Source organism: Dermacentor variabilis, chromosome 2, assembly GCF_050947875.1.
Source record: "Dermacentor variabilis isolate Ectoservices chromosome 2, ASM5094787v1, whole genome shotgun sequence".
NCBI classification, from domain to species: Eukaryota; Metazoa; Arthropoda; class Arachnida; order Ixodida; family Ixodidae; genus Dermacentor; species Dermacentor variabilis.
In genome coordinates this window covers 113,812,802-113,873,749 of record NC_134569.1, presented here as the reverse complement: position 1 = coordinate 113,873,749, position 60,948 = coordinate 113,812,802, and the positions used below count along the sequence as shown (strand labels likewise).

At 44.8% G+C, this 60,948-nt stretch overlaps 1 protein-coding gene across 1 annotated transcript; it reads left to right on the top strand.

Annotated features, from left to right (window-relative positions):
* Positions 1-254: 254 nt before the first annotated feature.
* Arp8 (Actin-related protein 8) lies at positions 255-54,230 on the top strand. The gene is made up of 13 exons (XM_075681810.1): positions 255-319; positions 2,592-2,762; positions 5,030-5,140; positions 7,046-7,150; positions 8,917-9,090; positions 12,794-12,904; positions 16,731-16,846; positions 20,458-20,611; positions 23,275-23,349; positions 30,047-30,193; positions 40,369-40,588; positions 45,005-45,162; positions 52,069-54,230. Exons 1-13 carry the CDS (start codon positions 260-262, stop codon positions 52,210-52,212), a joined length of 1,746 nt encoding a protein of 581 aa, XP_075537925.1. The 5' UTR covers positions 255-259; the 3' UTR covers positions 52,213-54,230.
* Positions 54,231-60,948: the final 6,718 nt, after the last annotated feature.

The following is a 60,948-nucleotide window of genomic DNA, read 5'->3' as shown; positions in this document are numbered from 1 at the left end:
GGTCCCAGGCTACCGGCCATTCCTACATTTGTTTTTAATTGTTTCCGTTCTACATGTCATTCATTTGCATCTTGTAGGGGAGTGGAGCTTGAAATTTTTCAGAGGACCACAGTACATTTGTTAAACCATTTTATGAACACACTTTGTTAGCAAAAGCTTCTCCGCGAACTTGTAGGTAGCTTTAGCCACGATCTCCTCTAAGCATAGGCGTTCTGTGGTTTTAGGTTAGCAACAATGTAGTCAATCCACTTTTAAGAAGATGGCGCCGACACCGCCGAAAAAGCAACCGGTGTCAATATTTCCGGAGCCTTCAGTAGAGGTAACAGTTATTACAGTGCTGAGCAATTAAAAATGTCTCGAAAGACAGTGCCTCTAAGTATATTACTTTGGTTACGATTGCACTGCGTGCGCAACAAAAACAGCATGTCCAGCGGTATGCTCACTGTCGGAAGGCATGAGCTCTGGCGACTGTTTACACGCAAAAATCTATAAGCTAGAAATCTGTGGTGTATGTTACGTTAATGTAAAGCGCTCTGCCAATTTGGCTGCACTTTCTTCGCCACTTCTTAACAGCGCGCTGTGTCGCAGTAGTCCTTGTCACGCGAGTTCATTGCGGCACTGGCAATATTTGCACTGCGCGTGCAAATATTGGACATGTGAAACATGTGCTGTGTCGTCTGCTTTTGGCGGCTGCGAACGTATAAAGCCACATCTTTTTTTTTTTGTCGTTATAATATGTCTGGTGGTAATACTCAATGGTGGCAACGAAACGGCTCACTCATCACAAAATCCAGCACACGAGAAAGCCGCCCTACCAATAGAAATTTAGCACTTTACAAGTAACTGCGAACGTCTAGATGACCGCTCCGCTTCCGAACATTGCCAGTTAAACTGTTCTGATCAAAAAGCAGAAAGCTCTTTCTGATCCACGCTGTTGTTTCTAGTACACGACGGGCAATCCCTTCAGTATCGCGATGGTTGATTATTGTTGCGGGCGCAATTAACTGGGATTTTTAGTACACTGTACCCGCGTCACTGATCGGGAAGCGCAGCTCGGTGCCGTCTGCACTGCCTGTACAGAATTTCAAAGTAACAAGTGCAAGAGTGCCGTAAACTCAGAATCGGGCCTCTATTCACAAGAAAGTTGCTCAGTAAGCTGTTTGTCTTCCCTTCATTCATGTAACGAAAAGAGCATCGTCGTAGCGATGGCCACTCGCAAATGGCACTTATGGGGAAAAAGAAATAAACTGCCGATATAGGTAATGGTTCCTGTGTAGTGTTAAATTGATTAGAGGGCTGCAGCAGGCCTGTGCTGGCGCAATGAAACAGTATATGAGAGTGCTACACTCCCTGAACAATCACCTTATGCCCTTTCGATTCATTGTGCAATATGCAATGGCTCACGCCAGTTGACTGCTTCTGGAGAATCGACCCCTGCCGCTTGCAAAAACCCTCGACAACTTCTCACAAGTGCAGGCGTACACAAAACCTTTGCAACATGAAACAAACAGTTGCATGTAAACACAATAATGAAGGCGCTTCCTTAACTAGTTCGAATGAACTAGGGCATTAAAGGAACTAATTCCATTCAAGCAATGTGAATGAATCAAATGATGTTTTAAAAGGCCAATGAGCTCATGCGTTCGAAGCAATGTCTTGACTCATGCTTAGGTGCAACTCTTTGTGGTAGTGACAACTACTTTTGTGCCTGCAAATAAAGCATATATGCAAGACTCCTGACTTGTTGACCAATGGAGACACACACACACTCACGCACGCTGAAAAAGAAAATGGCAGTCATTATTCATGATGTGGACCTATTTCTGTGCAATTATGCTGCATGGTGGCAGGTAACTGAACTTGAGAGAGAGAGAGAGAGAGAGAGGCTAGACGAAAAGGCAGGGATGTTAACCAAGCTTTGGCCCATTTGGCTACCCTACTAAAATTGAGTAGCTAGTTGAAGTATGCAGGCAGAAAGAAACCTGTTGCCAGTAAAATTTTTGGAATTCATTCTTGGTAGAACTCGCTTGCAGTGGTTCGTCATGTGCATTTTCTATGTTAGGTCACCAGATTGCATGATTCACGTCTATATGCAATTCAAGGAATACCAGCTGCTTTGGTCCGGCAGTCATGGTGCTCCACTGCTGGGCACAAGGTCGTTGGTTCGATCCCCAATTTTTGCAGCTGAATTCCAGTGGGGCTGGAATGCAATACTGCACGTATATTTGAATTTAGGTACCCTGAAGAAAGAACTCGCCGCTTCAAAGTTCATCCAGAACCATCCGCTACACTGTCTCCCAGGGTCCCAATGCTGCTTTGGAATGTTAAACTCCACCAATCATCCAATCGAAATATTTGCCATCGATATGCTCTGGTGATATAAGGGTGATAATATAACTGATTATATAACTGGTGATATGTAAGGACATAATCTTCCCTGCAATATTAATCCTTTCTTTGTCTTTGTTACCTCATCACTACCTATTCCCTGTAGCTGAGGGATCATCACTGTACTCATTTGAAAGATCGGGAATAGTTTTCATGAAGTGTGACCACTTTGCACATTCTCTGGTATATGTTGTATTTTACAGCCCATTCAAGCTACAGCTATCGTAGTGATTCACCCAGGGTCTATGTTCTTGAGGATAGGACGAGCTTCCGACTCCTACCCTCATACGATACCGCATGTGATTGCAAGACCATGCCTGTCGGAAACCTCGGCACCTCATGTTGACCCAATCCTTGTTCCTGAAGTTGACATGGTAAATATCTTGCATGCGTTTTGCTGATTGGTCCTATACAGGTTCTCAAAACTGACCAGAACCCCTCAAGTAATGGATCATTTGCCAAATTCATGAAGATGGCTTCACTCTTATGCTCCACTTTTACCAAAAATTCTAGTCTACAAACTAAATGTCTAACCAAAGTGCAGAATGCTTTGGGTAAAATGTAACAGCAGCTTTTGTGTATATGGGATTTGCTTCGTAATTCAAATTTCTCTGCTTTGCTGTGGCTTCATTATCATGATATAACACGTTTTGGATCAAATTGGGACTCGTCATAAAATTTTTATTGTTGCACACAAGAACGAGTGCTTTTTTTCACTTGCTGATTCTTGCAAGTTTTCATTACTTAATAAATTCAGGATATTGTCGTTATTTCAAATCACTGGCAGAGTAGGAAGTTCTAAAAAAAGGTGACAGCACACTAATACATAACTACCGCCCTATTTGTATTTTAACTTTTTTCGGCAAAGTTCTGGGGAAAATTATCGAATTGCCTCTAACCGAATATCTAACTAAATTTAATATTCTCTCTCCATGCTAATTTGGCTTTTGTAATGGATACTCCACAGATTTGGCACTCATACATCTAACTGACCAATTAAACAAAAAATTGACGAAGGTCTATTCGGACGTTCAGTTTTAACCGATCTAACAAAGGCATTTGACTGCTTGAACCATAGTATCCTTTTTGCTAAGCTTGAGGCTATTGAGGTGGCTTGAGGTGTTCGTGATCCTGCGCTCTCACTACTAAAAAGTTACTTATCAAACAGAGTTCAGGTTCTGTCTAATGTCTATTCCAGACAACAAACCACTAAAATTGGCATTCCTCAAGGATCCATCTTAGAACCACTACTGTTTTTGATTTATATTAATGATCCACCCTGCTGTTTGTCGTCTACTAAGTGCATTCTGTACGCTGATAATACTACCATATTTGCCTCTGATAAAAACATGTCACTTCTTATTAACAAGCTAAATGCTGATCTAGAAAATGTTTTAAGTTGGTGTAATGCTAACATATTATCTATTAATGCCACCAAGACTAAATTTGTTGTATTTTCCTCACATCAACAACATTCGGCACCCTTCCCTTCTTTAACTTTTGGCTCACACACTATCTGTCCCAGTCCATGCTCATCTTTCTTTGGGATTTCGCTTGACTGCAACTTGAAATATAAAGATCACAATTCTCACTTAAAAATAGAATAGCATACAGTTTTGCATTCCAATTAAAACTCGTCCCTACTTTACACGTAATAAATTAATGTCGCTATACCACTCATTCATTCACTCTCATATTAACTACGGCATAATATGCTGGAGTAACACTTATAGCACTCACTTGGCATCCCTCCAGGTAATCCAGGACCAATCCATAGGAATTATTACAAGCAGTTCGTGCTTTGCAAATGGAAAATCACTACTACATGAAAACAACATCCTAACTATTTCAGAACTCACCAGATATAATCTAGGGATTTTATTCTACAAATATATGACTAAGGAACTACCATCGATCTGCTCATCACCTTATGACCTGATAGCTCGTAGTCACACCAGATTTGCACTCAATAATAATTTCCGTCTACCTAAAGTGCGTAGTAGCTAGTGTAAACAGACTGTGGAATTTTCCTCGGTATCATTTTGGAATACTCTACCACTTATAATCAAAAATGAAACAAAAATTTATGCCAATTTAAAAAGAACTAAAAGCATTCATAATAAGTACTTACTGATATTGTCCGTCCTTTTTTCTAATTCTGATTTTTATATTTTCATGCTCTTAGCAAGTGTTCTTATTACTCATATGCTATGAACATGTTTTGATATTACTCTTAGCTCTCATCTGTACTACTGTTGCTTTAAACATTGTATACCATCATAAGTGTCTTTAACAGGAGGTCCCAATACAGTCTTCGACTATGGGACCTCCTTATGAATACTATGCACATGTAATTTTCTGTATTTTTACCTATAAATAAATGTCTAAATTATCAAATTATAGTGTCACTTTCCTGCCTGCCAATGGATTGTTCATCATTGTCTTATAACATAATTATTACCTGCATGTTCATTGACCTCCTCCTTCTCTATACTCTTCTTTCTGTTTACTTATTTATTGTTCTCCCTTTTCTCTCTTTCCTTCTTTACAATAGTCTGCAACTATTGCTAGCTAATGTAGAAACTGCAAGGTGATATTTTAGGCCAGTATTATTAAATCAATGTTTAACATTTTCACTCAGGAGCCAGAAGTGGTGGCCACTATTGAAGAAGGGTGCGAAGTTGTCGGGAACCTTTTGGCATCGTGTTTGACTTCAGAAGGAAGGATACGCTACACCTTCCCCACTGACAAGGCAAGCGCTTTTTTTCTAGATTGTAAACACCGTCACACGCAGGCCATGGTAAAACAACCATTACATGCAGTTTTATTAACTTGTGATGGTTTAGCTTAACTTATTCCAAGTCATCATTGCTTCCTATTCATTGTTCGCTGTAAATGTTAGACAAGGTAAATATACCTGGTAGTGAAGCTTCCATAGGAGCTCATACGTTCAAAACATGGCGGTCCATTGGCGGTTCATGGGGCTTAGCGCCATCTGTATGTGGTGGGAATACTTCCGGCGGAAGAAAAAATAATGTGATGCCATGTCCGTTAAAAACAGAAGTGACGTCATTTTGTTTTCGAAGGCGCGAAATTTGTTTTGTAGACCTGCTTTTGGAGCTATATATTCAAATGCCCCGTCATTCGTCTTGATGGGCGTTTCGAGCTTTCAGCACGGAAAGTGATGCAGGAAAAGCCAGCCGTATGGTTGTCGAAATCGCACCCCTGCACAGAACGTACTTTCTTTGGAGGCCGACGAAAGCTTTAAGTGTAGAGTGCTGATCCTATCATCGGGCGCCTAGGCCATCGGCCGGCGCAGTCGCACGAAAACAACTAAACAATTATCTGGTGGTCGTAACTTGCTACTTTTGACTGAACAGGTTAAGAAACTATGAAGCTACCCGCGTCACCAAATTCAGACAAACTTCAACAAGCAAGAAAGCACAAACTTTGGGGGGGGCGTATTTCAACAGGTGAACTTTACGAGTGCGCCTTTCGGCCCAATTCAAGACGTGTATTGCATTGCGAGTGGTAGTGGCATTAACGCCACCCCCAAAGGATAGGCGCTGAAAATAAATGCATTTATTAATGATAATAAAATGGAATAAACTTGTATTTTCTTATCTCGTCACGAATACGTAAAATTGACCAAGAATTTTATTTTCGTTGAATGAATCTGTGTCTCGCTTGAATTTAAAAAACGGTTTTTTCTTTCCCAATGTTTGTTCCCTCCAAACATAGTCGCACTTCAATCGCTGCTCCCATAACCCCCATTGCTGATGTCGGTGACAATCTGTACTGAACCGCTTTTCACCCGAAGCTTCGCGACCTATTTGGATCGACCTTGTGTTAGATGCTTCGAGCTTTAATTGCAGCCTGGTGTTTGCTCTAAGGTTGATTTCATAAAATGACCTCACTTTAAAGGACATCGCCTCACGAATCTCCTGCTGCAAAAATGTTTCGAATCCTTCAAGTGTAAGCAGTGTTAGAGGCAGTTATTGAACCGATGCATGGCTCTCCTTTCGTCTCCACCAGCACACAGGAAGCTACACAAGGGGCATGGCAATGGAATGAGACCCCGGCAAAAAGCTCTTTCTTTCTTATTTTTTTAGAACGCAGCTCTTAGGCGCTCATTCCTGCGGCAAGTGTTGGCATCCCTCATAACCGAGCAAACAAGCACAGTGAAGGATGACGGCGTGAACACAGTGAAAGACAGCAACGGCAAAGAGAGCGAGATGATGAAATGGGGAGAAGGAGGCAGACAGTGGAACCATGAGGCACAAAGTGGAGGAGTAGGGTATGGCGAAATCATGAAAAGAAAAGCGTAGTGCAATGCAAAATGGACTCTGCGGAGACAGTGGTTATGAGATGACATCAGAGTAGCGTGTGTCTTCTGTATGGAAACAAAGCGCTGCATGAGTGGAGGTCTGTCTGCGGCAGCTGCTGGGAATGGGGCCACGCATCAGCCACGCGCTGCCTCTCGCGATCTCCCGATTAGCGAGGCAGTCACGCCACACTTTGCTTCATTTGCAACGTGCCGCACGAGGCAGATTATCCGCACAGGCCAATATGTCGCCAAGTAAAAACACGTACAGAGCTGCACTCAAGTTTCACATTAGGGAGTATGGTAATCATCGGTGAATTTTTTTCTTCCCAGATTCATCACTTCAATCAGCATGTGAAGCCAACAATCATTGAAGAAAGGTGTGACCTGAATTGGACTAACACTGATCGAGCACAGGAATTTTATGTTGGAGAGGAGGTAAGTACTATTTTGTTTGGTGAGATATAAATATCTTATCACATCCATCTGAAGTTGTGAACTTATTCTTGCGCGTCTTGCGTTCAAGTGACAGGGTATAGTCGGCAATGTAGTTTGACATTACAAGCGTTATTGTGGTACTTCAGAACAGCCACTATGCATAGTACTAGTAGATTTTTCTGTTGCAGCAATCCGACACGTTCAATTCATTGTAACAGGGCCAAAAATTGAACAAGTTGCTTATTGCTCGTTTTCTGTGGAAGCCACATAAACAGATACACTTCACTTAGAAGAAAGATCCAGCATCACAGTTCAGTTGCAACCGAGAAAATTCCACGAACCACGGAAGTTACGTGCAAGAAAAGTAAAAGATTGTGAAATAATCGGGGTGTAAAATTCAATGCATGGAACTAATCGTATTTTATCTAGAGCGGGGACTTTCCTTTGCAAGTGAAGCCACTGTCATTTTGTTCTCCAGATGTGTTTTCATGGTCAGGATTGTCTGCCATCACTTCATAAATTGGCTCTGCATTCCAATATTGTCATGGTCTTGTGTGGAAAGGAAGCAAGTTCACGGCTATGGGCTTTAGAGAGGATGGGAAGTTATGACTACATTTTTCATGCCATCTCTTCGACAAGTCCTTTGTTGATACAAAGGTCAGTTTGCTGAAATGAGTGCTTCCTGTGTACCACGATCATGTAGCATCATCATCATCATTGCTATTCACATCATCACATTTCACAGTTGCCACCACAAATCTTCGGCAGGTTGGCTCGCGAGTTACGAGCAAACGGAATATGCTTGCGTTCTAAGCCAAACTTGACGCTACAGCCATTGGTCTGCTCGCTGTTTCACCTTCCTGTATAATGTAGGGACGATGGCTCACCACATTGGCTGCTGTCATGTTGTCTTACAATTATGTTATATTTGCGGCCTTTCATTTTTTTTTCTTTGCATATCTTCAGCTGAAGGACCACTGCACCAGAACCTCTGCACCACCTTTTGTGGCAGTGGCTGTTTACCTGTTTGGCTCTTGCAACTTGTTTTCATGGCTTATTGCTATAACTCCCTGCGATGATAGCACTTTGCCTTAATAAACTTGTTTGTACATATATTGCTCTCAATGTCAAACGTAGAATCCAGCTTTGCATGAATTGGGGTAATATGCAACAAAAACGAGAAAATTTGCTTGCCACATAGGAAGTACACTAACTCACAATGACTTTCTTGCAATGCTTTAACACATCAACAGTATGCTAACTTGGTCTAGTTGGTACATACTTTTGCAAAGGAACAGCTCTTAAGAATAGGACAAGGGAGATGACAGACACAAGCACCGTGTGTGTTGCCTCCCTTGTACTGTTCTTTCTTAAGCGGTGTTCCTTCGCAGAAACATACTGCACTGTGAGTTGTACAAAAGTTTGATGTGAAAAGCCCTACCCAGCCAGCTGTTCAGCCTCATGCCCCAAACATTCCAGGGGTTAAGCTCGGACCTGACACCAAAAGACTGTTCTATCTCACGGTCAAGCTTCGCTGAAAATACGACCAGTCCACCAGTGACATGGCAATGTTTGTGTACCACTACGAGTATTTGCTGCTTCTGACACTGTGCAAAAGACAGCGAGCCTTAATTTACATAATTATGCCGTGGTGATAGCCGTCTTGTTGCTTGACACTTTAAAGTCAATCTCAGAATTTTTTTTTCATTATTTACACAACTGCATTGACTCTATGTATTCATTTTCCCTGGTGTTCTACATTTTAGGTGCTGTACCTAAACCCTGAGCAGCAGTTCCACATACACTGGCCAATCAGGAGGGGCCGATTAAATGTGCACTCAGGCGTTGGAGGTTCCCTGGTGTCGGTGTTGGCCCATCTGGAAGCCATCTGGGGCACAGCCATTCAGCAATATCTTGAGATTCCGCTGAAAGACCTCAAGGTGAGACCAGCATGTAGCTTTGTACTATACGTATACAGTCAAATATCGATAATCCAAACTCGAAGGGGCTTAAAGATTTGTTCAAATTAAAAGGAAGCTAATTGAATGGAGGACCTACCAGCACTGACGCACGTGCACTGAGCTCTAACACATGAGTGTTTAGTTCCACAAGATTTATTCACACGTATTTACAAATTACAGCCAGTTATTAGGCGGATCGGTGCTCATACTGTGATAGGTGATGGCGGGTGCACGCGTGTATAATTAAAAGGAACACACCAAGTCCCATGAAAATAGCCCCTTCAAACTTTTGGTATGCTTCAGCGCATAAGACTGCTGTATTGGGACGAAGTTTTGGGATTTTCGGAAACCGACATCATGCAATGCGCCGTGCATTTCGCACTCCGAAGCCATTGGCGAGGATCACAAAGGCGGAGTCGGCACCATTGCTAACAGCAGCGAATTGTTTCAATAAAAAACACGACGCCGAACATCAAGAAGCTTGGTAGTGAACGTCGAAGTAGCTAGTCGTTGCCGCAGTATGGCTACGGCTGCCAGCGGATCTGCTTGCAAGAGCGCCGGCTCGAGGCAGCGTGATAATAAAAATGGCGGTGGTGGTGGCTTTGATTAATGCCGTTTGGGACCTGCGGTCATTGCAAAAAGTCCGGAAAATTGGACGGTGAAGGATTTTTGCGTCTGAAATTTCAATCGTTCTTATACATTGACTCTATGGGGTACGTGGTCGTGATGCAACACTAACCGAAGTCACTAACCCGTCACTAGCAGAAATAATCGGTGATGCGCCCCTGCACATGCCTGCGCACAAATTTCCACACATTTCTTTTTCTTCGCACGCGACATTGAATCTCTCCTAAGCTCTTCCTCTGTGGCGGGGTCATAGGAATGCTCATCGGAGGTGCCGCCACGTGATTTGGTGTGCTGCTGACAGCATTGTCGGAGTGCAGTATGTTCGAATTAACCGTCGCAAATACTTGTGTGCTCGAATTACCAGGTGTCTTCACCCGTTGGAATACACATAACCTTGAAGGGACCACGGCGTCAGTTCGAATAAACCGAATGTTCGAATTAAGCAGTAAATTAATGAGATTCGACTGTACTTGTACAGCCAATTAGAATGTGAGCTAGAACCTGTTTGAATATTTTTAAAGATTATGCGTATCTAATGCACATGTTGGAATCCATGTAAAGTAAAGCTTTTGTGAAGCAGTTCATTAAATGCTATAATACTGTTTGTCTTCTGCACCGTGTTTTGCAGTATAGCCTGTCTGTCCGGCAAGATGTCTAGATGTGGAGACGCGCACCAAGCAACCCACATGACCCATGCGACCACGCGTTGCACTTTCTCTCTGAGATCAGCCCACGTTTCATTGTGCCATCTCCGGACAGGAGGTGCAGATTATAGTATAACGTTGTTGATACGAGCCCGTTCTGTACGATTTTTCGGCACCAATGTTCATGATTGAGAACTCAAAAACTGACCCAATACAGTTCCACTTATATTTTACCAGTTCATACGTTCCCGGAAAACACGGTCTTTTGGCACCAACGTTCAGTAGATCGCCAAACTGCGATCCTATGATACATGTTCCTGGCACTAGATCCCAAGTGAACAAGAAAAGAAGTGAAGCATGCACGGTCGAGAACAATAGCCGCTAAATTGCTTGCAGTTCCTTGCCTTGCTTCTTCTGAAGGTTACATGGTCTACTGAATGAGCAAAACTTTGAATGTCTGAATGCTATGGTAGTGAAGTTTATTTCCACATTTAATGTCTTCTTGGACAAAATTCAGCCATTGTTTCTAGTCAGGTAGTTACATGTCTACCAAGAAAGGCTCAGCCATCATATCAAATCACGGCAGTAATTGGCAGTAGAATGCCATACAGATGTGCTGTCTGTATTTAAAGAGACACTAAAGGCAAATATTAAGTCAAGCTAAAGTGATAGCTTAGTGCTTGAGAATCTCTAAGGTGTCGATATTATCCCGAACATAGCCTTAATAATCGAGAAATTGAGGTAAATGCAGGACATGATTAGAGACTCCTCCGGGACATTCAAGTACTTGCCTGATGACGAAAGCAGTCCTTAGTTAAATTCTGTCACTAGTACTGAACCACTCGTTGCAAAATACATCCTTGTCTGTATTATAAGTCGAAATAAAGTGCTACTTGTCCAGTTCTATTTCATCTTTAGAAAAAAGAAGAACTCATTTAAGTTACCCTGGACAACGACGTGGGCGGTTGAAACGTTTCATTTTCGCTCGACCCCGCGCTGCCCACGCTTTTGAGTTTCAGTAACTTCATTATCGCGTAGTGCTGTGCTGGTTTTGCTGGCTCGTGAAAGGCTGTGGCGGCCGCATTTCGATGGGGGCAAAATGCGAAAACACCTGTGTACTTAGATTTAGGCGCACGTTAAAGAACCCCAGGTGGTCGAAATTTCCGGAGTCCTCCACTACGGCATGCCTCATAATCAGAAAGTGGTTTTGTTATGTTAAACCCCATAATCTAGTTTTTTTGCTTGCGAAATTTGCACAAACTGCAAGAAGTAGAGGACTCAACTTCCATGTGAGGTTGCGGGATGCCCAAATGGTCTAAGACTTTTGACCAAAAATTTTACTCCTTTACTCACCGATGGCAGCAAAGGACTGTGATGGCGTATGCAACGTCACCACTCCCCCTGTTGGGTGGCGGGAGATCTGAATTTCGAAAAAGGTATTCGGGACCCTTCAGATGCAATTTTGTGGTAAACTGAATCTTTTCTTGGTACGAAACAAGCCTTGCAAGGTTTCTGAAATGTTATTTAAACAGTCCACGTTGACTTAGTTACCTTTAGTGTCCTTTAACCTACACTGTATGTCCTTGTTTGGTGCCATTCCTTCCTTGCAATTTTCCAAACCAGCCACTACTGACTACTGCATCATTGGTTCACCATACCACAGTTCGGTTCCTTTTTTCATGCTGCTTCTGTGTTGCTTCATGCATATTTAAAACAAGGCTTCTTTTTTTTATTTATTCTTTTTTAATCAATTTTTTAACCCTCCCAAACTTTACAGACCGTGGCTGCTACTGCTGTCTTGCCAAATAGCTAACTCACAAGGCAGCACTTTTATAATGTATTAAGTTATTATATAGCCATCTGTTCTACCCATACAGATGTTCCAGTGGCAGGCTCTGTTTCCTGTCAAATTATGCAGTGAAGCAACAAGCAGTACTTACATATCCTTACTGCAACATATATACCTTCAAGCAGATAATTTCTTTGATAAAGCAAAGCTTTTTCTGACTTCTTACCTTTGGTTTGGTGCTTCTGCTCGATCAGTCTTTGGTCAAGTAAAGTGAGCCAATCCTGGAGATAGTGTAATCGTAACTCGCGTGTTGGAGTTCTCCAGGTCTTGTCGATTTGCCAAGCAGGTGCGCAATCGGTATGCTGCCATACATGTTGCAGAAAATTATTTATGTTATAGCATTTAGTTGACCGCTTCACGAATGCTTTGCTTCACATGAATTCCAACATGGGCATTGGATATACATAATTTTTTTAGTTTTCTCTTTCTCTGTGTCTGTACTTAGGTGCATGCATGTGTGGACCACAAAGGGTCTTGCACTGCTAGTAGTGTGATTTAAAAAAAAAAAAAGCTGACATCTTTGAGTCTTTGCCTCTGATTAAGTCTTCCTGTATTGTTTAAGCACTACAGGGCGGTACTGGTCATACCGGACGTGCACGCCAGAGACCACGTTCGAGAACTGATGCAGCTCCTGCTCTGCAAGATGGGCTTTGGTGGCTGCTTTGTTGCCTTGGTGAGCCACAGAAATTTTGTGCCTGCTCTTTTACGTGCAAAGAAAAAGTTATTCGGCTACGCTGCTGTGATGTTTGCAATGCTTCAATGTATTTGGTATTTGGTTCTTCTTTCCGAACCATTTCACTGATTTTGGGCTCCTGTAACCTTTACTAATTGCTGTTGCCCCTCGCACCTGCACATAGTATTTGGTGTCCTTTCATGTGCGATAGGTACCACATGTATATTTGTCAGAGCTCTGTCATTCTTTATTTTATTTAGTTATTTATTTATTTTTAGAGCAAAGCTTTGTTTGCCTCTCTCTCTCATTTTGTGAGTGCTGGCTTCACCCGCTGTGGTTGCTTAGTGACTATGGTGTTGGGCAGCTGAGCATGGGGAGATCGCGGGATCAAATCTCGGCCACCTCGGCCACATTTCGATGGGGGCGAAATGCGAATGCACCCGTGTACTTATATGGTCCCCAGGTGATCGAAATTTTCGGAGTCCCCCACTACGGCATCCCTCATAATCAGAAAGTGGTTTTGGCACGTAAAACCCCATAATTTTTTGGGGGGTGCTGGCTGCTGCTGCCTTGCCGATTAGTACAACCTGGGTCACTGCGTATGTGCCCAAATATGCAACTTGACCCACTGGGTATGTGCAGGAGGGCATGTAAAACTCGGTATGTGTCCAAATAGACAAGTTGGGTCACTGAGTATGGTCAACTGGGCATGTGGCACTGGGTATGTGGATATTCTTTGCCAGTCCCTCAGAATGGGTAGGTGCCCAAAGAGTAAAGCACAACAAACGACAAGAAGTGAAAAAGTCGGCAGCAGAAAATTGAAGTCAGTTACAGAGAAGTGAAGAAGGAAAAGGGAAGACTTTTCAGTGAACATCAAAGAAAGCTTTGCTTATAACCAATTCCCACACATACGTGAGTACCATCAATTTCTAAATTAAATAAACCAATTTTTGTTTGCCTGAATTGTTTCAGTGTCGCATAATTGTAACAAAAAAAGAGAATCTGTACTAGCATAAAGCTAATCTGCCATTGAAGGTAGGGATTTTTGTGCTTTAGGCTAGGGAGGTTGTGAGCAGGTGGCTGGCAATGCAGGCCACATTTTTTGACGCACCTGCTTTTTTTTTCAGGGGTGCCCAATTATTGTTCTTATTCCAAGCATTGTGTGACCTGCAGTGCAAACATAAAGCAGCAACTGAAATTTCATCTGTCATGCGATGTTGTATATATAATGTTATTTAAATGCGTAAGCGTTTCTATGTCTACCCAATGAAAAAAACCTGTCTGCCTGTCCGTCACGTGAGATGATCGCTTTCAAGATAATGCCCGCAGCAGCGAGCGAATTCACCTTCGTGCTGCCTCTTGCTTCAACGTGAACTAAGTAGCGAGAACACAGTGCTCACGAAGCTATCAGCACTCAGTGCACTCAGCCCCTATCGCAGATCGCTTTCAAGATAGGGTCCGTGTGACCGCAGCAGAGGCAGCTGCCGCCGGAGTACTGTTGATCACTGAGAGTTCGCATCAAGAGGGCACAGCGTCATCGACCACATTTACCTACATCTATGTACGAGGTCCCATACATGACACAGTTCAATTGCATCTCATACTACAGCGTACATCGGCCAGTGCTCATCTACCAAAAAGCAGTGGCATCATCTGAACGCATTATCATATAACATGAGTGAACGTTGCTGCTGCTCGCCTCTTCATCGTCTCATGCTGGTCTCAGTTAACATTTCGGTGTTGCAGCCGCACTTATTCATTTAACTATTCTTTCGCACCTTTCGCACTGTCTCTCGCAATTATACCAAACACAATAGCATATGACGACGAAAGAGCAAGTGATTAGTAGCAAATGCTTACGCATCGTTTAGATAACTCCCACAGGTGTTTCTGCATGTAATCCTTTTATATATGATACATGTTTGTCGCATTACGAGTAAGACAACACTCAGCATTTTCATAGTTGTTTTGAGTGTTGTTCAACCAGAAAGTATAAACAATGTGGTCTTGATGTGCTCCACACCATATCCTAACTTCCTGTTGCAAACTCACTGTTTGCGTGTTGTAGGGAATGTCCAGAAAGGTTATGACATTAGCTTTACACTTTGTTCTCTTAGGGCACTGGAAGTGTGCTATTTGTTGCTTTGCTGCATTACTGCACTATCTACCATCGGCCATTGATCCAGTGGCACTTCCATCAGTTATCACACATGCATAGTTGACTGCAGAGTGGCAGTTATCATGCTTCTCGGAATTATCCGAAACACAACCGATCAGCAGGAATGATAGTGTTTGTGCACACAATGCTCATGCCACCAGCAGAAGACATAATGCTTCCCTGTTTTCCCTGCAAAACCAGTCTCGAGGAATATGACGGTGTATCCACTTGACTAGGTTATCTTTGCGGCCAAACACGCTATGCGTCATTCATGTCTGTGGAGACCTTTTAATCTTCCATGCGCAGGCCATGCATGTGCCGTCGATACCATAAAAGCACATCAGCAGCAACGAAAACACATCTCGAGAGTTTATACAAGTGCTATGACATATTGTGCCTGGCGATCCCTCGGAACAAAGGATGCTTCACTGGCAGCCATGCAGCTGTCACAAGTGCTGATCATGCCTCACTGTTCACTCAATGCAACAACATCGCCCTTCGCCTACTGGGAAGGCCAGTCCCCAGATGCTGACAAATTGACCGTCACAAAGAGGCCATTAATTGATGACAAGGTCATTGTCAAGGACTCCCGGGGAAAGTATGTCAACGGCAGGTTCACCATTTGCCATGTGGTTGCCTTGTTTTGTGCAACGTTGGAGACAAAAGAGCCGGCAGAACGGTGGGATGTTGGAGACAAGTTGGAGGTTGGAGACAAGTAGAGATTCAGCAAAAAAAGTTGGAGTACTGCAGAAAGGTGGGACGTTGGGGCCGGGATAGAATGTGAATTATTTGGCATTTGTGATTGGCCAGTGAATTCCCTCGACGAGTGAAAGAGGGAAATAAGTGGCATAAGAAGTGCACCTGGACTGCTGTGGAGGGAGACTCGGGCATGCAAAGACTCTACCATGTAATGTGCTCCGATAGTTGGAGCTGTGTTTGTAAAACTTTAATTATGTGCTTTTGAATATAAACCTTTTTCTGTACTCTTAACTGTTGCTCGGAACCCTTCTTTCTCTCGGCACCTAGCACGGCACCACCCATAGAACCTTTACGGCTGCACAGACCCCCCTACTTCACAATAGGCAATAAGAACTTTCACATTCCTGATATTCCAACTGCCGGCAACACAGGCGCCAGGATGCATGGGACCCATACATGTCACCATATGATAAATTTTTTTTTGTTAACATTCTTACTGTTGCTTGGAAATGAATTTGGTTGCACATCAGATGAAGATGAAGCAAAAAGAAAAAAAGAAAAAAGAAACGTCAGAAAACGTAATCTGGATATTAGTATCATACTGTTATAAAACATTGAGCAGGAATGGCTTACCCAACTTGTTTTGCAGTTGCTAGTGGAATGAAGATTAATTTCCTAATCTTTCTTGTTTTTCTGACTGCCCCAAAATTTTCAGCCTTGGTTGTTTACTGATTAAGCTGGTTGCTTACTGATTGATTGTTAAGAAAATCCTGCAAACTTCTGAAACATCTGAATGATTGTCACTTGCTTTAGTTTAGCTAAGGTCAAAAGGCATTATGTTCTGTCTGGATAATTGACATTATCTAAGGTCTTACTTGCTCAGTTGCGCTTTCTCTGTGCAAGTAATGATTTCTTCAGCTGATATTGCGTCTTATCTAGCAAGTGTGAACTTTTTTCTTGTGACTGCAGGAGTCTGTCTGTGCAACATTTGGTGCGGGCCTGTGCTATGCTTGCGTTGTCGATGTGGGTGACCAAAAGACCAGTGTTTCCTGTGTTGAAGATGGTATATCTTCGCGAACAAGCAGGTGGGTTGAACGTGTTTTTAAGAATTCGTGCCCCCAGGTTAGTTGGGCATGACGATAGCATGAGACAGCATTCATCTGCCTATTGTTTGTGTGTGTTATGTTTAAAACCCACGTGCCCAATGCAATCAGTACGCCTGTCCAATGCAAGAAGCCTGTGGATGGTTGGGGATGGACACTGCAGCTTGTGCACAAGATGCTGCTGGATGGATTTGTGGATCCTGCACCCTGTCTACTCAAAGATGTGCACAGATGGTGCCTCATAATGTCTGCATAGTAATTTTCACTTCCATGTCCATTTTCTAGGGAAAGTCTTCCTTTCTGCTAGGGAATGTGTACAGAGCAGCACTTTAACAAAAATAATTCTGATGGCAAATAGTACTTGTTTCAATTTATGACCTCTTGTTTTAAGTCTGATGTTCTCTTGCTTACCATCTCGCTGATGTAAAGCTGAATCTGCATACAGGGCATTTCATCAATCACTGTCTCCCGTCATCAAGAGCAAAAGGTGATTCAAGGCACGAAGATAGCATAGTATAGGGACTGAGAATCATCGCAGTGGCAGATGGGTACATGTCTGGTAATTTCCAAAAGGGTTATTAAGTCAATTATTTTTACTTAAATAGTTCGGTGTATGGATCACAGTTGCAGGATTAAAGTGGGTCAGGGGTCAAACGATAGCCACTAAGTAGAAATCGTGAGACTATCGTCACTTGCAAGATAAGGGATGTCGTTGACATTAGTATTCTACTCAACATTCTTGCAAGCCTTTCCTACTAACACTGATGCGAAACTGTGTAGCACACCAACATACCCTTCGCAGATTTTAAAGGTGAATCTCTTTAGAAGAAAGCTTAGGCTCAGGCCCTACTTCAACGCTACCTATTTAAGTAAACATGAAACGCTGAAATGTGTTTCTGAGGTAACCCTTTGGTTAATTCCAATGAAATTCGAGGCATTTGAGAGAAACAGTTTCATTTTATTGACTGTTGGAAGCAGAATTCTGATTTATGGTGTGATTTTTTTTTTACAAGAGTTGCCGAGAATTGGTAATGTTAAAACAGATAGAAGCACCCAGCTACAAATCCGCAACTCAGCACCAAGAACAGATATTGTTTTCTGTAGATTGTGTCCATCAGAACATCCAAAGCAGGCAAAGCTGATGTATTTAATTCATATCTTACATGAATTTGTTATAATGTATACAAAGGCTTTGCAAAAGTGCTACTCACATATTTTTGATGCACTTGAGAGCCATGTATAATACATAAAATTTGTCTGCTTTAAATGTACTATCAGATGCAATTTACAGAATTGTGATATCGCTTTTCATTGCTGAGTTACAAAGTTGCAAACTTGATAGTTTCGTTTCCTGAAAACTTGTGATTTTCAGAAATTTGTATCATAAAATTGATGGCCTAAATCAAAAATCCACTGCCAACACTGACTAGTTTTATACTTTTTCTTTTAAATGCAATGAACAATATCAAATTTGGTGCAGGGGTTGCCGAGAAAAACGATTTCTCCTTTCCCGTGTATTCAGATAGGAGCCCCCGAGCTAAAGCTTCCTCTTAAGCAGAGTGTGAAGGGTCTAGAAACATTAGTTACATGTATCCAAAGTTTACCTACTTTGCTATGACAAAGACATACAAGGTACCTTTTTTCAAGAGCTCAGAGTCTTTCCTAGGGCAAGAACGTTAGTAGAAATAAAGGAAGCCTAGAAAACAGGTTAAAGCTTTTGAATGTTGAGGTCATCGCCACTATGTTCACAAAGTTTGCAGCTGCAAAACGTTATGGTGCTGACTAGGTTGTCAAAAATAAGATGATGTTTGTTAGGCCGTTTCAGCTGATACCGTACTCTCTGTTGATCACTTTTAGGGGTGCTTTCACATTTGTATGATGTGGCATCTGGCGCAACAGCTCATCGGAAAAATGGATGTTCTTCCAGCTGGCTTTGCCACTCCGCATCCACTAAAAAAGACAGCATCTTCGAAAGGTGGCCAACCGAGGACATCGTTCCTCTTTGTCAGCAGGTCTTTCTTGTGCAGAATCCTTGCAATGCTGCTCTTTTGAGTAGTGTAATTTATTGGAAGGTCGGCAGTAGCCACTTGGAAAAATCTTTGCAATCCAGAATGTTTCTTATTGTGATCAACTCATTTATTCGAATTTTGCTGTTGAAATAATATAATATTGTAATAAAATAATATTCGTAAAGTCTGAATACTATCAAATCTTATATATTTAATATTTGTATGCGATTCGAAGAATAGATATTTGAATATGTTTGAATATCTGGCTGGATACAAATATTTGAATCAAATCGAATATATTGCTGGCTGTGCAAGAGAAAACACGGTTCTTAGCATTTGTTTTTATGTACTCTAAGAATATTGGGGCAATATTGCGCCGAATTTTGTGATAATTTCGTGCTGCTAGTGAAATTTTACTCGTAAAGCACATTCAGCCGCTAAATGTACGAACTGTGCGAGAAAGCCAGCCTCTCGGTAGCAAGGGGCACAGGTTTACGAAGAGAGAGGGTGCATTTTTTTTTAGCAGCGCCACCCCCAATTCTGAGCCTGTTGCTTGACAGCAAGTGCGACAAGTGACGACTGGCATAGGGTCAAACGCCTCTGAGTTTATGGGCATTTGATGCAGTATAATAAGGCACAGGCTGGCAAGGACAGCTAGTGGGAATTACTAAATTCTCCAAGTTAACATGATCCAAATACACAATATTTTAGTATAAAAGCTTACTAGTGTAGCTTTTTAACGTTTACAATGTAATTTGCAATGTTACAACGTAACAAATTAACTACACTTTCTAATAAATGCATGTGCATATCATTATTTTATATTTGATTTGATATTCGTAGCTAAGTATTTGATTTGTATTTGAAAATATCGATATTCTCACACCCCTACATTAAACTCTTATCATCTAGACACACCTGACACCAATAACCACACCCTTTGACCTCATAATTTGCATATACAGAGATGCTTAACAATTAATTTTATAATGTAGCAATAATGACCAGAATTACTTGTTGCATTCATTTGACCAACAAATGAAACAAATGGCATTTGTTTCTTTGTATGTCTCAATGTTTCCTCCTATCCACCCGACTGGCCTGCACATGATTTAGAGTATCTTACAAGAAGTAAAGGCGGTATGCACACCGATGTGCCGCCACTACAAATAAATGTTAAAGATGCTGACAACCACACAGAACATGGCATGAGATTTTGATAAAAATTAAGACACCATGATTTTGTAGTGATAGAATTGAGCATGTTTTTTGCTTGCCAACAGCAGCAAGCACAACGTGTGAAAAGCAAAAATAATGGAAGGGCAGGTAAGCACGATCTGCATTGCAGTTGCGGCATTTTTATCTTCACTTAGCATACATGATTTGTTTGATGTTGCGAGGAATCTAGCTCCTATCGTGAAATAGAGCACATTATGTTTGGCAACTTTCTAAAGTGAATGTGATTTGTTGAGCAACAGTTACGTTTATGCGATTTCCACTTACTACGATCTTACCTACTTTCTACCATTCCTGCTTATGTCTGGCTCCTTTTCCTTTTTGCTTATTTTCCTTCTAAAATTAAAGGCTGACAATGGAGTATGGGGGAGCTGACATAACGCACCTGTTCCACTACCTGCTGCGCAAGTCGGGGTTTCCCTATAAGGAGTGCGACCCTTCGAAAGTCTTGGATGCCTTGCTGCTACAGGAACTGAAGGAGAACATGTGCCATGTTAATCTGGTGAGTGTACATGCAATCATGTGACGCATGTGTTCATGAGTTTCGTGAGTGGGTATTGCCAGCCTCTTACAAGTCCACTGCTTGGCAGAGGACCATTCTCAAAATCGGTTGCAACCCATCCTGTGTCACCTGAATCCACAATGCCTGAAAGTTTTCTGAGCTGCTTCTAGACCTCTGCGGCCTTCCCTCAGAATCTATTCTGTTGAAGTTCAACCACGTGCTCGCACTCCTCAAGCAATGGTGACAAGCGACAGCAGCGAGCGTCAAGTTTGGCCGTTGCGGAGGGCGGTATGCCACCATTCCTTGTGGCATTGCTGCTTTCTTGCCGCCATGGAGAAAAGAAAAACACTGGGAAATAGCATGATGTCGGGCAGCTAGCTTCAGCAAGCCAACCTCTGCTGATATTGCCCCTCCTTTCCTTTCGGGCCCACTTGCACATTGGCTCTTGGGAAGTAGGCCCTCCTTGGCTGCCAGACCTTTCAAGGCATTGCATGCTAGCGCCCATAGACTCTCACGCATCCGGCACTAGCACAGTGGACACTGGTCATGCAAAACCTCAAGAAAGTGAAAGTATCTTTGAAAACAGTCACCCAAGAATACTTCCACAGGTAAACTTAATGTGTCAGTGCCACCATTTAACTGTGCAGAGCTTATTCAATAGGGAAAAAGAAGTCCTCGAGAAGATATAATATGCCCACTCTCAGTTCCCTAATTTTAGAACAAGTGCACTAGGCATAAAGTTTATTTAGCGCATTGAAGAGTGTGGATTAAGTATGCTATTTTCCAAATGGTATGAGCTAATTGCTGTAAGCAAATGTTCACAGTGGAAGCCAAAAATGCCGTTGAACCTTAAAAAAAACAATGCAGGTGCTTTTATGATTAAACCCATGGACAATCCAAAGCAAAACCCATAATACTCCTGGGGGTTGAATATCACAGCACCAGACAGCTCTCTAGTAACCTATGCACGAAGCACCATTATACAGTTAACCTCCGTTAATTCGCCCCTTGACAGGATTTAAGAAATTGGTCAAATTATTCAGCAGGTCAGATTAAACAAGTGGTATAAAATACGTTAAAACACACGGCTGGTTCAGTTGACGTTCTTTGCACAGTTCTAACACATTCCTGAATAGGATGTGCATTCATTCTTTTTATGGATTCGAAGTAGAAAATGAATGCAGAGCTGACATTGGAGCTCCAAAATAAAGCAGAAATCAAACGCGTACCTAATCTTTTAGCAAGGGAACCGTAGCATGCTTCTCATCCTGGCAATAAAAAAGAAGAAAGAAAGCAGCAAAATTCACCTTTACAAAATGGAAATTTGTTTATTTCATGACCATCGTCATCACTCTCACACAGCACTTTATCATTGTGCATTTGATATTCTGCATTTATCAAACACCTCTGCAACAGTTGCAAATGGGATGGTGGCCCACTCCCAAACTAACCACTTCACTAGTTCGTTCTGCAATGCATGCTGTTCTTCTGAATGACTAGAACATATGAAGCGGGTTGCTGCCGCTATCTTAACATGTACAATAACTTATTATTTGTATGTGCTTTTGTAATCAGATTGAAGGCGATTTGTTGTCATCGTCATGCTATGCAAGAACCTGTTCTGTTGCCATCCATAGTCCTCATTTTGTAATGGCAATGATGATGACGCTGGTGAAGCTTGCTCTGATTGTAGGCAGTTCCGAACACTGCAATCACTGTTTAATTTTTGTTTTCATATTGAATTGCACCAGCGCAGGAAATTTTTGGGCAAGCTTTCTTTGAAAAAGAGGTGCACATTAGATCAGGTAAATACTGTAACAATTCATTGTGAACTGCTACTCTTGCTTTAAAATCTTCCTAGGGCAGGCTGAAAATAGGCATCTTTTATGGGATATGATGTGTGTTCGAACAATTTACTGTATCTTGAGCGCTGCTCAGACAGACGCTGTTTTTACTGAAGTCACCAGTGGGGTCACCACTGGGGTCAGGCACGTGTGTGCTTCACCACTCAAGTTCGAATTATCTGATGAAGGCCAATTTCAGGATCAATATAGTGAAAGTTTGGGCCCATAGGAATGTGTGGGCACCAGCTGAGACCTTCATTCAGGATTGAATTAACCTAAGTCGAATGAATGAAAATCTGCTGTATGTGCTTATAACAAATGGATATAACAAAGGTATTTTCATGTCATATATGACTTCATTGTAATGAAGTTCGGCTGTATAATCGTATGGGCCCAGTGAAGTATGGGCCCTTGCCTAAAAAATCCTAGGCACATTCTACAGTTACATTTGGTGTTGAATAGAGAGCACAGGTAAGAGCACAATGCAGATTTAGTGTATATAATGTCTGTAGCTTGGCATCTATGTGGCCTGCTTTGTGCAAATTCTTGCAAGACAGTGACTGACCGTTGGTCCTTGCATTTCTGATAAGCATTCGACACAGTCTCTGATGTCCTCCTGCTGCATAAGTTATTTCTTTTTTGTCTGCATCACACCATCAGTAACTGGATTTGTGGCTGTTTGAAAAACAGGCTGTCATTTAGATGTAATGTCTTGGAGAACACTAGTTGAGAACAGAACTTTGTTATGACTGTTGTCTAGGAAACATGTCAGTGTTCGTTCTGTGATGCAACAATAAATTATGTATTCCTTTCTTGTAGGACATATGCGGAGCACAGGAGCGGTCTTTCCAAGTGAAGCAACCAGGCAAGGCACTCTTAGAGTACAAAATCAAGGTTTGTGCATATATTAATAATATTTGGGGAAGTTAGAAGAGCCACATACCCTCTGATTTCATGCAAAAAATTGAAGGAAAAGAAATCAGCAGGTCCAATGCTTATGTAGAAATCGGTGTTAAAGGTCCACTGCAGTAAACTTTTGGGCCGCATAAGAAACCTAGCTTAAGATCATGTAGATAGAGAGAAGCCTCCGTGCAAAATCTGACATTTGAAATACGAGCAGAAACGTCAGAAAAGCTAGCGAAAACACCCATTGTTGATACTGAAACTGAAAAAAACATCACCATTACCGCTTGCCAGAAATGTCACGTGGGCCTCTTCGATTATCTGTCCTTGACAGTCCCAGACTGCCCAACGGGGTGCAAGCCAACGAGTGCTGCCTATGTGGCATATTGGACAGTTTGGGACTGTCAGGGATGGATAATCGAAGAGGCCCACAACATAATGCACAGCTCCTCGGCATGACCTCTGGGATTGCAACGATGCACGTATGCAATCTCGGAGGCCATGCTGCTGCATAACGTAGTTGCTGGGGACACTGCAGGCTGCCGCGGTGAGCCCTCTTTCCATGGAAATGCTCAGACTACGGCATGCCCTGATTGGTCTCTGTGGCTCTCCAGGCGTGGTGACACGAGCCAGCCCGAGCGCCCAGCACCTGCAGCTGCCCACCGCGTGCTGAAACATCTCAAACGTGGCGTGCTTGGACTTGCGTCATAGAGACACAAGCAGGTGCATGCATCATCTGCTTAGCTGCTCTTTAAAGGCTTCTTACAAAAAAACTGTGTGCACAGTTAAATCTCGGCGTAAATAAGTTGCTAAAATCGGCAATTTGTTTTGTTATATCAAAATTTCGTTAAATGGCAATGCCACCTTTTATGCAAATGAGTGTAGTCACCAATACATTTTTCTTACATGGAAGGGGCTGCAAAGTTTTTCCAATTATCGAACAATCGGAAAAAGCAAATTTGAATGAGAAAAAATTTCTTTTTGCTCAATTTGAGAGTCAGCTACGAAAGATGCGGTTTTATGCTGTGTCAACAATACCTTCACCCTGGCAGTATGAAGCAAAGCCAGCCACACTTTCACGTCCATTCCGCCCTCATGACTGACAGTGTCGAAAAGCCCGAGCAGCGGGTTAGCCAATGCTTCGTCTACCCCTCGTTTTAGCACGCCTCCGAAAATCGAGATTGTGCAACCTCCGTTGCTAAACATGTGGGAAGACAGCACAAATGATGCCACACCCTCTTGGCATGCCCACTGCACACACGCCGCACATGGCAGATTGCCCCCCCCCCCTCCAACCTTCTCCCTCCCCTCCTCTCGTGCACGCTTGACTGTGTTGCCGCAACCTTTTCCCTTGCTCACGCGGAAAGACAACACTCACCAAGCCACCATCCTTCTCTCCTCACCCTCACACGCTTTCACTCGCACCCAAGGCATAAAGCACGCTGGCCGTGATGAGACCTTATCGCAATTGGACTTTATACGGAACATGACGCTGCTGCACTTCGGCAGTCGCTCTTGGTCACATGGCATGCAATTTGAGAGGTAGGCTCTCAAACAGCGGCTTGTAATTCAACCATTTAATGATCTGCATCTGCAGAAGTTTCTATTTATTGTCTTGGTATTCCATCGTGGCGGCAGTGAAATTTTGTTTCATTTAAATTGTGTGTAAACGCACTTCGTTAGTATTTGGCCAACAAGTTATAAAAAGTTAAGTACCTTGTTATATGAGAAGTTCATTATATTGAAGTTTGTTATATCGAGGTTTAACTGTATACAATTATACCAACTCTGCAGCTTTGCCGAAATTGGTTCAGTGGTATGTATGTACCGTATTTACTACTTTCCAAAAAAATTTAATGTTGATTTAGGGAGATTTAGGGAGATGGGAGATTCCATTACACAAGAAAAATGGAAGTTGACGAACTTCTTTTTTAAGATTAGAAATTTTGCATTGCTATGTAGACACATAAAAAAATCATGATCACAACTTTATAGTAAAAACATGTATGCAATGATAATAAAATATGTCATCAAATCAAATTCATTTTTATTCACAAAATGCCACTAGCCACTCACTGGTCTCACTAGTGTTCATTGTCATCGGCCCACAGCACATCGTTTTTAGTGCCTCCCAGGCAGTTTGTGACGCCTGTTTTCTTAAAACTGCGTTTTCTAAAGCTTGCCTTACCCGCCGTGGTTGCTCAGTGGCTATGGTGTTGGGCTGCTGAGCACGAGGTCGCGGGGTCGAATCCTGGCCACGGCGGCCGCATTTCGATGGGGGCGAAATGCAAAAACACCCATGTACTTAGATTTAGGTGCACGTTAAAGAACCCAAGGTGGTCCAAATTTCCGGAGCCCCCCACTACAGTATGCCTCATAATCAGAAAGTGGTTTTGGCACATAAAACCCCATAATTTAATTTCAATTTTAAAGCTTGCCTTGCTTCGGTCCTCGAAATGTGGGGCAATCCTTCTTAGTAGCTTTAAGCTTGTCCACTCGTTTTCTCTAGTAGTTCACATGCAGTGGGTCAAAGCCAAAATGCTGTCCAGCTGCACGGTTTCCATGCTTTAAGGCGTGCTCTACAACCTTCACTTTGAAACTGGCTGTGGAACTGGCGTAATGGCCGATCGCACGATGCGAAGCACCCCGGAAATAAAAGAAAAGGTGCTGCTGTGCTGCACCTCTACGTATCAACGAAAACAAAGTCGTGGTGAAATGGCGAATAGCAGGGTGATATGATGGGATAGCATAACGAAGACGGTCATATTCTGCTCAACGCTCATTTTGGGCCTCGGCCTCTTCCACATTCAATGCAAGCTTTGGTCCCATTTTGATTATTCTTTTTCAACACTTGGCTACCCCTGTTGCAAACTTCACTTCTATGTAGCTGAACGCTCCTCACTCATTGCCCACTCTGGTCCAATTTTACTTAGAGGCTTCCTTTATCCATTTGTTTCATTCTGGCTTAAGAATACAGCAGCAAGGAAGCAACAGATGTGCATTTTGGAAAAAGATGGAGTTAACACGGTTGTGCAGTGAAGATCTTAATGCTGGGAAGCTGACCAAGGGTTGTGGAAACAATAGGGCAGAGCGAAAGAAACTTGTCAGGAGCAGTGGCCCCTTAAGAAATAGAATGTCTGCGTTTGTCGGTGACGTGAGAAGAAAACTAGGGCATTTCTGAAATCTCAGCTGCAGGTTTCTATTTAATACATATAGTACACTCCTTATTCTTGCTTCCCATTGAAGTCAGATTTATGAAATTTAATTGTCTGTGAATAGTTGAGCGCTTGTGTTTTCTTGTCGTTGATCGATTGGTGATTTGCTGTTCCTGCCCAGGTCAAATTACCATAATTCTGCCGAGGTTGCTATAGTACACTCGAGCATCGTTAAATGAAATAATAGATATAATGAGGTAAATGAAATTCCCCTTGAAATCCCTATAGAGATCCATGCATTCAAAGCATTGTTTTAATGAAATGAAACTGTCCTGTAAATGGACATAATGAACTAGCTTCATCTCTGAAATAAACAAATACCCAACTCTTGTGTGCCGGGTGCACCACTTTCTAAGGGGCTCTGCACTCGTTTGCCACGGCAGTTCAAAATTCCCACGTCCCCGCTTCGAATGCGCCATCGAGCAACTCTGGTCTTTCTCACCGCTGCGCGTAGCTCCACAGACCTCTCTCTCTTCCTCTCTCCACAGAGCTCTCTCTCTGGCTGCGCAAGCTGAGCCACGCTGTGCTGCTACGCGCGGCAGTGCAAAAGATTAGTGCATTAACTTCTACTGCACGGCGCACCGTGCAGGCAGGTGCAGCTGGATGCGGCCTCCGATATCACCTTGGTGCAATCTCGGGAGTCATGTGCAAGCCTGTGCGGTTCACGCCATGCTGCGTAGCTACATGTGGCGGTGTGAAAGATTAGTGTATTCACTTCTCTCTTCCTCTATGACGCGCCGTGCAGGCAGCCGCAGCTGGGTCTGGTCTCAGAGATCTCCACAGCGCAATCTCGGGGGTCATGCCCAGGCCGTGCATTCACTTCTCCCTCTCCCTGTGGCACGCCGCGCGGGCTGGCAGCTGGGCGTGGCCTCCGAGTTCACATTGGCATCGGTGCAATCGCAGAGGCCACGATCCGGCTGAGCTAAGCCAGCACGGCAAAATTCGCTTGCCTCCTTGATCACATAGCGGAGCGTTGTATTGTGTGTCACGTGCTTTTCGACCACGACAAGCCAAGTGGAAAGTGGACGTGAAAGATCCTCACAGTGGAACAGAAGGCAGTAATAGGGTGCAAGCCGTTTCTCTTAGACTCTTACGGACTGGCACATATCTGTGTCTGGCCTTTCTACACGAAGTTTACCTCTAAGTATGTATTGCGACGGCGACAGCCTGTCCTTTGGGCAGACCTCCACTCTAGCACACATGCTCTGGGAGTGCGGGTCAAGATACCCCAAGTTCAGCAAAGAGTAGTGGGACTCGCTTCTGCGTAGCCTCGCCCTAGACAAGCAAATCCTGGCTGCCTGGCATGCCTGCGACTGGGCAGGTGGGGCCTGCTAGTCCCGACATGGGAGTAGCCAGGTGCACAACGAGTTTGCTTCCTCACCGGGCCTCCGATAAAGGTCTTTCACTCACTCACTCACTCACTCACTCACTCACTCACTCACTCACTCACTCACTCACTCACTCACTCACTCACTCACTCACTCACTCACTCACTCACTCACTCACTCACTCACTCACTCACTCACTCACTCACTCACTCACTCACTCACTCACTCACTCACTCACTCACTCACTCACTCACTCACTCACTCACTCACTCACTCACTCACTCACTCACTCACTCACTCACTCACTCACTCACTCACTCACTCACTCACTCACTCACTCACTCACTCACTCACTCACTCACTCACTCACTCACTCACTCACTCACTCACTCACTCACTCACTCACTCACTCACTCACTCACTCACTCACTCACTCACTCACTCACTCACTCACTCACTCACTCACTCACTCACTCACTCACTCACTCACTCACTCACTCACTCACTCACTCACTCACTCACTCACTCACTCACTCACTCACTCACTCACTCACTCACTCACTCACTCACTCACTCACTCACTCACTCACTCACTCACTCACTCACTCACTCACTCACTCACTCACTCACTCACTCACTCACTCACTCACTCACTCACTCACTCACTCACTCACTCACTCACTCACTCACTCACTCACTCACTCACTCACTCACTCACTCACTCACTCACTCACTCACTCACTCACTCACTCACTCACTCACTCACTCACTCACTCACTCACTCACTCACTCACTCACTCACTCACTCACTCACTCACTCACTCACTCACTCACTCACTCACTCACTCACTCACTCACTCACTCACTCACTCACTCACTCACTCACTCACTCACTCACTCACTCACTCACTCACTCACTCACTCACTCACTCACTCACTCACTCACTCACTCACTCACTCACTCACTCACTCACTCACTCACTCACTCACTCACTCACTCACTCACTCACTCACTCACTCACTCACTCACTCACTCACTCACTCACTCACTCACTCACTCACTCACTCACTCACTCACTCACTCACTCACTCACTCACTCACTCACTCACTCACTCACTCACTCACTCACTCACTCACTCACTCACTCACTCACTCACTCACTCACTCACTCACTCACTCACTCACTCACTCACTCACTCACTCACTCACTCACTCACTCACTCACTCACTCACTCACTCACTCACTCACTCACTCACTCACTCACTCACTCACTCACTCACTCACTCACTCACTCACTCACTCACTCACTCACTCACTCACTCACTCACTCACTCACTCACTCACTCACTCACTCACTCACTCACTCACTCACTCACTCACTCACTCACTCACTCACTCACTCACTCACTCACTCACTCACTCACTCACTCACTCACTCACTCACTCACTCACTCACTCACTCACTCACTCACTCACTCACTCACTCACTCACTCACTCACTCACTCACTCACTCACTCACTCACTCACTCACTCACTCACTCACTCACTCACTCACTCACTCACTCACTCACTCACTCACTCACTCACTCACTCACTCACTCACTCACTCACTCACTCACTCACTCACTCACTCACTCACTCACTCACTCACTCACTCACTCACTCACTCACTCACTCACTCACTCACTCACTCACTCACTCACTCACTCACTCACTCACTCACTCACTCACTCACTCACTCACTCACTCACTCACTCACTCACTCACTCACTCACTCACTCACTCACTCACTCACTCACTCACTCACTCACTCACTCACTCACTCACTCTTTAAAGGCTGTCGCGTCAACTGCCAAGTCGCGTATTTACACACACCGAAGATTATTGGTTTTTTTATTCAAATTTTGTTGTATGCACACCTGTGTAGCGGTTCCGCAGGCCGCAAATCCATCTTCTAATTTCCATGTTTATATCTTTGCACCCATAGGGCATTATTGCAGTAAGTGGAAATAATGGATATAACAAAGTAGTGGATATAACGAAGCAATGCAGACTCCCCCTTCAACTTTGTTGCAACGAAGTACGAGTGTATATAAGTGTAAATTGGCGAGCGCTTGTTTAATTTCGCTTTGCGCGTTACAGGTTGGCGACGAGTGTCTGGTGGCCCCACTGGCCCTGTTTCGGCCAGACATGCTGGGTGTCACAGGCCCCAAGCAGTCCAGGGGCCACCCCAGAAATCCAGGGGATCCTCATGACCCGCTGGATGAGCACTTCCTCCTCCAGACACAGGTGAGGCCTCCAACATATGTCACAAGTAGGGGTGCGCGAATAGTAGATTCCGAATTGAATATCGAATCGAATCAAGAAAAGGAAGGCTAAACGCCACAAGATTTTGTACAAAATCTAATGCCTAAAAATTTTGGGCAAGAAAACTTGGTGTTGCACGTGCTCAGGAGTCTCCTTGAATTGCGTAACAAGAATGTCGCAAGCCATCAGTAACTTAGCTCTGTACACAGAAATCAAGATATGCCTAGTACATACAGTACAGCTCACTCTTATTAAAGGGAACTGCAAATTAGCATGCCAGCACTAATTACTGCTCAGTTCTAGTATAAGGTATGGAAAATATTTTTTTCTGTTATCAGCAGACTGCCTGCTGAATAGAATCAAATGCTTTTTTCCCTCTGAAACTAAAGAATTAGCGACATTATGTCGTACTGAATACCAGTGAAGTCCTAAGCTTAATTCAGGGCTTTATGGCAATCCTTTATTGCATAGAAAGTTTTGCTTTCCAGCTTTTCTCCAAGTTACAGAGGGGCTTTCCCATCTTTGTGGCAGGTGAGTTATCATCAGGTCAATCTGCGCGACAGACAAAAGTGTGGACCGCACGTCACATGACTTGATCACCGCTCCGTGCCTAGCCATCGTTAGCGTTGTATCAGCGCTGGCTGTGGTCGATGCCAAAGGTCATCTGTCACCTGTCAGATTCTAAAATTGGAAGGTTCAGGGCATGTTTCATTGTTCAGGGCAAACACAGTCATTGGCAGCAAAGGAGCAGCTCCTAATTGTACAGTAAGAATTATGCACGATTAGGATCGAATCGGCTGAAGCAGCACAGATGTAGTTGTGGATCTCTGGGAGAGGCCTTCATAATGTAGTGGACCTAAATGCTGCTGGTGATAATTACACTCTATTGCTTACTGAATACTGGGAGTTTTCACAGAATTTCACACTTACTGCAAATCAGGGAAAATATGGAGCGTTCACCTTAGTTTGCTTTCAATAGGTGGAAATTGTAACATTTATAATAGGGCTAACGTCATGCTAGACAAAGATATTTTCATTTTTGCAGTTGAGCTTCAAGTGCAATGCATTGAGAGCTCTAGCTTGCTTCTGTGCATTGTTATATATATACACTCGTACCTCATTACAAGGAACTTGAAGGGGAAGCCGAAATTACTTTATTATGTCCATTACTTCGTTATGCCGATTACTGCAGTACTGTATGCCCATTGGTGTGCACAATTTTAAACATGCAAAGAAGACTACGGCTCTGTGGCCCACCTATGTGGCTGCATGTGTCCTATATATGTTTACAAAACACGGCACTTTTTAGCACCTGACGCCATCATTGTGACTCACCTATCACTGTGACTGGCACTTGTTACCTTATTCCTCTGACATGGGCCGGGCAATCAAGAGTAGCACGTCTGAATGCACTCTTAAGCTTGCGTAATTGTGCATTGCCCTCTTGTGAATGTCGTACAAAGAACTCGTGCAAACACATGCATGCAATGGGAGAGAGAGAGAGAGAGAGAAATTTATTTACAGAAAGGCAGAGAGGTCGGCCTGAGCTATAACTTGCTCTGGCCTGCTACTCTACTCTGGGGAAAAGGGACGGGGAGGGAAAGGGCTGATGAATGAAGATGGTATAAGGAAGAGATGCGTATATACAAATTCACAGAGTTGTGGTATCTCTAAAGGCGTGCGTCCAGCCCAGTGGCTTGGAGAAAAGATACAGCGGCTCTTGTTACCAGGGCTGCGCTGGTTGCATTAGGCCAAGGACCTAAAAGAAACTCGTCCGATAGCGGTCTCTCATGGATGTTTGCTATGGAAGAGACAAGTTGCTGTCGTTCTTGCGCGTACGCGGGACACACGCAAAATATATGTTCAAGTGTTTCTGGCACCTCACAGCAATCACAGTTTGGGCTAGTATCACTGGCACCTATCATATTTCTATAACGGTTGGTGAATGCGACACCAAGGCGAATCCGGTGCACCATGCTCGTGTGGTTTCTATTGAACTTGTGAGGCATACGAAATCTCATTTCTTGGTCCCATTTGTGTAATCGCTTGTGTCGTCGATCTGGTTGGGCCCAGTGTTCCAACGTAGAGTTGCGGTTTACGCGACGAAGTAGGGCGTTTGTGTCTGTTCGTGAGAACGGAATGCGTACTTCAAAAGCATTATCTAAAGCTGTTTTTGCTTCAGCGTCTGCCTGTTCGTTCCCTATCACGCCACAGTGTGATGGTATCCACTGAAAGGTGACATTGTGGCCATTTCTTGTTGCGTGGTCGAGATACTCTGTAATTTCTATAGCTATAGAATAATACGGGCCCCGTCTGAGGACACAGTCAATCGTTTGCAGAGCTGGCTTGCAATCGCAGAATATCGTCCATGCGCGAGGACGCTCCTCGGAGAGAAATCGAAGTGCTTCCCGGATAGCAACAAGTTCTGCGGCAGTTGATGTTGAGCTATGGTCTAGTTTAAACCGGCGAGCGATGATCATATGTGGAATGACGAAGGCCGCAGTGGAGGCATATGGTGTGACAGAGCCATCGGTATACACATGTACAGTATCTCCGTACTCTGTAGAAATGTGCAACAGGGTGAGTTGCCTGAGGCCAATAGATGGAACGAAAGACTTTTTAGTAATTCCAGGGATCTGCAATGTAACGACAGGTTTAGGCAGAACCCACGGGGGTGTTCTCGGAATACAGTCGGGAGAGAATCTTGTCGGCAAAACACTCTGATGCCGCGTTATAGTCGTTGAAAAGCTGGAATCTGGGTGTGTGGTAGGGAGCGATGACAGAGGATGGTGCCTGTGTCGGGTCAACACGCGGAGGTACATTCGAAGAGGCTCGCAGAGCAAGTACACCCGAATAGGACAAGCACGAGCTTCCGCTATTGTTCCATTGGTTGACGTGCATCGTGGGAGGCCCAAACATGTGCGCAATGCTTGAGCTTGAATGCTCTCCAGCGCGCGCACACAACTAAGTCCCATGCTTGAGAGCGCCGGCATGCTGTACCGTATATACCCTACGAATAGTGCTCGGTACAATTGGAGTAATGACGACTCCGAGGGGCCCCATCTTGTTGCTGCCACGACGCGAAGGACGTGAACAAAACTCTTCAGCTTTGACTTCAGTGCGGCGACGTGTCTTGACCAAGATAATCCCCGGTCTATGACTAAGCCAAGGAATCTGTGGTGTGTAACCGTAGGTATCGCTACGCCGTCAACAATGATCGGATACATGCTCATTCGTTTTCGCGTGAACGTAATCACAGAACATTTTTCAGTTGAGAGTCGGAGGCCTTGACGCCGAAGATACTTAGCTGCGATTGTCACTGCGCGTTGAAGCCTAGCACGCATTTGGGGACGGGTGGCTCCAGATGCCCATATGCATATGTCGTCGGCATATGTGCTAATCTTTACCGTGCTAGGAAGTTCGGATGCAAGGCCAATCAATGCAACATTGAAAAGAGTTGGGCTGAGAACTCCCCCTTGTGGAACACCTCGATGTATATGGTACTGTCCGGTGTCGCCATCACTTGTCGACATATACACCGTGCGGCCACTGAGGTAGCTAACAACCCATGTATATAGTCGGCCACCGATGTCTAAATCTTCCAGTGCATCAAGGATTGCATAATGGAGTACATTGTCGTATGCACCCTTAATATCCAGAAAGACAGCTCCAACTAACCGACGTCGACTTCTTTCCTGTTCAACAGTGGAGACCAAGTCGATAACTCCGTCAATCGAAGAACGGCCTCTTCTAAATCCGTGCATAAAATCAGGAAAGCAATTACTTCTCTCTAGATACCATTCCAGTCTTGACAAAACCATTCTTTCCATTACTTTGCCGACGCAACTGGCTAAGGCGATCGGTCTGTAGGAGGAAAGCTCGTTGGGGCACTTTCCCGGTTTAAGCAGCGCTACAACGCGACTGCATTTCCAACCATCTGGAACATTTCCTTTCTCCCACGTCGCATTATAAAAAGATAGGAGAAGACGTCGTGATTCGGTGCCAAGATGGCAGAGTGCAGCGTACGTGATTCCGTCTGGTCCTGGTGCCGAGGAGCGTCGAGAAACTGAAAGCGCAGCGTCAAGCTCTTGCATCGTAAACGGTACTTCGAGCCGCTCATCAGGTGACGGGGGTGCGATGGTGACAAGGGATGAAGTCACTGCATTAGATGCGTCCACAATCAGTTTACAGTAGTCCTCTGCTACCTCCAATTCGGTCCGGCGTTGATGTAGAGCCACCGCATGGAATGGGTGTCTTTGTTGTGGAGTTGCCTGGAGACTTCGTATGACCCGCCATATCTTAGATAGAGGCTGTCTTGGATCTAGGGATCCACAGAAAGCCCTCCAACGCTGTCTGTCAAGCTTCTCCAGATGTCGAAGAACATGTCGTTGAGCTCGGCGACTGCTCGAAAGATCGGACGGTGACTTTGTTCTTCTGTATCGCCGTTCCGCGCGGCGACGGATCGCACGAAGGGCCTCATATTGTATGTCGACCGATGACCTGTGCCTCGGTATGCTGACTTCTCTAGTTTTGTCCCGCAGGGTAGAGGCAATGATGTCCTCTATTTCGGATGGAGATGTCATACTCTGACAGGTGGTGTCGACAGAGGTCTTAAATGCAATCCAGTCTGTTTGACGAATGCAACGTGAGGCTGAACGGCGAAACCAGCTAAAGTGAACGTAAGTGGGGAGGTGGTCGCTACCATGAGTCTCTAGATCCGTCGACCAGGATGCTGAAGACAGAAGGCTCCTTGATACAAACGTTAGGTCAAGACAACTGCTGTAGGACGTGCCACGAATAAATGTAGGAGACCCGTCATTGAGCACATTTAGTCCCCGACTACACATAAAGTCAGCCAAGTATTTGCCACGAGAATTCATCGAAGTGCTACCCCACAGGGGATGGTGCGCGTTAAAGTCACCAATCACAATATGAGGGCCTTGCGATGCTTGCAGCAGAGACATCAGGTGCGAGCAATCGATCCTCGCTCTTGGGTGGATATATCCTCCAATCACTGTAACCGTGCGACATCTGTATTTTATGGTGAGGCATACGTAATCATTAGTAGTATGCGATGGGACGTCATGTCTGAAATACACCAGGTCGTGACGTATACAAACTAATACTTTGCTCGAGGGTTGGTCGTTACGAGACCACATCTGGACATAACCAGAAATACGGAAAGAAGAATCCATATTAGGTTCACAGATAACAATAACTGGAAATTGGTATTTAAATACCCGCTGTCGGAAATCCGACAAACGACCACGCAGACCGCGAGCATTCCATTGCATAACAAACGATTGACGCATCCGTTCTTCAAACATTATCGCCATACTTGCTTAGTGAAGAACCACTAGCAGTGGTTCCAAGACTTCAAGTAGCTGCACGGCAGCCTTGGCAGCCGGGGTATTTAGGCCGGAAAGAATCCTGCGCATGGAGCCCATCAAATTTTTCACCATACTCGTGACGTCAATGTCATCCATCTTTTCATTTTCTTCAGTATGTGTAGGAGCGGTGCATAAGGGATTTCCCACAGGCCTTGATGGTAACGAGGGCCACTGAGTCTCCGATGTGGCTAGTGCCGATGATGGGTCGCCTTGTACTTTCGCGGCATACAAAGGCTTTGAGGCACGTGCTTCTTCATTCCTGAGACGAAGAGGGGGTGGATGTTGCACTTGAGCTGTCGTCCCTCCAACGCGAGGAGGGCTGCGATCCCGTTGATGTCGGTTTCGTGAACGACGTCTGCGGTGGCGGATAGCCCTTGCCGCTTCCCTGTGCGTGGAACGATCTCTACCCATCTTCTTCAGAATACCCATTTCCTTCCTGATCTTTGGGCACTCTTTTGACGTTGCGTCATGAGCACCAGAACAATTTGGACATTTCGCAGCAACGTTGCAATTGCTGTCTCCGTGAGGTCCACCACATCGTTTGCATGTTATTGCACCCTTGCAAACTGCACTGACATGCCCAAGTTTCATGCACCTGTGACACTGTAAAAGCCTCGGCACGTAAGGACGTACCGGATGCCTCACATATCCAACCTTGACGTGTGTTGGCAAAGTTTCCGATTGGAACACTAATTTCACACATCGGGAACGTCCAAAACGGTGAAAGCTGAGCACAGGAGCTGACGATGATAGTAGTTTGGCCAGGTCAGTGTCTGTAATGTCAATGTCCACATCGTAGATGACGCCTGTCGTCGCTTCCTTGCCGTATGTGGGGAATGCGCGAACAGGGATGCTTCCCAACTGAGTGATGTTTTTCAGTGTCTCCAGTATGGTCGGTGTATTGACTTCCACCGAGAGGATGTTCTTTCGAGCGTTTATACGTATTTCTTCTACTTGACCATGGGCAGTTCGTTCAAAATATTCCGACAGGCTCTGCCTGTTCAGTGAGTTGAGGTTGTCTGTTGTCGTTGTTGGTACATATGCAATGGTGTATGATTGCTTGCCACTTGCCTTTTTCGTCGCCTGGCGACTGGTCGGTGATGTTCGTCGTATCTTTCTCTTCAGACGTCGGCTTGACACCACGGTAAAATCGCTGTCCGAGCCCATCTCATCAGTAGAGGAGCCATCAGATGACTCAATCGGGACCATGCTGGGGTCGAAGCGGTCACTCACGTCACCGGCATAATGAACTGGCCGTTCAGGACGAAACTGCTGGGCGGGGTTTGGGTCCCCCATTGCAGAGGACGACGTCCCCCAGTTTTCTTGTCACTGATTGCAGAGATCACAGAAAATAAAATAGAAAATGCAGAGAGCTCGAAGCTGAAGCTGCTCGCTACGATCACTGCGAACTGCCTGGAGAGAAGCGCCTATGTGAAGCATGCTGCACCTTCGGCCAACTCATAAACTGCTCAGACAGAAACACAAATGTGCACTTATGCAGGGAACTGGGAGAACATGTCATCGCTCTGTGGTGGCAGACTCAACTAGGTCGCATCACACCCAGGTTAAATTTTATATCACGGATGTGAAATTGCACTGCATAGCTCCGACAAGACACACACGAACAAGCACGATTACACACACAGAATGATGCACAATCTAACAACCGTCCCTAGTTCCTGAATGGGAATAAAGTAGTTGTAAGCTTGAGCATCATCTTGTGTGTGTGATCGCATTTTTCTTTTATGTGTGCCCTCTTACAACCATGCAGTGCAACTTAGCACCTATGATCAAGAACCAAACAGCCTGCATGTGGCTGTTAAGAAGAAGACTCAATTTTCATTTTTCTTAACTTTTAGACACGTATGTGACAACACATGCAGCACTATGGCTTTCCAGCTCTCAAAAGCTCTGATAACAGCTGTCATTCCTGTCATTCATGTAAGAACTGTCATACAATGTAGGACATTCCTGCTGAACCCAAATTGATCGGTCTCCTGGTTGAAAGTGATTAAGATGCATACCCGTGACAAATTGTTCAGTCAGGCATCCAATCATTCACGGCCTGATAAACTTAATTATAACTCACAGCAAGGAATTAGTATTCAAGGTAATCCTTTTGCACAGTACGTTGATGCTTTAGAGAATCTACCCTGCCCCGGAAATAGCAGTCATTATAGATCATCAGGGAGTAGGAAAATATGGTTTCAGTGGGCACCCTGCTGTACCATACGTTTTGCTCAGGACTCCAAGGTAGCTTTGTGGATAAGTTAAACCTCGATACATGTATAACAAAATATATAACATTTTATAATTTCATGTCCACAGAACACTGTGTATTTAGAATCTTGATTTAATGTAGTGTGTTTATAGACAATTTCAATATAAAAAAGTTTTCGCTGCCACTGCGAAGGAATACCGAGACAATAAATTTAAATGGGCACAGATAGTCAAATGGTTGAACTACAAGCGGCTGCTTGCGATTGCACCTCTCACATAGAGCACCACGTGACCAAGAGCAACCGCTGAAACAGAGCAGGTGTCATGTGCTGTATAATATCCAAGTGCGATAAGATCTTATCCTGCCCTGCACGCACTTGGTGCATTGGGTGCGAGTGAAAGCCAACGAGGGTAAGCCGAAGAGGATGGCGGCTTGATGATAGCCGTCTTCCCACGCAGAGAACGGGAAAGGAAAGGAGAGGAACGAGCTCGTGTTAACGTTAATGTGACCAAACACGCACAAGGGTGCGAGGCAGGGAGGGGGAGGGTAGTTAGGGCAAGTTGGCGCACGTCTCCTTTTCTCACCGCAGTTGTGGCTGTGCATGGATGTCGGTGCAGCTGAGCGCATAGACAACCCACGCCCTAGAGGTAGTCTTCCGTGTGTGCGAAGAGTGGGCTTGCTGAGATGGCTTGGCATCGTGCGCTGTCTTCCTGCACATTTAGTGCTGGAGGTTGCATTATCTCGAGTTTCAGAGAAGCGTTGAAGTGAGAGTCGGACGATGTAAGAAAAACCCATCGGCAACTGTACTTATTTGCATAAAGTTCGAATTTTGAATAAGTTTCGATATAATAATTCTACTTGCTAATTTTACTGACTTCACTTGAGGTTTAAGTGTATCTAATTACGTTCCATTAAAATTCAACATCTAATGTGCACAAGTACAGTCACCGATGGACTTTTCTTACACAGAAGGGACTGCAATATGTTCCAAATTATTGTGCCATAAAAAAAAATCAGATTTGAATTAGAAAAAGGCTAATTTTCTTGAATTTGAGAGTTGGCGACGAACGATATGGTTTTATGCCATGTCAACAATAGCTTCACATCGGCGGTATGAAGCGAAGCCAGCCATGTTTTCGTGCCCACTCCACCCCTGTGGCTGATAGTGTCGCCTGCAGTGGCACAATGGCGTCATGGAAAAGTGCCAGGAGTGGGCAGCGAATGCTTCATCAACGCATCTCTGAAACTTGCGATTGCACAACCTCCAGCACTAAACACATGAAAAGACAGCACATGATGCCATGCCATTTAAGCTCGCACAGAATTCGCACACGCAGAAGATTACCTTACAACAGGACGTGCGGACTGCGTATGGGCTCAGCCACGCTTACAGCCATGCACAGCCATGGCCTCGCTAGTAAAGGTGACGCTTGTCAAAGCACCCCTACTCCCTCCCCCCTCTCCCGCCTTGCTCTCTCGCATTACCATGAGCTTGCATCCGTTCCCCCATTTCCCCTTGCTCATGCGGGAAGACGGCATTCGTCAAGACACCATCCTTCTTGGCTGCTCACACTCCCACGCTTCCACTTGCATCTAGAGCACATGGTGCATGGGGCATGTAGGATCTTATTGGACTTGGACTTTATATGGAACAGGATGCTGCTCTGTTTCAGCAGACTCTCCATAGCATGGCACGCGACTGGAGAGGTGCGTTCGCAAGCAGCTACATCTAATTCGGCCATTTGATCATCTGCATCTGTGGAAGTTTCCATTTATTGACCCAGTATTCGTTTTCGAAGGCAGTGAAATTTAGTTATGTTGAAATCGTGTATAAACACACTTTGTTATATTGAAGTTCAAAATACAGGTTGTTCTATGGAAAAGAGTTAATAAATAGTTAAATACTTCGTTATTTCAAGGTTTAACTGTACTTATATTTCGGTGTATTAAAACCTGTTTGGCATTTTTTTTAGGGGATGACCTATTCGGCCATCTTTCCCGAGTCATTCCTTACACAATCAGTATGTCGCTGTCATTAAAGGCTGTAAAGCACACTGTGCTGTTATGCAAGCCACCCCAACTCATTGCACTTCCATTGCAGTTTCTGTGCTATTCCGTGATGTTATGCGTTAATGCAGTGTTGCTTTACAGTTACTCACGTGCAACTGTGTCTTCCTATTTGTAATCACTGATTACTGGTTATTGTGCCAGTATTTTGGATATTGTGCCAATAATCACTGGTTATTGGCACAATAATTTTGTGTACACTACCTTCACATAAAATCGTTGTTGTGGTATGTTCGCTGTTCACACTTCTGTCAAATTGTTTGGCCATGCCCCAGCACTTCTCTTGGACACATTGATCTCTTCCCTACGCTTTAACTATCCCTTTAGTTTACCTACATTGCGCTGCCTCTGCTGGTGTAGTATACGCCAATCAGAGTATGACTATGACTGATTGGATTGTTTTCATATGTCAGTGTGCTTTTTGTGTCCTGCTTGCTCAATTTTGTTACTTTTCTTTTTCTCCGTGGTCACTGTCCCAGAGGCGAGCGGCACGTGACGTCGCAGAAGGATCGCAAGCCTCGGACGCTGCTTCTCAGCTAGACGACAGCCAACTTGGTCAGGGGGCTCTGGACGAAGACGAAGTGGTTCCACCTGAAGCAGTCACCCTTGCAGCCGCGCCCCGAGACAGCGAGAGAGAGCTGCCTTGTGACCAGCTGTTGGGCATAGACCAGGCCATTGTGCAGTGTGTTGATCGCTGTGGTGAGTTGGTGTGTACATTAGGTTGTTTGCACAATTTTGTGCTATTTTCTAAAGGTAGGGTTCGCACACAAAATGTTCTTGCGTAGCTGCTCCCAGTGAAATGTCTTGATGCATGATCAGCCTCTTAGCTAAAACACATACAGTAGAGTTCCATTAATTAGACCCTGGTGGGAGCAATTAATGTGATCGAATTATTCAGCGGGTCGGATTAAACGAAGATGCTTAAGAAAAAAGACAAATCACATTGCTGATTCATTTGGCAGTGTTTGGCCCATTCTAACTTGCCCTATAATCAAATGTGCACCCGCTTTCTTTGTGTGCAAAGTAGAAAACTAAAATACAAATTACATTAAAGCTCCTAAACAAAGTAGAAATCTATGTGCACCTGATTTGTTTGCGAGATAAATCTGCAAGGGTCTAATATGTGTTGCAAATTGGTGGCCAGTTTTCTAAAGTCAGCTTCGCCACATGGTTATGATTGAAGTCAACTTTGCCCCGATACAACTCTGTTATGCGGTAAAGCGTATGAACGTCGCATTTTGTATCAGATTGCACCACCCAGTCAATTTTCGGCCTAATGGTCCTGATAAAGAAAGACGTGTATTAAAATTAGTGTAAATACTAGTATAATTAGAAATTGTGATCTACCGTGATGGGTTAAAAATTTTCTTAGGGCCAGCCGAAAAAAGGCGTTTACCAATGGGAGATGACGTAGGTTCAACGCACTCATCGTCCTCTAAGCTTTCCCAAGACATGCTGCCACTAAAGGGATCACCATCACCCAAAGGGACCAGGCACATGTGTGCTGACTGGTCATGTTTCAATTATCCCGCGTAGGTCAATTTAATATTGAAGTAACGAATGTTTACACCTATAGAAATGTATCGGTGCCGGCTAGGACCATCGGTCGGAATCGAATTAATGGAAGTCAACTGGACTTTGAAATATCAGATGTTGAAGGGGACATAGATTCTAAAATGCTTTTCCTTTCTTTTTTAGGATTGGAATAAAATGAGACCTGATTTTTTTTCTTTAGATTACTACAAAATGCATGCTATTGTTTGTGGCCACGGTAAAAAAAGATTGGCTGCGCACAAAAACATTTCAAAGCATTACTAAACAGCCCGAGTAATAATATAGTCAAGCCTGCTTATAACGAACTCTATAGTTCCATAAAAAGTTCTCGTTATATCAGTAGCTCATTGTGTATGGGCTCATTATTAAAAACCGTAAAAAATTAAGCGCACAGATGCTGGCATCTTCAGTTGTAATTCGGGTGCACTTTGGTCTCAAAACCAGATTTTCAGTGTCATTTTTGTTCCCAGTGCGTTCCCGCACCTAGCCACAAATTTCCATTAGAAACATCCGTCTAAATAACGGAACAGCTTCATGTGTGTTCTTGCAAAGCAGTGCCCGGTTCCGATCACCTGTCATTTCAAAACAGCAAGTGCAGCCGGCATTTAGTATTCGAGAGCTTGTACTACCAGCGGAACATGACTGTATTCTGCACAAGCGAGCGAACCTTTCCGGTTGGCCGGAAGCGTAAACTTTGGGAACTACTGTTCTGTGAAGGTCTCGGACATCATGGAGTTGGCATTATGACTTCGTATCAGCCACGCAAGATCCATAAAATTACGTTATCTGTATAGCTTTAGGTAAAAAAAATTTGATGTTCGAAAGGTAGAACAGCACTGCGAACCGTTATCAGTAATTGTCGACGTGTAAACGAAGCCCCGCTGAACCATGATCTAACGTCGTAGTCACCGCCAATCCTTTGCAGCATTTCATGGCAGCAGCGTGTGGTGCAGCATTTTCTCTGACTCCGGCCGCGTCAATAACGACAGGAACGCTTTAACGGCCATTTTTTTCCATGGTGAAAGGACTTATACGGTTGTTACGAATTGTTGAAATAGGCGTAATGCAGGTGGTGCTGCATGGACATTCGCACAAAAATAGAGTGCCGCCGTCGTGACATATGATACCGAACCGGTGCACACGCCAGTACACGCCCCACGCCATGCTGTTTTTACTGTATGCTGCCTCCTCTGTGAAGGTGTACCTTGAAACCGAGTGACCTTCTTCACGGCTTCCAAAATCCAAGTGTAGCGGTTGCTTACTTGCTCGTCTTTATCATTGTCGCTGTTAGACTGGAGCAGGGCACACGGCAGTGCATGCCTGGTTTGGCCGCGCATTCGTGCTTTGGTGCTTCGTGTGTGCCCTCTTCTTACTTTGACCGGTTTCGAAGTGTTCGTTGTAACAATACGGCAATTTAAAAAATGTTCGTTATATCTGGAAGCAGCTTCAATAGGTGGGGTTGGGAGATCGTAAATGCATCAGAGTGTTGTCGTTACAACCGAACAGACCCTTATATGTGTGAACGTTGTAAGAGTGTTCGACTATATGTTCGTTTTTGAAAGAAGGTAATGGTTTGGTGTATTAGTGATTACATTACAATAGGAAAATTAGTGATACTATGTCAAGTCACTGAGCTTCAGTATTCCACATGTGGCATTAAATGAATTCTAAACATCTATTAGTCACCTGGCTTTTCTTGGCAGAGAAAGTCAGACAAAAAGATAATGCTATGAAGGTGACGCTGCTGCAGTAACTGTTACATCAGCAGTTTGAACACTTGCTCAGGCCAGCAAGAACTCACCAGAATATATTGAAAGGCTGCTTCACAAGGTGTCACCAGCTGCACCTTGCTACCATGATAGTAACATCATAAGTCGCATGCACAGGGAGGCTAGTAGGAATCATATTTCCGATAGCCATGGTTCGGAAGGGTGCACACTGGTCTTCAAAATTTATTTCCTAAAACCTACCCAACTTTCTATAGCACTTTCCGATGCATGTGACTTTAGTGGCCACCTGAATGTGCTGTCACAAAGTTCGCCGATATCTGTAACTTCATGTAAAAGATCACCGCAGTTACTCTTTAAGTGGTTGCAAGCCACCAGCAATATATTATAGTCGAAACCCCTGCTAATGAAATTCCGCAACAACAAAATTATTGTGACAGTGAAACATTTTTGTATCCCCAGCAAATTGCCATAGGATTCAACGCATTTCATATCTCTCAATGACGAAATGTCGCTGGACTGCAATCCCGCATCAACAAAGTGTGCCTGAATGTTGCCCCGCATATTACCTACATGCACAGGGCTAGCAGACTCTAAAAAGGGCTCAAATGCCTTTACTTTGCACTTAAATGATGTAAAATACTACCACATTATGCTTGTATGGGTGCCAGCACTTTTGTTTACAAAAACAACCAAGCGCCGGAAGCGATTGCATGCGCCAGAAACACATCATGGCCCCCATTTTATTTGTTGATCACCCGTTTCAAGTGACACGGCCGCATGTATCTAGTACTAACATCTGATGATGTTTTTTGCTTACCTAGCGCACTGCGTAATCTGCAGCTCAGCATGAGGAAATTGCAGCAAAAACAAATAAATCCATGCCTCACCGACGTGGACTTGCTTATGACGCTTGAGATGGCTGCCGCAACATGGGCTGCCCTACATCTGGCCACGATTGGCTGATTGTGCGAAATAGGTATACGTCTATTGCTTCAAGAATGCTGCTTTCGGTACCGCCTAACAGGCATCGTGTGAGGATTTGGTGTCGCCGGACTTAAATTTGTGCAAAGGAGCCATATTATTGGTTGATTGCTTTTAGGAATACAAAATACGGTCACTTTCGCACTCGGCACAGGACATGTCAGCGTCTATGGGCGACAGCATGCATTGGAGAAACGCTGTTGCATGCATGGAACGATCTTGCTCTGCATCTGATGCCAAGTTATGCAAAATCTCGCGAGAGTGATCGTATCTCTGAAAGTGATCAACCGAGAATACCATTTTGTGGCAGTTTGAAAAAGATATTTCGAAAAGGATAATTCATGTTTGCATGGCAAATTGTGCAGTTTGGATGCACAGTCATTTTAGTGAGCACTCAGGAGGAGGCGAGGCATAGTATTGTTCTTGGTAGTAACATTGTTGTAGCGGCTGAGAGCTATCTTGGGCTGGCAGTCTGCGGGTCCCGAGTCTGGTCATGACAAGGCATTGCCTGTTTATCAAATTTTCACAAAGCACTTGGGGATTCCTGCACTTGACACTGGCGGACCCTAATTAACATGAAAACGACTCGGGGAGTGAGGTCATGCCAACTATCACTAATAAATGTTATTGAATTAGTATTATGATGCATGAGAAGACATGGCATTGTATATATATTGGTAATGAATTACTGTGTAAGGACCGAAACACAACTGAAATTTTGATTTCTGACCTTTCTTAGTACTAGCAACTTTAGAGCTTTGCCAAATAAGCACGCAGCTACTAAGCATCGCTTCAAAAAGGTGAAATGCAACTGTGAAAAACAAATAAGTAAAACATGTGCCTTTTGCAGACGGGGAGGAGCTGAAACGGAAAATGTTCAGCTGTGTGCTTGTGGTTGGAGGTGGCTGCATGTTCCCCGGCATCCACACATGGCTCCAGAATCGCCTCTCTGTCCAGATTCCCATCATGTACCGACCAGAGCAGATGGAGATAATCACCAGGCCAAGAGTAAGGAGGCCGTTCTCTCTGTCTGTGCTGCATTTGATACGAAGTTTATGATCGCACATGAGGTCGGCAGTGTCACCATGACATCATGTGAGATATGAAAAGGGAAGTTTTACCTTAGTTTGTTTGACCAGTATGCACGCGTAATGTGGAATATATGGGTTTGACTCCCACCTCTGGCAAGTTGTCTTTTCGTTTCCTTTAATTTCTCTTTTCCTTATTGTTTTTGCATTTAAATTAGACGGAACATTTAATTTCCCCTGTGCCATTCCTGCTGTGGTGGCATGGAGCATGGAGCCTCCAATCCGAAGGTCATAAGTTCGAATCCTCCTAAGGCTCGGAGTGGCACCTGACACCGGCAAAACAAAATAAGAAAGCAAAAGGAAAAGCTAGTGGGGTTATACTAGTCCAGGTGCAACCAAGTTAGGAAGGCCCACTAAGCTTCAACAAAGACGCTCCCTCACCGGAACGGGAATTGACCTCCCTGGTGCAGTATTCGGCCACAACCTCCCTCATGACCTCTACAATATAACTATGGCCCTCACTCCCCTGTGGCTGCAGAGCACCTGACCAAGGCAGCGGGCGGTCGGACCTGCAACGCGGCAGCGGGTGCTAAGAATCTCAGGATCAGGACAGGCCGATACTGGAAACTAAACCAGGCAACATTTATTGTGGCGCATTATCATTACAGGGCACTTAATCTGTAGTGCTGATGGCTGTGGATGACATCGACTTGAATAACATGCGAACCCTATCAAGTAAGGCCAGCCTCACAGGTCTCTGAGTAATTTTTAGACATTGCATAGGATATCATTGGCCTTAGTGAGGTTAGAAGAACTGGTGAGGCTTATACAGTGCTGACTAATGGCCCCGTCCTCTGTTACAGAGGACTTCCACATACGAAGCAGTATGGAGTAGGATTCCTAATCCATGGGGACATAGCGGGCAAGACTGACAAATTCTACAGCATTAATGAGAGCGTAGCAGTAGTAGTAATAAAGCTTGACCAGAAGTATAGAATAAAGGTAGTACTAGCCTATGCTCCAACCTTTAGTCACAATGATGAAGAAATACAGTAAAAGCTCGTTAATTCGAATTCCATGGGGATGCTACAAAAATCCGAATTATACAAAATTTGAAATAGCGAAAGTCAGAAAAAAATTCCTTGGTTAAGACATGTATACAGTCCACAGACGCTGTGTCATGTTGGCGTGTACAACAATGTCTATACTTCAAAACACTGGCACAGACAGCGTAACCGGACACGGCCAACACGGTCTGACTTGCCCGACGTAGAGATGGCTCTTGCCCCATCCGCGCATTCGTCGTGCTGACTGGCACGGAGAAAAAGAAATGTCGCATTTTCGCTCGAAAAGTGAAGCATCGATTGCAATATCAAATTAGTAGATAACTATACGAAGTAAGGATATTGGCTTTATCAGCTTTATAAACTTGTAAACATTTGCTTACTAAGTAAATTAACAAGTACAAGGTCACACGCGCACAGGTAAACATGAACATATCTTGCTCGATGACTGCAGCAACTAGTAGCTGAAAAACACTGGAGTGAGGAATCGCAACAGTAGCAGGGAGCAAATTGACCTTTGTAAAGCTCTCGTTTAACACGAACGAAATGTAGCACATCGCATACGAAGCTACCGGCACTACGTGCGCACTGCAAACATCGCAGATCAGTTTGAAGATGAGGCTCATGCGGGCGCGCACTTTGGCCACGTTGCAGATCGCTTTCAAGTAATGGCGCCCGCATGGCTGCGCCATAAGCAGCAGCCGCCAGAGAAAAACGTCCCCTCCTCCTTCCGCCTCACCGTCATGCCTCGCACGCACAACAGGAGAAGGTGCGAGATTGAGTCGCATTCGCTGACTCACCCTGGCACGTTTTCTCTCGCACATACAGCATATGGTGCACTGCGATGATTGTATCGCCCTTGAACTTTATACGGAACCTCCTGGGCGAGAAGCAACCTGCAACAGAGGCATAGGCCATGCATGGCCAGGCACAAATGTCTCTCTCACTAGTCAAGCCTAAACAAAGGACCGCAGATGGAAAAAGCAATGCTGCGCGGCAATGTCAGCGTCGCTAACATGCTCCCGTGCACTAGCACTCTCCCCATCCACGATGGCGCAGAGTTCAAATTATCAGCAGCGGTGCGGATTTCAGTGTGAATTAGCAAGATGTGTTACATATTGCTTTCAATACATTGCTAGAAGGACCGTGGTGGCTACTTCGAATCATCCGAAATTTCGAATTAATGAGTGGTGAATTAACGGACTTTTGCTGTAGAATAGTTTTCTGAAGATGTTGAACTAGCGATGAGAAAGGCGCAAACTCAGTATAGTGTAGTCATGGGCGACTTCAATGCAAAACTGGCGAAAAAGCAGGCTGGGGAACGGCAACTATGGCATCGATTCTAGGAACTCTCAGTGAGAGATGTCGGTAGATTTGATGAAATGGACTCCGAATAATAAGTACCTTCTTCAGGAAGCACAGTAACAGGAAGTGGACCTGGGAAAGCCCTAACAGAGAAACAAGAAATGAAATACATTTCATACTCTCTGCCGATACCAGCATAGTGCAGGACATAGAACTGATAGGTAGGGTGAAGTGCAGTCACCATAGGTTAGTGAGGCCTAGGATTTCTATCAGTTTGAGAGAGAAAGTGTAAAATTAGCGAACAAGAAACAGGCCAACCTAGACTCAGTAAGGGCAAAAGCAGACGCATTCAGGCTGGTGCTCGCAAACAAATATGCAGCTTTAGAACAGGAAGAGGAAGATAACATAGATGTAATGAATGAAACTATAACTAGGCTGATTTCTGAAGCAGCAACCGAAATTGGACTTGAGGCATCAAGGCAACCAGGAGGTAAGCTCTCCCAAGTAACAAAGGACCTAATAAAGATATGACAAAGCGTCAAAGTGTCCAACTCAAGAGATCAGATAGAATTCGCTGAACTGTCAAAACTGATCAACGAGAAGAAAGTAAGGGATATTCGAAATTTTAACCTGGGAAAGATTGAGGAAGCAGTAAAAGATTTGGAGGACACTTAAGCTTCGGCTTTAAGAGTGGAAAGCAATCACATTCAAAGAATTTTTGACTGCTTCTCACGTTTTCCAGCAACTGCAGCTTATGTAACCACAATGTTTACCTGGGAATGCCGAAGGCGAACTTTCTGGTAGAAAAGCAGCCCCTTGCATGGGCCGTGGATGTGCAGAGGCAAGTGCCATCTGGATCATGTTGCAAAGAACTGGGTGCACCACTCTAGGAATTTTAGAAACGCCGGAAAAGAGTTCGCGTTCTGGTTTCCATGTAACAGAATTACATTTTCTCATATATTTAAATTACAATCTAATGCTATCATGTCTGTAGGTCATACTTTACAATTTTTCTGACGCATTTTACTTTGAGAAATTCAATTAGCTCAGGAACATCTTTGTGCTTCACAGAGGGACTGGATGGTTCGTAAAGATTTACGCTCAAGACGGTAGACGCTGGACACCGGCGCTGGATTTTCTGCTCAACGGGGCCTTTAATACTCTCTTGTTAACAATGGCCACCGCATGAAATCAGTGAGAAGAAAACTTGCCCTAGGACAAGGCAAGATGTATGCACTGACAAATAAGCAGGGCAATGTTACCTTCACTCAAAGTAGCGATGAATAGGATGCAGAGGTTTTCTTCTGTAACTAGCAATGAAATTAGAACGGCCTTGCAAGACATGCCCCTTGGAAAAGCAGCAGGAGAAGATTGAATAACAGTCGATTTCATCAAAGATGGAGGAGATATGTTTGAAAAGCTTGCCGCCCTTTAATAAGCAATACCTCGCGACTTCAAGTGCACTAGAGGCTTGGTAGAATGCCAACATTATACTAATCCATAAGAAGGGAGACATTAAAGGATTGAAGAATTTGATGCCTATTGTGTATTGTATAAAATATTCACCAAGATAATTTCCACTAAAATCAGGGCAACACTTTAATCAACCAAGAGAACAGCGTGGCTTCAGGTAAGGATATTCTGCAATGGATCACATCTATGTCATCAATAATGTAATTGAGAAATCTGAGAAGTACAATAAACCTCTCTAAATGGCTTTCCTAGATTATGAAAAGGCATTTCGTTCAGTTGAAATACCAGCAGTCATAGATTCATTACGTAATCAAGGAGTATAGGAGGCATACATGAACATCTTTGGAAATATCTACAAAGATTCCACATCTACATTGGTTCTTCACAAGAAAAATAGAAAGTTACCTATCGAGAAAGGGGTCAGGCTAGGAGACACAATCTCGCCAGTGCTATTCACTGCATACTTAAAAGTATTCAAGCTACAGTCTATGCTCCTTACAACGGACCTGTGTACAACAGACTTTCGGACATAACGGACCATATTTCAGCCTTAGTTTGTTATACCTATTTTATTAATGCAACGAAGTTCGCTTCTAACGCACCGCGCTACCACAGGCTATTGGCTACAGCAGACAAAATTAGCGTAAATTTTTTTTCAAGATCAGGCTTATAAACCATACTTTTGCAGTGTTGGCATGGGCTGACAACTGACTTGCGAGGGTCAGCCGACGATCGCAGCTCAATACCTCACGCGCGAGGGAGGAAGGCGGTGCGGAAACACACCATCTTCTTTCATCCATGAGCCATGTGGGGGGGAGGCGAGAGAGAGGGTGGTTCTACTCTGGCGGCTGCTGCTTACGGTGCGGCCGCGCGGGCGCCATATCTTCAAAGCGATCTGCGATGTGGACAAAGTGCACATCCGCACGGGCAGCGTATCTTGAAAACGATGTGTGATGGGAACAAAGTGCGCCCAGTGCTGGTTGCTTTGTATGCGCTATGATTTCAACGTTTAGTTCGCGTTGAAGCGAGAGACAGCCCGATGGTCAATTCGTTCACTGCTGCTTCCGTGCTTATCTTGCTTAATTTGATATTGCTATAGATTCTTCGCCTTTCAGACGAAACTGCGCTTTTTTGTTGTTAGTTTTTTTCTTTGGACGTTCGTCACTCACTTTTTGCAATAAAGTTGTTAGATATTGCGAGGAAAGCTTCGGAAGTGAGGCGTTTCAGATATTACGGACTTCGGTTAAAACGGACCCTTTTTGTCGGATTATCAGGGTCCATTGTAGCAAGAGTCAACTGTGTTAGACTGGGAAGGCTTAGGAGTGAGAATCAACAGCAAATATCTTAGCAGCCTTCGGTTTCCAGATGACATTGCACTGTTCAGCAACACTGGAGACGAATTACAACAAATAATTGGGGACCTTAACCAAGAAAGTGTAAAAGTGGGGCTAAAGATGAATATGCAGAAGACCTGGAAAGCTTGGCAATAGCCTGGCAAGGGAACATGAATTCAGGATCGTCAGTCAGCCTCTAGAGTCTGTACAGGAGTATGTTTATCTAGGTCTATTTTGATCGTGAGAAGGAAATTTACAGAAAAATAAAAATGGGTTGGAGTGCACATGGCAGGCATTACCAAATCCTGACTGGGAGCTTACCATTGTCGTTGATAAGAAAAGTGTACAGTCATTGCATTCTACCTGTGCTACATATGGAGCTGAAACTTGGAGTTTAATAAAAAAGTTCATGAACAAGGTAAGGATTGCACAAAGAGCAATGGAAAGAAAAATGTTGGGCTAAATGTTAAGAGACTAGAAGAGAGCGGTGGGGGTGATCAGCGAGCAAATGGGGATAGCTGATATTCTAGTTGACATTAAGAGAAAAAAAGAGTTGGGTAGGCCATGTAATGCGTAGGCTGAATAACCGGTACACCATTAGAGTTATGGAATGGGTGCCAAGAGAAGGGAAGCGCAGCCGAGGACGGCAGAAAACTAGGGGGAAGTGATGGAATTAAGAAATGTGCAAGTGCAAGTTGAAATCAGCTAGCACAAGACAGGGGTAATTGGAGATCACAGGGAGAGGCCTTCTTCCTGCGGTGGGCATAAACATAGGCAGATAACGATGATGGTAACTCAGAAAATGTGGAGTGTAGTGTGCTTCTGGCACAGGATGAAGTTTTGCCCAGAAATTCCACTTCTACACACCCACTTGAATGTGGTGGGTGTATGTGTGCAGAAGGAAATTAACACGTTTGAGAATAAATAGGCACCAGCATGCATGCTGCCCTTTGTAGACCTTCAGCTGTCATTTCCTTATTAGTTAGGGGTCACATTTAGCAGTCAAAAGTTTTTTTTTTCTTGCCTCATCCGAGTCGCAGCAACCTGAAAGCCTCCTCAATGCATGAACAGCCATTGGTTGTGAATGCAGTGGTGCGGAGAAGGAGCTGGCCATGTCTCCCACTGAATTTACGCTCTCTCCGTGTGAATGGGATGGCCAGAGTAAAACCTTCCAACACGTGCAATCTCGGAGCCCATGTTATGTGCTTTCTGGTTAAACACTGCACAACAAATGTCGCTACAGGTGTGATTGAAAGAAAGTTATATTAGAAAGAAAGAAAGTGGAGCTACAGGTGTGGTTGCTGCTGCGCACCTCACTGGTAACCCGGTATTCTGCAAGTGGTTATACATTTACAGACAAGCTGAAGCTTTCTAATGAGACATGACCTTACTCTTACAGCCTGCAGGACCTTACAAGTAAAGCCAGTGTGTTAATGAATTGCAACTTGCACGGTGATCTTCCCTACTGGTCTCCAAACTCTAATATTTGGTATTATGTGTTTTGCATCAAGATGGTTTCAATATGTGCAAATTTTCAGTACAATGCATGAAGTGGCTGCACTTTGTTCTCTTGAAAGGTTACATAACTTGCTGGGTGCTTACTGCATCAGTGGGTCTCTGCACTATCCAGATGGCGAGCAGGCAAAGGATGTGGAGGAACAATTGGGGCCTCCACAGCGACCTAACTGGTGGCTTATTTGTGCATTCCAGGACACGGACCCTAGGATCACAACATGGAAAGGTGCATCCATCATGAGTTGTCTAGACTCGGCTCAGGAGCTTTGGATTCGCCAGGCTGAGTGGCAGCGATATGGTGTTCGCCTGCTTCGTGAGCGGGCACCCTTCAACTGGTAGTGCCACTACCCTCGCTGCCCATTGGTGTCATGACAAGCGTGCCATCTTCACAAATGCTTGTGCCACTCTTTGAAGCCCTCGGCACCAGCATTGTTCAAGGTTGCTCGGCGCAGCGGGATAATTACGGAAAGAAGCTGAAATGTGTTTACCCACCTCACCATTCACAACTGAACAGCAGGCTGAAGCATTGCTTCGGTCACCACAGTATGCAGAGACTTGAATGCTAGGAGACACAAATGCATCTGTATGCTCTTGTCTGGCCACCCTTGTAATTCTTCAAAAATGCTGGACTGCATTCTTCTCCTGCTTCTTGCGCATGAATATGTGTCATGACTGCAGAGTGTGATGCAAGTTTGTTGTTTTATTTATTATGTGTTATGCATTAGTCTGGTTCACTGAATCATCTTCTTTCATTTGCCATCAGTGCAACTACAGTTAAACCTTGATATAACGAAATTCTCGATATAACGAAGTCAAACTTTTCATAACCTCTTGTCCATAGAACACAATGTAATTAAACCTCACTATAACAAAGTATCTTTGTATGCGATTTTAATATAACGAAATTTCACTGCCTTGAACTATGAGCGGCTGCTTGCAAGCGCACCTCTCAAATCGCGCGCAGCGCAAGAGCGACTGCTGAAGTGGAGCCGCATCATGTTCCGTGTAAAGTCCAAGTGCGATAAGATCCTATCACGCCCGCGCACTGTGTGCTTTAGGTGCGAGTGAAAGTGCGTGAGGCTGAGACAAGAAAGATGGTGCACTCACGAGTGACGCCTTCCCGCGCGAGCAAAGGAAAAGAGGCGGAGGGGAGCGAGCTCGTGGTAACGCGTTCAAGCGCTCTCGAGGGGGTGGAGGGCCGTGGTTGCGCATGGCTGTGAGCGTGGCTGAGCGCATGCGCAGCCGTGCGCTCTGCGTTAGAGGTAACCTGCCACGTGCGCAAACAGTGGGCGTGCCAAGAGAGCGTGGCACCTTGTAAGCTGTCTTCCCGCGTGTTTAGCTTTGGAGGTTGCGTAATCTCGAGTTTCGGTGACCCGTTGGAGCGAGAGACAGACGAAGCATTTGCTCTCCGCTCCCTGCGCTTTTCCTGATAGCGTCGTCCCACCGATGGCGACGCTATCAGCCGCAGGGACAGAGTGCACGGGAAAGCGTGGCTGGCTTTGCTTAAGTCGTACCGTTGATATGAAGATATCGTCGACATACGTTGCGTGAAGCTGTCTCATTCGGCGCCGATCCACAAATTTATTAGAATGAATTGTTTTCCCATTGAAGTTTAATTTGTTTTGATTGCCCGATAATTAGGAAAATTCTGCGGCCCCTTTACGGGAAGAAAACTCGATCGGCGACTGTACCTGTTTGCATAACAGGTCGCATTTCAATATAACAAAGTTTTGATATAATGAATAAAATCGCCGATTTTACCGACTGCATTACACCGAGGTTTAACTGTATTTCCACTTCTGTTTTCCTGGTCATAACTGTACAGAAAAAAAAGCATTAAAAAAATCTTTCTGCCTCAATGTCTCTGTTGCTTTAAGCGCCCAAACGCAGAACTGCGAGTGCAAGCAGTTTTGATGATTGTGCTGTTAATTGTAAATTTAAACATTGCATTTGTGTGTAAGCTATGAGGGTAACCTATATGTTACAACTTGCTGTAAATCATTAACAGCGTAGATGAATCTGCTGGCTGTTTTGTGAATGTGTAAAGAAAACTTAGAAAGAGAATGCTACTGAGAAGACTAAAAGGAAAGGGAGAAAGAAAATGAAGGTCTGAAAAAAAATGCAAATGCATGGATGAGAGGAAGGTAGCAGAATGCAGCTTTGTTCCTATAACGTTTTGAGCTTGTGGATTGTGAATTGTTCTGCTGCACCAAGCAATGCCATGTTGTAGAGGGTGAAAAATATGTTTGCAAACATGCATGTCCGGATGTGTCTGCATTCATCGTGGTATCTCCTTTTCACTAATGTTGCCATGTTTGGAGCACCTGTCCATTTCAGTAAAATGTTCGACGTTCTTATTTTGGACTCTGCAGTGACATTCCCAATATACTACTTATGTCAGACGGTATGTAAGCACTGTGGTAATCCATTATTTTTAGTAACAAGGTCTCAGAACAAACTCCTGGTTCTCAGAAACACGATCTTCTGACCATTGCAAATATACTTTTGGGAAAGCTTTCCTTTCAACTGCTGACAACATGCTCCGAAAGTTCCCAGGCACGGTAACACAATATATATATATTGTCGTGTTTGGTATCTGCACATTGCCGTCTAAAAGTTTTTGTTGGGGTTGCAGCAGCAATTAAATTGACGCAGCACAATGTTACTTCTTTCTTTTTTTTTAGGATCTGGCTTGACAGACACTGCAAGTACGTATAGTTCAATAACAGTGTTGAAACGCTTGTTACAAGCATGGTCGTCTGCTTCATGGAGCGCACTGCAAAGAGAAGAAAGATCGGAGGAGCGCACTTGCCATGTAGCATGCGCCCCATAGGGCTGGCCAAACAATGAAATCTTCCTTACCTCAGTAAGGAAGCCTTCATTGCAGTGAGACCACCTTATCTCACTCTGAAAGCTTCCTTGCTGAGGGGCCCTCAGTGAAGGCTTCCTTGGTGCTTCCTCAGCGTAAGGTAGCCCCGAAGCTACCTTCATGCGTCCTTACACCGTTTCTCGCCCTGAGCGACCGCTTCACCTCACTGCATAGCCACGTCATGTTCACTTGCGCATGCGCGCTCTTGCCGGCCTGCGGAGAAGTGCGAGCACGGTACGTCTTGCCAGGCATGTTCGTTTCAGCCGCGCATTCAACAGGAGTGGCGTCAGTGGTGGTGTTTTTTTAAAAAGCGTTGCACGACGCCAGCGTGCCAGTGTTGCTGGAGCACATAAAGTTTTGCGCTATGATGTGCTATTTTTTTACGTTCAGTAAACAAAACTAGAAGAAAGCGTCCGCGCGTCTCCATATTTGCACTTCAGTTTAACATGTGCAACGATAGAACATATTTTTATTGAATAATAGTGTTCGTGTAAAGCTTTTAAGAAATCCTCTTGAACCCAGGCATGAGGCAACCGTTCCTTACGTGAGGACAGGCGAAGGGAGCTTTCAGAGTACGCTTGCTTCCGCCATCGGTCCTTCGCTGTAAGGAGTCCTCACGTAAGGTTGGGAAGCGCTCGAAGGAAAGGTTTGGGTCATAGAGTTTGTTACAATAATTACTATAATACTCTATGACGTGCACGAGGTAGAAAATAAAGCTAAGACCACCGCTGCGAAGGCCTTGCCCTTCCCCTGCGACAAAGTCTACTCTTGCTTCTGAGAAAGCCCTGCTCTTTAAGTCTGGTGCCGAAACCTGCGAGCAGGGGCTTCGACGGATCATGGAGCAACGTTCAAAGAATGTGAGAGGAGCGCGCATGCCATGGCGCATGCTCACACGGGACATGGTGGAGATACATATTGCTCAATCCCCGAAAGCCTTGTCCACCCCTACGACGAAGCCTGCTCTTTCTGTTGAGAAGGCTTGGCCTTTACACACATTATTTCACGCCATTCTAAAATAATCAAAGCCATAAAATTCACAGAACGTGCATCATCTTTTTTGTTTCTTTTTTTATATGCATTTTTATGGAAGTATGTTCAGGGAAACTCCCTGCTCCCAACTACGTTGAAGAATATTGGCGTATTTCCAAAGGCACCGTTCACGCCGCACCGATTGCCTTCTCGACCCGGTGAGTTATCACAGACGAAGCAGCACGCGGTGCTCTTTCTTCGTTTGAGGAGAACTGGGCTTCCAGGGGCTAGCGTTTCACTGGGAATTCCCTCGCCCGTCCGGTCCGCTCTGGTTTCACGGCGCACACTTGTCGAAATCCGAGACAGTTAGCTCAGGTTCTCGAAGATAGCGAGTCGACCAGTTCCCGGGTGGGCGCGCAGATTGGATGTGACGTCAGAGCCATGCTTTCGACTATGCTTCGGTACGTACGTCGCACTTGCACTGTACTGACGGTAATTCTGTGATAGCTGGGCCCACGCGCTAAACGTTACCGGTCACCATTCTAGGTACCTTATGTTTCATCCATTTTAGCACAAAAGTAGTCAAAAGCTTGAAACTCTGCTGTCTGCCTGCCATTTCCATAACGCCGACGAAGCGGTTGGCAGGCAAGCTTGTCGATCTTCACCCTTCTCAAAGGGCAATGAAAAGCAAAACGTTGCCCGCTACTGGGGCTCAAAACCTTTGTTACCCGCACGTCAGTGAGCAGTTGGGAGATGAAACTTTCAGTTGCTGGTCAGTCATGTGTCGTGCTGCGCCTCCTGTCCTGCCAGCAAATTTAAGCTGTACACTACAGTAGGTTAGTGTCACTGAGTGTAAACACAAAGGCGACATATTATTTCGTCATGTTTGTGTAACATTTTTTATAGTTGCAGTGCAATGCAGATCTCAGTTTTTTGTTGCTCAGAGGACCAACATCGACACGCGACACCTTTCGATAGGCACAAGATACGACCTTTTATGGATGCAAAACACAAGGAAGATAGTACTCGGATAGTATTCATGCTCCCATCAGCAAGTAAAAAATGCAATGGCTCATACCTCCTTAAGGCAGAGGCTACAACACTCAGCAAAGTGAAGCGAACAGTGCTTAAATTCTTTCTAATCATGCATACAACATACAGAACAGCATGTCAAAAAATTTTGAGGACATTTATAACCTTCGCCTTTAAGAGTGGAACTCGGTAGCAGTCAAACACCCCTGGCTGCTTTTCCTGCTTCCCGGCAACTGCAGCTTATGTAACCGTAATGTTTGCCGGGAAACGCTGGCGGTGAATGTGAGCACGAAGGCAAGCTTTCTGGTAGAAACGCGGCTTGCGTAGGCCGATATCCTGTTATTGTTTCGCACTTTTAATGTATTTCAATCTGAGAAGATTCAACATAAAAGGTATGCGCTGTCGGTGTTTTTTCTTCCCCATGACATTTGTTCGTAGGCTTTCATTCTCAAAATTCCGAGGAATAACTTTGTAAAGAATGAAACACAAGGTATGAGCAACTTTCATGGTAGAAGAGTGTTTGGGAAGGCGTGGTTCGGAATTAGGTGCGTACTTTTTTGCAAAATGTCGCAATTTCGATTGAAAAGCGAAGCATTGATTGCGATAGCAAGTGAGATAGCTATACGAAGTAAGGATAGTGGTTTTATAGGCTGCATAAACATTTAAACATTAACTTACGAACTAAATTATGAAGCATGCTGTCACGCATGCACAAGCAAACATGAACACCTCTCACTCGATGACTGCGCACACTCACTGTCAAAATGCTCTAATGAGAAAAGCGCGACAGCAGTAGCGAGCAAATTGACCTTTGTTCTGCCTCTCGCTTCTGCACACACGAAGCGATGAGCCCTCAATGCACCTTTACTGTGTTCATCGCAGATCACTTCGACGATAGGTTCCGGGCAGCCGCCACCGGAGTAGAAACCCCTCTCCCACTTCCCTCCCCTCACCTCGGTAATTTGCGCGCGACAGAATACGGCGCGCTTCCTCTCCGCTTTCTTCCCTTGCACGCGCGGGAGACGCCATCATTAAAGCGCCTGTAACTTCGTAAAGTAGCGACATGCTTTGAAGAATGCCGCTTTTACCTCGCACGCTCTGGCCGAGGCCGACGCCCCGCCGCTATTGGCCTAACAGCATCACGTGGGCCCTCGCGCCGGCTTCGTTTTCTTAGAGTCGTGCTTCAGCGCCATTTTCGCTTGAGAAGCGTCTACGGAGTGGGGAGGAGTGCATGTTGGCACCGTTGCTACGCTCGAGAGATGTAGGCGGCGTAGCGTCGAGGAGGGAGCGTGAAAGAGAGGAGAAACGAGGAGGAGTGAAGGCGGAGGAGGAGAGTGTCAATCATTACTTTAAGAAGTTTAAGGGGCTTTAGCCATCATCGGCTCACCCTCGAACGCTTTCATTCGCACATATAGCATACGGTGAGCGACAATGATGTTAGTATCCTTGGACTTTATAGAGAACATCACGGCGACGGTAAAAAATGCGTTTGGAGTGTCCATATAATTGCTATTGCAATAAAAGGGACAGCTGTCATAGTCGTAAGTTAAAGTTCAGAAAGCAACCATGAATCTCGAATAAAAGAGCGAGATTTATTGGTTATAGAAACTTTGGAGGACGCTTAAGCTTCGCCATTAAAGGGGCCCTGAAACACTTTTTATCGAAGTGGAGAAAGACATCTGAAGTGAAGATAGGCTAATTCAGAACCACTTTGGCGCATAAAAGTACTTCAATGCGTTCAGCAGAAGCGGAGTTATCGGCAATCAAACACGGCCTCAGCTGTGCTCCCCTTCCTCCTCCAATGCCTTGCACAGCGAAGGCTACGGCGGAGACGTCACCGTGGCGCGCAGTTCAAATTTCCGATTTGGTGCCTATGCCGCGCTAAACGTAAGCCAAACGCGGCTGTCCTCAGAGAGCCGCAGTGCGCTTAGCCACAGGACTCGTGGCGGCACCTAGCGGCGGCCGCGGTGTAGCCGAGCGCAGCGACCAATAGCAGCCGCGTATTGGTGTGTGCTTTATGACGAAATAAAGCACAAAGAAGAGAGCGAGGAGCATGGAGTTTTTGAAACGAGAGCGTTTGAGAAAAAGGTGACTTCGCGCTCCGCTTGCGAGCTCAACGGACAGCGTACGACAGCAGAGCTTGGCTGAGATGTTCACAACAGCGTATGCTACCCGCGGGCTATGTTATTTCACCAAGCCTGAGGGGTGGTTCAGAGTCCCTTTAAGAATGGAACGCGTTAGATTTCAAAGATCCCTGGCGTACTGCTTGTCACGCTTCCCGGCGGCCGCAACTTTCTTGCGGTTGCGCGAACGCGAGCGCGATGGTTGTGTTGCAAGGAACTGAGCGGGCCGCGGCGCTCGGTAAAGAGGTTTGTGTTTGAGTTTCTGCGTAACCGAATTGTGTTTTCTTGTATATTCAAATTAAACTTCGACGCTATCATGTCTCTAAGTTGTGTTTAGGTCGTGATTTACTATTTTTCTAACGTATTTTACTTTGAGGAGTTCGATTAATCAGCACCGCATTTTCGCCACGCGGTGGGCTTGCGTAGTTGTGGTTCGGAATGATTTTTCGCCAAGGGACATCCGATGCTGACATCGGATTTGTTGCGACACGGGGCCCTCGCCATAACTTTAGCACGCCTCCATGCACACCCTCGTCCACTTTTATTTTAACTGCCATGTGCTAAGAAAGGTTGGGGTATTTTTCCAGTGTTTCCAAAATTTATGGGAGAACTATTTTCTCATGCTTTTTCTTCATGCCTTCAAGATTTCCGAAAATGCGAGCGGTAGCCATCTCCTATTACATCTCTCTATGCAAGAGGGTCTGCAGAGACCCGTAGTGTGTTTGAACGAAGCGGAGTGGACACACCGTCAACGCTCCGCCCAATCGAATCGCTCTACCAGCGTTCTGTCTTCTGCAGTTGGTATGGGCGTTGTGCGCTCACACACTATCGCATACAACCGTTCCTACTAATGGTATCTTCGACTGGTCGCTTCCATCCCCCGAAGCAGAGTCGGACAGATCCGGCATTCCCCGAACTCGGAGATGAAGGACAAGCGCGCTAACCGAACGTATGACTCGCTCTCGGAGGAGGAAATGGCGGATGAGAAACCACGTGACTACTGCCAACGTCCGATGTTTCGCCTATCCAAAGCTCCCGGCGCTGCCGGTAGAGAACGGGCGGACGCGTCGGTGGGACAAGCGTTCGTTGATCCACCAGCATACAATGGCCTGGGTTGCGTACGCCACGGTGGACCATCGCCGACAGCGGCGACTCTTTGTTGTTATGACGTTGCGAGAAACGGGGAAACGCTCTCAATCTCGACAACTGCTCCGACGATAGCATGGAGGAAGGAAAAAGATAGGAGGGAGCATTATGTCACGCAACCAGCCTTGGCAAGCGAACGCTCCGTGAAGCCAGAGTGGTGGCCCGACACGTCACCTTTTGCGTCGACATCACTGAGCAAATTGGAGATTTGCCGAGACGTTTGGTTACCGGTAGTTTTTATTCGGCGCGCGCTCGGCCGGCTGCTGCTCAGACGGAGGCCTCCGTGGCTGCTCAGCTGTTCTGCCTGCATCTCTGGTCACATTTTTTCCCCGAATGCTTGTTCCGGTTCGGTCGCAAGGAATGTGTTCCGCATTTTGGGCGAGTTGTGAGAGGTTCACAATCCAATGTCAGCTCATTTAGGCTACAGGTATACTTCGGCCGAAGTAAACAGAACGCTGTTTAAAGTACTCTGCCGAAGGGGTTACTGAAGTCAGCAGGTTTTCTTCAGCTTTAAAATAAGCACGCAGAGCCTTTGAGCGAGGTGAACATACAGCAACATATTTATTCTCTAGGCGTAGGCTATCCATATACCATTAGAAATAATTGTTAGCTGGCTACCTTTCTTTTGAAAAAAATATAATAAAGTTTGTTCTGCGTACGCATATATTTAAATATATTGTGTTTGTGCATGGTGTTCCCAGTGGAATTAAAAATAAATGTTGAAGTAAAAAAATACGGATGATGTAGGCGGCGCTGGTGCTTATAATGCGCTTGTCCTCTTAATTGTCAGGATTTACGGAAATAAAGTGAAATTATGAATTGAAATCTGTGCAGTGTGCAACGACAATGATGCAGCAAGCTTTTATCCACAATAAAATTCTAAGTAAAAAGGTAGAGGTGACTCAAGAGAAACCTCAAATGATGTGGGTAATAGAA

Excerpts from the sequence above, each read along its gene's own strand:
- Arp8 (XM_075681810.1), top strand. The coding sequence starts at position 260 with ATGGCGCCGACACCGCCGAAAAAGCAACCGGTGTCAATATTTCCGGAG. Across the intron at positions 320-2,591 it reads TTCCGGAGCCTTCAGTAGAG|CCCATTCAAGCTACAGCTAT; the intron begins GTAACAGTTATT and ends TGTATTTTACAG. Across the intron at positions 16,847-20,457 it reads ATATCTTCGCGAACAAGCAG|GCTGACAATGGAGTATGGGG; the intron begins GTGGGTTGAACG and ends CTAAAATTAAAG.